Source organism: Anomaloglossus baeobatrachus, chromosome 3, assembly GCF_048569485.1.
Source record: "Anomaloglossus baeobatrachus isolate aAnoBae1 chromosome 3, aAnoBae1.hap1, whole genome shotgun sequence".
NCBI lineage: Eukaryota > Metazoa > Chordata > Amphibia > Anura > Aromobatidae > Anomaloglossus > Anomaloglossus baeobatrachus.
In genome coordinates, this window is record NC_134355.1 from 324,419,851 (window position 1) to 324,491,939 (window position 72,089).

Consider the following 72,089-nt stretch of genomic DNA (forward strand, 5'->3'; position numbering starts at 1 on the left):
GCGTCGCAGTCCCAGCGGCCGGCGCGACCGTTCTCCCTGAGTCTACCCACTCAGCTAAGCCGAAGTGAGGAAATGGCACAAGCGCAGCAGCGCTGTTGTCCCCGGCGCACTAACACACCCAGCAATGCTGCGGTGTGCGCGCGTATGCACGGGGACACAGAGTACCTTGATGGAGCAGGGCCATGTCCCTGACGATACTCAGCTCCATATCCAGCGGCTTCTCCAGGGGCTGTGGATGGAGCACGGTCTCAGTGCCTGGAGACCGGTAAAATCCCACTTCGCCCAGAGCCCTAATGGGGATGGAATCAGCATGTGGGCTCCAGCCTCCGTACCCGCAATGGGTACCTCAACCTTAACAAGCACCACCGACAGAAAGTGGGGTGAGAAGGGAGCATGCTGGGGGCCCTGTATGGGCCCTCTTTTCTTCCATCCGACATAGTCAGCAGCTGCTGCTGACTAAATAGTGGAGCTATGCGTGCGTGTCTGACCTCCTTCGCACAAAGCAAAAACTGAGGGACCCGTGCTCCCACGGGGGGGTGTATAGCCAGAAGGGGAGGGGCCTTACACTTTTAAGTGTAGTACTTTGTGCGGCCTCCGGAGGCAGTAGCTATACACCCAATTGTCTGGGTCTCTCAATTAGGAGCGAAAAGAAATAAGTAACGCTGCTCTTCCTCAGGCAAGGGACCCAGGACCTCATCTTCCCCTGGGGAGTCGGAGTTCCTGGACATCTCATCTTCCTCTGAGGACTCTAATAGATGGCGTGGACGTTTTTGTGCAAGAGGCGTCGGGGGCTCTGGTGGGGGGACGTGACTTGCAACGACAGCCTGAACCTCCTCTCGTATCATGGACCTCATGTCCGACAGGAGGGTAGTCTGCTCTTTAGAGATCAGTTTTGTAATACAGGTTTCACAGAGCTTTTTAACACGGGTATCAGGGAGTTTAACATCACACACCGCACAACGTTTAACTTTAGTGGTACATTTCTTTTTGGGGATGGTGCCAGAATCCACAGAAGAACCTCCACCCTGCAAAAAAAGAACAAGGCTCAGACAAGTCTCCCGATTACAGGGCAATGAAACCCTGAAGGGCTGACACTTACAGAGACCTGGGCATCCTTAGGGGTTTTAGTGTCTGATTCCTTTTCAGCCATCACAGGCAGTGCTGGCGTGCAGCCTAACAAAAGACAATGTACTACCCCCCTACCCTTCCAGGTTTTTATTACCTGAGTGAAGGGGCCAGGTCGCAGTCCTGCCGTCCGTGTCCCGTTTTGAAATTCGTGCCAATTTTCCGGGGCCGCACTAACCCGGAAACCGGAAGTGCCGCGTCCGCGCATGCGCCGGCTTTCTCCACGCTGTGCCCGGAAGTCCCGCGTGGCTGGAGGCAGAGAGCCCTCCCCTCGGAGGGAAGCGGCAGGTGCCGGGAGCTGCAGCTCGACCGGCGCGGCTGAGGGACCCCGTGCAGCGAGGTGTCGGCCTGGGGCGTCTTGACAGGCCGGAAGGAGAGAGAGCGGAGCCCCCCCTCGATCCACCTGGACCCCGTACATCCCGGTAAGTTCCTACGTCCGTCCTGTACAGGGACAGGAAAAACACTGGAGAGGTTGGGAGGGGGAGGGGTTTTTAACCTCTTGTGTTCCTGTCCCTGTAGAGGGCGGAGGAAGCAACTCCTGTGGTGCTGTCATGTGGTCCTGGAAAAGTGCGATAGCACTATTGTTTCTGAGATATTTTATTCACTGTATTCACGCTATGCTAAAACTGATGTGTGGGTGTGATGCCTCAGGTCAGTGCGAGTTCGTAAACACCAAACATGAATAGGTTTATTTTTATGTAAGGGGATGAAAATCACGAGTTTGTCCAAAACAAATGGTATGCGTTTTGCGCCATTTTCCGCATCCCGTAGCGTTCTTATTTTTCGGGATCTGTGGCTCAGTGACTGCTTATTTTGTGAGTCTTGAGCTGACGTTTTTAACGGTACAATTCTTGCGCAGATGCTACGGTTTGATCACCTATTATTGCATTTTGCACAAAATCTGCAGCGACCAAAAAACGTCATTTTGGAGTTTGGCATTTTTTTGCCACTACGCCGTTTACCGATCAGATTAATTGATTTTATATTTTGGTAGATTGGGTATTTCTGAAGGTGGCAATACCAAATTTTTTAACCCTTTAAATTTTCAATGGAACAAATGAGGGGTGATTTGAACTTTCAGGTTCTTTTATTTATTTTTTAATTTTTCAAAACTTTTTTTTAAACTTTTTTTTATTTTACTAGTTCCCCCCTTGGGGACTATAAGGCTATGTGCGCACTGAGAAATGAAATTTCCTTGCGTAAATTCCGCAGGCTCTCAAAGATGTTATCACCTGCAGAAAAAATCCGCACCAAATTCCGCACCAAAATCCGCATGCGGATTGTCGCGTTTTGTTGCGGAATTGGTGCGGATTTGGTGCGGATTTGGTGCGGATTTGGTGCGGTTTTTCCGCAAGCTGTTCCCTGCGTGATTTTTACATTAGATTAGGGAAAACCCGCAGCTACCTGCGGAAAAGAAGTGACATGCACTTGTTTTTGCTGCGGGATTTCCGCAGCAAAACATGCAGCTATCAAATTGTGCCTAGTGCGCACAGGATTTTTTTTCTCCATAGGATTTGCTGGTGATTCACTGCAGAGATGTTATGAACATTTTCTGCAGCGAAACAAGCAGCAAATCCGCGGAAAATCCGCGGCAAAATCCGGTAAGTGTGCACATAGCCTTAGGATCAACAGTCTGATCGCTCCTTCATTTCTCCCGATCAGAGCAGCACCACTCAGACCAGGAGAAATGATCATCTCTTGTAACAGGCAGTACGCAGCTGCTTCTTACAGGACTTGACTCATGTGAGCTATAGGAGTCATCACATGACCCTGTTCTACCATTGTTATGGACAAGATAATGAACTATTATGAGTATTAGAGTTATATGAAGATATCCAAAATAAGAATTATTCTTACCGTTAATTCGGTTTCTAGGACCTTCCACGACAGCATAGGAGGTTGTCTCTCCATGCCCTAATTGGGACAGGAAGTACAAGAGGTTTAAAAAGGACCCTCCCACCTCCCATAGCCAGTGTCTTACAAAGAACCCATAGCATATGAGAAGTACAACATATCCAGGAATATATGAATACAAAAAGGGAGGGAATTACCTGCTGTCGTGGAAGGTCCTAGAAACCGAATTAACGGTAAGAATAATTCTTATTTCTCTAGTCCCTTCCACGACAGCATAGGAGGAATACGGAAGAATTGATACCTAGGGGGGGACCACAGCCTGCAGGACCTTCCTGCCAAAAGCCAAATCCCTGTTGGAATCCAGATCCAAACGATAATGCTTCGTGAAAGTATGGAGGGAAGACCACGTAGCCGCCTTGCAGATCTGCTCAGAAGCCCCTGCCCGTTCAGCCCAGGAGACAGAGGTAGCCCTGGTGGAGTGCGCCGTAAATCCGGTAGGCGGAGAGAGATGCTGAGCGAGGTAGGCGTCTAATTGCCCGCACAATCCAGTTGGCGACGGTACTCTTAGCCACCTTCCTGCCCTTATTGCGACCAAAGGGCTGGATAAATAGGTTATGATCAAGACGCCAAGAAGCAGTAACCTCCAGGTAGTGCAACACTGTCCGACGAACGTCCAAAGAATGAAACACTTCCTCACCCGGAGTCCGAGGATGCTGACAGAAGGAAGGCAGGATGATTGACTGAGAACGGTGAAAATCCGAAACCACCTTGGGAAGGAAGGAAGGATCCAGCTAAAAAACAATGCTGTCATCTCTGACGGTCAGGTAAGGCTCCCGAATAGACAAAGCCTGAAGTTCCCCGACTCTACGAGCAGACGTAATAGCCACAAGAAAAGCAGTCTTGTGAGAAAGAGAACGAATGTTACAGGAGGACAGTGGCTCAAAGGGTGACTGAGAAAGTCCGGTAAGGACCACATTGAGATCCCAGCGAGGCGTCAGGACCCTCTGACGTGGACAGAGCCTACTAGCGGACACAAAGAACCGGCGGATCCAGCGATGATCTGCCAGAGCCGTGTCAAAGACTGCACTGAGTGCTGATACCTGAACCTTCAGGGTGCTAGGCCGAAGGCCTAAGTCCAATCCATTCTGGAGGAAGTCTAGAATCTGCGAACATTAGGCCGGAGTGGGTCAGGAGGCCGAGAACCACACCAGGAGGAAAATCTCTTCCAGATTTTGTTGTAAATACTATTAGTCACTGGTTTACGGTTCTTCTGTAGGGTAGCCACAACTTTGTCAGATAGTCCTTGGGCCTTTAGTGCCCGGGCCTCAGAAGCCAGGCAGCCAATTTGAGTTTCTGGGGATCCGGATGAAAAAAAAATCGGACCCTGGGATAGTAAACTGGGGTCTGAACCCAAGAGGACCGGTCCGTCTATCCCGAGAGTCATGATCAGGCTGTACCAACTCCTCCGAGGCCACAGCGGGGCTACCAGGATAGTTGTGACCCCATCGTCTCTGATCTTCCTCAGGATCCGTGCGAGAAGAGGAAGAGGGGGGAAAGCGTAGGCGAGGCAAAAGGACCAATCGTGGCAGAAGGCGTCCACCTCCAACGCCTTGTCCCGAGGGTTCAGGGAGAAATATGTTGCGACCTTGCGATTTCCTGCTGAAGCAAAGAGGTCCACTTCTGGAGTACCCCACCTTGCCACCAGAGAGCAGAACACCGCCTGATCCAGACTCCATTCCCCCGGATGAACATCCCGACGACTCAGGAAATCTGCCTGAAGATTTAGTGAGCCCTTTAGATGGACTGCAGAAATGGATAGCAGGGATTGTTCCGCCCATTGAAAGATCCGGGAGGACACCGACTTCAGGGCGCCTGATAGTGTACTGCCCTGATGGCGGAGATGTGCCACTGTTGTGACATTGTCTGAGTATACCAGGACGTGAGAGTCCCGGACGAGATCCTGAGCCGCAAGGAGGGCTTCCCTGACTGCCCTGAGCTCCCGGTAGTTGGAGGATTGGGAGCTGACATAAGGACTCCAGACCCCCTGAAATGGGGAGTTTGCCACCATAGCACCCCATCCCCGCAGGCTGGCATCTGTGGCCAGTGTAACCAGGGGTGCCTGAGTCCAGGCAACCCCTACCTGCAGGTTGTTGGGCCGCAGCCACCAGAGAAGGGATGAGGAGACGGTCCCCGAGAGGCGAAACCGTCTGTTTAGGGATGACGGGAGTCTGTCCCAATGCGCCAGGATATGATCCTGGAGACACCGAGAATGGGCCTGAGCCCACCTGACTGAGGGAATGCAGGATGTCATAGAACCCAGAGCTGACATAGCCGCTCGAAGCGTCGGGCGAGCCTGACTGTGAAGCTTTGATATTTTGGCTAACAGAGCTACCCTGTGGCCCTCCGGGAGAAAAGACGCCTGCCGGTCGGAGTCCAGCAGCACTCCGAGAAACTGCCGAGTGGAGGAGGGGTTTAACTGATTTTTTGAGATTGGGAATCCATCCCAGGGACCGAAGGATTCCTAAAGACTTTTCCACATGGCTCCGGAGGGTCGGAGCAGAGGGAGCCATGAGAAGAAAGTCGTCCAAATATGGAACCAGACAGATACCCTGGAATCGTATGAAGGCGACCACCTCTGCCATGATCTTTGAAAAGAGCCTTGGAGCCGAGGAGATCCCGAAGGGAAGTACATTGAATTGGAAATGAAGCACTTCCTCCCCGTGTAGAACCGCAAACCTGAGGTATTGCCTGTGACCCGGATGGACGGGCACATGGAAGTAGGCGTCCTTCAAGACTATAGAGGCCATCTGGTGGTGTAGACCTATCAAGGGGATAGCCGATTTTACTGACTCCATCTTGAACCGCCGGTACCTGACCTGTCGGTTGAGACGCTTTAGATTGATTATTACCGGACGTCGCCAGACGGCTTCTTGACAAGGAAGAGGCGGGAGTAGTGTCCTATCCCTTCTTCCTGACTCGGGACTGGGGAAACGACCCCAGAGTGCATTAGCTCTAGAATCTTTGCGTACAACAGAGCCTGTGAAACCTGCGACGCCAGAGCTGTGACTCGGAGACCCGGAAGAGGGGGGGAGATTAATTCTATTAGGAGACCCTCTGAGACGATCTTCAGAACCCATTGGCAGGAGGTTATGGACCGCCACTGGGGAAGAAACGCCGAGAGTCGTCCCCTCACCCGAGCCGAGTCACTGTTTGCCCTGCTGAGGACGTTGTTGATGTGGAGGGATGAGGATGTTTCTCCCTCTACCCTTAGGATAGCTCCACCGGCCCGCCTTCCCTTTTCCTCTGGGTTGGGAGGCCGGAGGCAGTGAGAGACGAAAGGACCGCTTCCTGGTGGGTCTAGGATCAGGTAAGGCCTTACGATCAGTCGCCTTGTCCAGAATATCATCCAGGGCAGGCCCAAACACCAAATCCCCTTTAAACAAAAGGGAGCAAAGCCTCATTTTGGAGGTGGAGTCTCCACTCCAGGCCTTAAGCCAGAGGGCACGTCTGGCAGAGTTAGATAGAACCGAGGTCCTGGCCGCCAGGCGGACTGATTCCACCGAGGTATCTGCCAAAAAACTGGTAGCCTTCCTAAGTAAGGGAAGGGATTCCAGCAACTCCTCCCGAGGGGTACCTTGGGAAATATGAGCCTCCAACTGGTCTAACCACCTAAGTAGGGACCTGGATACACAAGTGGAGGCAATGTTAGCCTGAATGGAAGAAGACGATGCCTCCCAGGATCGCTTCATTAGGCCTTCTACCTTCCTATCCATCTGATCCTTAAGTTGGCAAGTATCTTCAAAGGGAAGCGCCGTTTGTTTAGCTACCCTAGCCACCTGTACATCTACTTTTGGGACCTCCCAATGTAACCCAGAAGGTTCTAGAGGAAACCGGCGTCTAGGGTCACTCCGTACCCGCCTCTCAGGAAATTCCCATTCCTGAGAGACAATATCCAGAATATTGGCATGAACCGGAAACCCTAATTGTTTGACTGTTTTCAGGCCAGCAAACATTTCATCCTGGATAGAGGGAAGAGACTGTATTTCCTCTAACCCCATAGTACTCCGAACCGCCCCAATAAGACCCTTAAATCTTCTGAGGGAAAAAGAAAGGACTGGTCAGACCTCCCAGAGGGAAATCCTTCCTCAGGACCCTCTGAGGCGGAATCAGCGTCCTCATGATCAGACGGGGCTGACTGGAGTTTCCTTTTCTTTGGAGAAGAGAGGCCAGGAGCAGGGAGGGAGGCTAGTGAGGCCTGAACCTCCTGTTTCATCATGGACCGCAACTCGTCTACCAGGGATGGTTGTTCGGCCCTAACAATCTGGTCCGTACACTGTTGGCAAAGCTTCTTATCCCAGACTGCAGGGAGCTTCTTTATACAGACTGGACATTTTTTAATCTTTTCATATCTGTCAGGTCTATCCGACTTCTCCGACTTTTCATTTTTGTCAAGTTTCTTAGTGGCCTTGTCCTCCTGGAAAACACAGACCAGAAAAGCCATAAAATATCCACCTGAGACCTATGCATGAGGGACCATCCCCCTCCGTACTTACTGTGGCAGGGGGCACTCTGGGCTCTGCAGATGCAGCTGCAGGGGAAGACATGACAGGGAGCACAGCCGAATCTCTTACCATGAATCTGACGTCTTCACGGCAGCCCTTATGCAGAAGGGCCTGCCCCCCCCAGTGACAGCTAACGTTCCCCGCCTCCTGCATCCGGTCCCGGACAGGCCGAGTCAGTGTCGGCGTGTCCTCCACGCTGCCTCCGCGACCGGAAGTGCTCAAACCGGAAGTTCGCTAGACCAGAAGTCCCGCCCACGGTAGCACTTCCGGATCGCTCCAGCAGCGTGCATGCAGGAAGCGGCCGGTGGCTCAGGGAGGACGCCGGCCGGGGAGCTCCACAGCCTGCATCACCCCAGAGGAGTTCCGGAAGGCTGGAGCAGCGGTCCCCCACAGCGTGAGGGAACAGCAAGGGAGGAGCGGCGAAGGCCCGACCGATACTGTCCGGATTAAGGTAAGAGGGGAAAAAAAAAAAAAAAAAAATTATACTGTAGTTCGCCGGCCACCACAGCATAGGAGAAAAAGAAAACTTCTCCATGCCCCATGGGGACAGGAAAGACACTGGCTATGGGAGGTGGGAGGGTCCTTTTAAACCTCTTGTACTTCCTGTCCCAATTAGGGCGTGGAGAGACAACCTCCTATGCTGTTGTGGAAGGGACTAGAGAAAACCAGGATTTAAGATAGTGCTTGAACTGTGTACCACACCTATATCTGCATTCAGACATCATAAGACTCAGACAGTATGGATTTTCATGTGACCAGTGAATTATGCTGACTTATATAAAATGAGGAAATACATTGTACATTACAGTATACATATGTCACAGAATAAGCTATGTTTCAGTATTACCCAATAGGAGATGTGAAAATTTCTCTCTCACCTCGCAGACCTCATGTGTGTACTTGCATTTCGAAAGGGGAAGTTGGGCTGTCCCAGTCTAGATATCTAATGATGACCGCCATCTCGCATGAGATAAACGTCTTAAGAGATCCCACCTGGTCATTTTTACCTTAAGCTGTCTGCATAATGTTAAATGTAATGTGTTTTGGGTAATTTTTGTCTGTCCTGTGGAAAAAGCAGAAGTTAAAAGTTTCGTTTTCCTTGAGCTAACGTTAGAGGAAAATGAGGAAGTTGTTTTATACGGTGCCTTCTGGTATGATCCAAGTTATATGGTTATATGTGTGTGTAATGCAGGTGAGATCAGCCACCCGGATGGTATATATAGTGTCTTTATTGTTATGTCAATGTGTTGGTTCATTCAGCCATCAGATCCACGTGATCACATCACGCGACTTCCGGTGTAGGCCTGTGAGTATGTGATTACTGCGATCAGTGTTAAAATGGCGCTGTCACATCTTGACGGTGCCATTTAAGGGGTTAACAGATACGGGCGGATAGCGATTCCACTCGTACCCGTGGATCCCCACCTGCAGCCCGCAGCAGCAGGTGGGGATTAACACTATGACCGCTAGGACGCAACTTTTCTGCCCAAGGTCTTTAAGGGGTTAATCATTTTGGTTTAGATTGTTTTTATTTTATTCCATATGTAGCTAAATAGGGGTAAAACATAATATAGGGTAAAGAAAAGGTAATTTTTTAAATGTCATACATTGGTATTTTATGTATGTAGAAAATTTCTAGTAAGAATCTTCATAGCGTCGCTCCAGAACTATACTGCTTGTCAGACAGCGACCTCTAGTGTTACATTGTGCATATACAACTTAATTCACCAAAGACTCGAAATATTTAACTGGAACATGGTGGAGAATATACAGGACTCGAGCTACATTGTAAACACATGCAGCCTTTTATCATCCAAAAACAAAATAAAAGGAAAGGACTATGTAGAGTGGAGGCAGTTTTATTAGCACTATGTATAACAGCACATTCTGTACAGGTCAGCTGGTGCCAAGAACCGTACACCTAATAAGCTTACTGTGCTGTTACACAGAGAAATGCTATTTATATATAACGTTTTTTTTACATGAAAAAAATATAATATAAAATGTATTGAACAGTCTGCTCCAGGTCTTTAGTGAAGTCCTATAATCAGCGTTGATGGATTAAGCATTACACTGCGCTGCTGCTGGTAATTCAGTCCTGACACAATGAAGCACTTTAGTTTCTGTTCATTGTGTCACTCACTTTTTCTTCTCTTTGGGCTGCGGTCTTCCTTTGCGGCTGACATTTTCTCTGCTGGTCTCTTCTTCAGTGCCTTTACTTTACGAGTTTGTAGCTTATTCAGATCCTGCTTCTGCATATGGATTCTGCCATATTGTGTACCGAAAGTGTCGTGAGATATGTTCTTCTTACTCTTTGCCTATTCAGAACAGAGAAAATCATTAGCAATCATTACTGTAGTCAAGAAGTCATCCTACATTAATTAGAAAAGGCTAACCAAGAGGCTTCTCAGCATCTCTATCCTTTGAGAAAAACCACAATTCTATTTCATGAAGAATTATTGGGGCATGTAGTACCTTAAGGGCTTTAGGACGTTTCAGAGATAGTTTATAGAGGTCATCGGAAGCCAGATGTGTTCTCCTCATCACAAAGTCAAAAGAAGGTCCCATTTCTTCCAATTCTATTCTGGGTGTCCTGCATCCAGACTTCTTCAATAGTACCCTGTTTATATCAACAGACAATAAGTAAGGAAAAAGATACTGTCCTGCTAGTAAAAGATAAAACAAGTAATTAGAATAATCTACTGCTAAGTGGTTAATTAGAGGAGTGATCAATGACACAAAATTCCTTTAATAGATTTGGTACTTACAAAAGATACATTGCAATGGAAGCTCCTTATTAGAAAGCCTAAATTATGTGATACTATGGGAGCTGGGACAGGCTCATATACACCTCCCAACCACCACTCATATGGAAAATTCACAGTAAGTATAACTCTTCATGCTGCAATTTTTTTTCTACCATTCTTTTAAGAGCTTACGCAGAGTCCCATATTTTCGGTTCGACTACTATCAGCCCCCCTCCAAAAAAAAAAAAAAAAAAAAAAAAAAAAAAGATCGCACTCGGACCAATGCCATCCAATATGGCAGCACACATCCATTTTTTTCTTCAGACCACTAGGCCAGCAGCACACATTATTTGCCCTTGAGAATCAAACCGCACTCAGCCAATCAATTTTATGAGTCCATAAAAAAAAAAAAAAAAAATATTGGACTGCATTTGGATGACGTCCTAGGAGAAGAGAAGACTTAAGTTTTAAATTCTGCACCTCCCATGCTGCTGAAGAACCGTAATCAGAGTTTCATTAACCTAATCGGACCATTTTTCTCAGATGGAATAATAATCATATCAGATTTACACATTATGGTGATTACCACTGAAATATAATCAAAAAAGTACTATGTAGGTTAAGAAGGGAATTTTGTTACTTACCGTAAATTCCTTTTCTTCTAGCTCTTATTGGGAGACCCAGACGATTGGGTGTATAGCACTGCCTCCGGAGGCCACACAAAGCAATTACACTAAAAAGTGTAAGGCCCCTCCCCTTCTGGCTATACACCCCCAGTGGGATCACTGGCTCACCAGTTTTAGTGCAAAAGCAAGAAGGAGGAAAGCCAATAACTGGTTTAAACAAATTCACTCCGAGTAACATCGGAGAACTGAAAACCGTTCAACATGAACAACATGTGTACCCGCAAACAAACCAAAAATCCCGAAGGACAACAGGGCGGGTGCTGGGTCTCCCAATAAGAGCTAGAAGAAAAGGAATTTACGGTAAGTAACAAAATTCCCTTCTTCTTCGGCGCTCTATTGGGAGACCCAGACGATTGGGACGTCCAAAAGCTGTCCCTGGGTGGGTAAAGAAATACCTCATGTTAGAGCTGCAAGACAGCCCTCCCGTACGGGGAGGCAACTGCCGCCTGCAGGACTCTTCTACCTAGGCTGGCGTCCGCCGAAGCATAGGTATGCACCTGATAATGTTTGGTGAAAGTGTGCAGACTCGACCAGGTAGCTGCCTGGCACACCTGTTGAGCCGTAGCCTGGTGTCGCAATGCCCAGGACGCACCCACGGCTCTGGTAGAATGGGCCTTCAGCCCTGATGGAACCTGAAGCCCCGCAGAACGGTAGGCTTCAAGAATTGGTTCTTTGATCCATCGAGCCAGGGTGGCCTTAGAAGCCTGCGACCCTTTGCGCTTACCAGCGACAAGGACAAAGAGTGCATTCGAACGGCGCAGGGGCGCTGTGCGGGAAATGTAGATTCTGAGTGCTCTCACCAGATCTAACAAATGTAAATCCTTCTCATACCGATGAACTGCATGAGGACAAAACGAAGGCAAAAAGATATCCTGATTAAGATGAAAAGAGGATACCACCTTCGGGAGAAACTCCTGAATGGGGCGCAGCACTACCTTGTCCTGGTGGAAGACCAGGAAGGGAGCCTTGGAAGACAACGCTGCTAGCTCAGACACTCTCCGAAGAGATGTGATCGCTACCAGAAAAGCCACTTTCTGTGAAAGTCTAGAAAGTGAAACCTCCTTCAGAGGCTCGAAGGGCGGCTTCTGGAGGGCAACTAGTACCCTGTTCAGATCCCATGGATCTAACAGCCGCTTGTACGGGGGAACTATATGGCAAACCCCCTGTAGGAACGTGCGCACCTTAGAAAGTCGTGCTAGACGCTTCTGAAAAAAGACGGATAGCGCCGAGACTTGCCCTTTAAGGGAGCCGAGCGACAAACCTTTTTCTAACCCAGATTGGAGGAAAGAAAGAAGGGTAGGTAATGCAAATGGCCAGGGAGACACTCTGAGCAGAGCACCAGGATAAGAATATCCTCCACGTTCTGTGGTAGATCTTAGCAGACGTGGGCTTCCTAGCCTGTCTCATGGTGGCAACGACCCCTTGGGATAAGCCTGAAGACGCTAGGATCCAGGACTCAATGGCCACGCAGTCAGGTTGAGGGCCGCAGAATTCCGATGGAAAAACGGCCCTTGGGACAGTAAGTCTGGTCGGTCTGGTAGTGCCCACGGTTGGCCGACCGTGAGATGCCACAGATCCGGATACCACGCCCTCCTCGGCCAGTCTGGAGCGACGAGTATGACGCGGCTGCAGTCGGATCTGATCTTGCGTAGCACTCTGGGCAAGAGTGCCAGAGGTGGAAACACATAAGGGAGCCGGAACTGCGACCAATCTTGCACTAGGGCGTCTGCTGCTAGAGCTCTTTGATCGCGAGACCGTGCCATGAATGTTGGGACCTTGTTGTTGTGCCGGGACGCCATTAGGTCGACGTCCGGCCTTCCCCATCGGCGACAGATTTCCTGAAACACGTCCGGGTGAAGGGACCATTCCCCTGCGTCCATGCCCTGGCGACTGAGGAAGTCTGCTTCCCAGTTTTCTACGCCGGGGATGTGAACTGCGGATATGGTGGAGGCCGTGGCTTCCACCCACATCATAATGCGCCGGACTTCCTGGAAGGCTTGCCGACTGCGAGTCCCTCCTTGGTGATTGATGTATGCCACCGCTGTGGAGTTGTCCGATTGAATTCGGATCTGCTTCCCTTCCAGCCACTGCTGGAAGGCTAGTAGGGCAAGAAACACTGCTCTGATTTCCAGAACATTGATCTGAAGGGTGGACTCCTGCTGAGTCCACGTACCCTGAGCCCTGTGGTGGAGAAACACTGCTCCCCACCCTGACAGACTCGCGTCTGTCGTGACCACCGCCCAGGACGGTGGTAGGAAGGATCTTCCCTGTGATAATGAGGTGGACAGGAGCCACCACTGCAGAGAGTCCTTGGCCGTCTGGGAAAGGAAGACTTTCCTGTCCAGGGATGTCGACTTCCCGTCCCATTGGCGGAGAATGTCCCATTGAAGTGGACGCAGATGAAACTGCGCAAACGGAACCACCTCTATTGCCGCCACCATCTTCCCGAGGAAGTGCATGAGGCGTCTTAAGGAGTGCGACTGACTTTGAAGGAGAGCCTGCACCCCTGTCTGTAGTGACCGCTGCTTGCTCAGCGGAAGCTTCACTATCGCTGAGAGAGTATGAAACTCCATGCCAAGATACGTTAGTGATTGGGTCGGTGACAGATTTGACTTTGGGAAGTTGATGATCCACCCGAACGCCTGGAGAGTCTCCAGTGCAAAATTCAGGCTGAGTTGGCATGCCTCCTGAGAGGGTGCCTTGACCAGTAGATCGTCCAAGTAAGGGATCACAGAGTGTCCGTGAGAGTGCAAGACTGCTACCACTGCTGCCATGATCTTGGTGATCACCCGGGGGGCTGTCGCCAGACCAAATGGCAGAGCTACGAACTGAAGATGTTCGTCTCCTATCACGAAGCGCAGAAAGCGTTGGTGTTCCGTAGCAATCGGCACGTGGAGATAAGCATCTTTGATGTCTATTGATGCTAGGAAATCTCCTTGGGACATTGAGGCAATGACTGAGCGGAGGGATTCCATCCGGAACCGCCTGGCGTTCACATGCTTGTTGAGCAGTTTTAGGTCCAGAACAGGACGGAAGGAGCCGTCCTTTTTTGGAACCACAAAGAGATTGGAGTAAAATCCTCGCCCCCGTTCTAGAGGGGGGACAGGGATCACGACTCCTTCTGCTCTTAGAGAGTCCACCGCCTGCAGCAGGGCATCTGCTCGGTTGGGGTGTGGGGAGGTTCTGAAGAACCGAAGTGGAGGCCGAGAACTGAACTCGATTCTGTACCCGCGAGACAAAATGTCTGTTACCCACCGGTCTTTGACCTGAGACAGCCAAATGTCGCAAAAGCGGGAGAGCCTGCCACCGACCGAGGATGCGGAGGGAGGAGGCCGAAAGTCATGAGGTAGCCGCCTTGGAAGCGGTTCCTCCATTTGCTTTCCTGGGGCGTCAGTGAGCCCGCCAGGAATCTGAGCTCCCTTGTCCTTTCTGAGTCCCTTTGGACGAGGAGAATTGGGGCTTGCCCGAGCCTCGAAAGGACCGAAACCTCGACTGCCACTTTTTCTGTTGAGGTTTACTTGCTCTGGGCTGTGGTAAGGAAGAGTCCTTACCCTTGGACTGTTTTATGATTTCAGCCAATGGCTCACCAAACAGTCTGTCTCTAGATAATGGCAAGCTGGTTAAGCATTTTTTGGAACCAGCATCTGCTTTCCAGTCCTTTAACCATAAGGCTCTGCGCAAAACCACAGAATTGGCGGCCGCCATAGAGGTACGGCTCGTAGATTCTAGGACAGCATTGATAGCATAAGTCGCAAACGCAGACATTTGCGAAGTTAGGGACGCCACCTGTGGCACTGCTGGATGTATGATAGCATCCACCTGTGCTAAACCAGCTGAAATAGCTTGGAGTGCCCACACGGCCGCGAATGCTGGAGCAAACGACGCGCCGATAGCTTCATAGACAGATTTCAACCAAAGGTCCATCTGTCTGTCGTTGGCATCTTTAAGTGAAGCGCCATCCTCTACTGCGACTATGGATCTAGCCGCAAGCTTGGAAATTGGGGGATCAACCTTTGGGCACTGGGTCCAGCGTTTGGCTACTTCAGAGGGAAAAGGATAACGGGTATCCTTAGAACGTTTAGAGAAACGCTTGTCTGGATGAGCGTCGTGCTTCTGGATTGATTCTCTGAAGTCAGAGTGGTCCAAAAAAGCACTTAATTTACGCTTGGGATACAGGAAATGGAACTTCTCCTGCTGTGCAGCTGCCTCCTCTGCTGAAGGAGCTGGGGGAGAAATATCCAACAGTCTATTAATTGCCGATATAAGGTCATTAACCATGGCGTCACCCTCAGGGGCATCCAGATTGAGAGGGGCCTCAGGATTAGAATCCTGATCACCGTCCTCAGTCTCATCACAGAGAGATTCTTCTCGCTGAGACCCTGAGCAGTGTGATGACGTGGAGGGTCTTTCCCAGCGAGCTCGCTTAGGCTGCCTGGGACTGTCATCTGAGTCAGAGACTTCAGCTTGTGATGCTTGAGACCCCCTTGAAGTACGGATTAGTTCCAACTGAGGGGGACCAGAGAGCATAGCCACAGCAGTGTCCATGGTCTGAGGAACTGGCCTGGCCTGCAAGGTCTCCAGGATTTTTGTCATAGCCTCAGACATTTTATCAGCAAACACTGCAAAGTCTGTCCCCGTCACCGGGGCAGGGTTCACAGGCGTCTCTGCCTGGGCTACCACCACAATAGGCTCTGGCTGACGAAGTGCCACTGGGACTGAACATTGCACACAATGTGAATCATTGGAGCCTGCCGGTAGATCAGCCCCACATGCAGTACAAACAGTGCACACAGCCCGTGCCTTGGCAGCCTTGCGTTTTGCGGATGACATGTTGCTGCCTCCTCAGAGCAGTACAGGGTGTCCAGCCAAGAAGCGACCTACAGTGCAACTATATATATATATATATATATATATGGTACCAAGACAAAAGTACACTATATATCACTGAGGCACTAGTGGGGCCAGCACTACTGTGCAGCTTACCGCCCGCTTAGGAGCGGTGTGTGGTCGCCAGAAATCCCTCTAGTCTGGGTCTCCCAGAGCCTGCTGCCTCTCCCCAGCCAGATCGCATGTGTAATGGCTGCCGGCGTCCTTGTGGAGAGGGGGGGGCGGGCCCTGGGCGTACACCGACGAAGAGCGGGAAGTCTGCTTCCCCTTGTGCCTAGTGAGAGGGCTGGAGCATGTAAATAAAGCTCCAGCCCTCGGCGCTGCCTATTGAGCAGCGTCTCTCCCCTACCCTGATTGACAGGGTGGGGGCGGGAACGAAGCGGCGCTAGGCCGCAGAAGCCGGGGGCTAAAGTTAGAAGCGCCGCTGCCGTAAAAGCGCGGTCGGCGCAAAGCCCCCGGCGCACCACAAGTCGCAGCTGCGCCGCCGCTCCAGGAGCGGTCGGCGCAGTAGTTCCCAATACACAACGTCACTCAGCAAAGCTGCAGTGACCTAACCCCCAGCGTACAGCGCCACTGTCCCCGGCGCACTACAACGCTCAGCAAGCCCTGAGAGTGTCCGTGCCTGCCGGGGACACAGAGTACCTGAAAGTTGCAGGGCCTTGTCCCTGAACGGCACTCCCGCTCCACATCCAGCAGGTTCTATGGGTCTGTGGATGGAGCCCGGCCCCAGGGCTTGGGGGCCGGCAAGATCCCACTTCCACAGAGCCCTCCAGGGGATGTGGAAGGAAAACAGCATGTGGGCTCCAGCCTCCGTACCAGCAATAGGTACCTCAACCTTACAAGCACCAACCGCGGGTGAGAAGGGAGCATGCTGGGGGCCCTATATGGGCCCTCTTTTCTTCCATCCGATAGAGCCAGCAGCTACTGCTGACTACAAACAGTGGAGCTATGCGTGGATGTCTGACCTCCTTCGCACAAAGCAGAAAACTGGTGAGCCAGTGATCCCACTGGGGGTGTATAGCCAGAAGGGGAGGGGCCTTACACTTTTTAGTGTAATTGCTTTGTGTGGCCTCCGGAGGCAGTGCTATACACCCAATCGTCTGGGTCTCCCAATAGAGCGCCGAAGAAAAAAAAAATTCCAACCTTGTGAAAAAGAAATAATCCCTAAAATATAAAAAGAACTATACACATATGGCATCGCCGTGGGTTGACCTGCAAAACGATACTGCCAAGTCATTTTTATTGCCACAAAACTAAACAATGGCAGAATTGTGTGTTTCTCCTTTCCTCCTTCTGCATGGATGGGGCTGAATTACCGTATTTTTCGGACCATAAGATGCACTTTTTTCCCCCCAAATGTTGGGGGAAAGTGGGGGGTGCGTCTTATGGTCTGACTATAAGGTTGCGGGTGCGGGGAATGAGGGTGCCGCGGTGGAGCGGGTCATCGGCGGCACCAGCAGGCTGTAGCAGGCTGCAGCAGCCTGCCGTGACCACGTGGGCCCGCTCATTACATATGCACGCCCATCCTCCCGCCCATCATCTCTCAGCGAAACCGGCGCTGACAGGTGGGCGGGGTGATGGGCGGGAAGGGGGTGTGTGCATAATTAGCAGCCGGCCGTGATCACCCCTGGCAACTACAGCCTGGAGTGATCATGTGCGGCTGTATTCACTGCCCCCCGTGCATCATTATCAGCGCGGGGTGCAGTGAATCAGTGTACTCACCCGTCACCGTGTGTGGAGCCGCCCCCCCTGCAGCATCGCGTCTTCCTGTCTGTGCCGGCGGTCAGCTGATCTGGACACTAGCTGGTGGATACTAGCGGCGATGACGTTATCGCGGTGCGCGCCGCTAGTGTCCAGATCAGCTGACAGCCGGCATAGACAGGAAGACGCGATGCTGCAGACAACGGTGACGGCTCCACACACGGTGACGGCTCCACACAGCGGCGCTGCAGCTGAGACAGAGATCGGTGCTTCAGGGAGTGAGGAAGGGTAAGTATAAACGTTTATTTATTTTTTTCCTGTGCCACAGGATACACGCCATTTACCAGGATGGGGGTATATCATGAGCAGGATGGATGGGGGCATTTCAAGAGCAGGATGGATGGGGGCATTTCAAGAGCAGGATGGATGGGGGCATTTCAAGAGCAGGATGGATGGGGGCATTTCAAGAGCAGGATGGATGGGGGCATTTCATGAGCAGGATGGATGGGGGCATTTCATGAGCAGGATGGATGGGGGCATTTCATGAGCAGGATGGATGGGGGCATTTCATGAGCAGGATGGATGGGGGCATTTCATGAGCAGGATGGATGGGGGCATTTCATGAGCAGGATGGATGGGGGCATTTCATGAGCAGGATGGATGGGGGCATTTCATGAGCAGGATGGATGGGGGCATTTCATGAGCAGGATGGATGGGGGCATATCATGAGCAGGATGGATGGAAGGTATATCATGAGCAGGATGGATGGAAGGTATATTATTAGCAGGATGGATGGGGGGTATATTAGCAGGATGGGGGGGTATATGAGCAGGATCATATACAAGGCAGGAGGAGCCTTATCAGAATGGGGTACCTTAGTAGAGAATTTGGGGACATTACACCCATAACAGTGTCAGCAGCAGATCCTCGCCGCATAACAGTGTGTCATGACCATATTTCTTGGTTAAAATTTTATTTTCCTATTTTCCTCCTCTATAACCAGGGTGCGTCTTATGGTCAGGTGCGTCTTATAGTCCGAAAAATACGGTACTTTTTTTTTGTGTGCCAAGCTAATATTTTCATTGTTATAACTTTTAGGGTACATACTATATTTGATCACCTTTTTATTAAAAAAAAGTTTGAGTTGCTCAGACACTGAAAAATAGCAATTTTATTTCGATTTTTAACAACAGTTAAATAATAACTATCCTTTTAAAAAAATAAAAAAAATATATAATAATAATAATAATAATAATAATAATAATTTCGCTTTTATAGCTCAGACTCTGGCTAAAGTGGCAGTTTTAAATATGTTTTTATGTACACTCGTACTTTCTCCAGACAGACGTTAGCAGAAATCAGGTAACGCCTTTAATGTCTTATGGCACAAGTCAGTAGCACGTGCATAATGGCTCTGTATTACAGCCAGGACCAGCTTCTAACAAAGCCAGAGACACAGAACACTGCCAGCCATTGGTAATCTGCTAAATGCAGCTGTCAAACTGACAGGTGATTAACAGCTCACCGATGTGGGGCGCATGTAATTTTATGCACCCATTGGCGCACCTGTGACATGCTCGCCGGTCACCGACGGGCTGCTATAACAGCTAGGGCTCTGTTGAAGACCTCAGTGTTTGTCATTATAGAACTCCCTTGAAACCCTGCCTGTGGCCCTGGTTCAAAAGAGACTGATTTTTGCCATGCACAGCAATTTTACGTTATTGCTGTATATAGCACAACCGATCAGACGACTGCAGGTTCAAGTCCAAAAGGAGACTAAAATACAGTGAAAAGTTTAACAAAAAAAAAAAAGAAGTTCAAAATCACGCCCCCCACCCAATTAAAAATAAAGTCAATGAAAATACCCATGTGGTATCATTGCATCCAGAAAATTACACTCTAAATAGAAAAATAATTAGCTCCATTTGTAAACAACGTAAAACAGGAAAATTCAAAATTATGCCACAAAAAAATGCTGTTGCAAGAGATTAAACCATCATATCTATTCCAAAATGGCATGAGGTTGTCCCGCCCCGCAAAAAATAAATCACACTGCTGCATTGACCAAAAAATGAAAATGTTAGTGGGTCTCTGAAAAGGGCAACAATTCTTTAATTTATTTATTTTTTTAAATTTTGACCTTTTTTTCACCACTACAATAAAATAAAGAGACTGTACAAGTTTGGCATTGCTAGAATCATACTGATGAGAATAATATTGCGAGGTCATTTTAATTACACAGTGTATGCCGTAAAAACAAATTCCCCAAAAAATGTCAGAATTGCGTTTTTATTTTTTTCATACAACTTCACTGCACTTGGGATTTTTTTTTTCCCCATTTTTCAGTACACTGTGTGGTAAAATGAATGGTGTCCTTCAAAAGAACAAATCACCCTGCAAAAAAACAAAAAAAAAACAACAAGCCCTCATGTCTATGTGGGCAGAAAAATAAAAAAATGTTATAGCTTTTGGAAACAGGGAAAGAAAAGTCGAATGAAAAAAAACAGTAATAGGCAAAGTCAGAAAGAGGTTAAAGACCTTGCAAAATACAGAAAATTAAATACTTAAAATGAATGTCTTACGATAGTAGAAGAGAGTAGCCAATCCTGGTATTGTCTTTTCTCCCCAAAACCGTACAAAATAATTTACATGAAAACTAAGAAAAAAATCCAGACCATGGTACACTTACTTGTAACTACGCATAAAAATCTTCCCATCTACTGCTGTAAAATGGATAACATGCTCAAGGCCTGCAAGTCGGACTGCAGACACTGCTGGTCCTCTGAAGAAATCTACAAATGACAAAGAAAAAACAAATTACATGCTCCAAGCACAGAGAATGGAGAATGACTATTGTATTTCTAAGAATCTGAATACAGTCCTGAAAATCAGAGAATTCTGCAAACCAGAAATTGTAAAAAAAAGAAACAGACCATATGGAAAAGACACACTGGTTGCAGTATTCATAGATTGTAAGCTTGTGAGCAAGGCCATCACTCCTCCTGGTGTCTGTTCAATTGTGTTACTTTGTAATGTCTGATATTGTCTGTACATGTCCCCTCTGAATTGTAACGTTCCACGGAATATGAGAATGCTATAGAAATAAATATTGTTTGCGGAAACAGGCTTTAATTTGTCACTATCATTCTAAGGCCCTGTGCACACACTATAGTTTTTGGGTGTAGTTTTGGGTGCAGTTTATTGCCCTAAATTGCATGCATTTTCTTCCCCAGCAAAGTCTATGCGCACGTTGCTTCTTTTTTGCCTGCAGTTTGCTTTTTTTTTCTTTTTAAGAAAAAAAGAAGTAGCATGTCACTTTTCTGTGTTTTTGCCTGGGTTTTTCCATTGAATATAGTGGAGAACAAAGAAGGGAATTTTGTTTACTTACCGTAAATTCCTTTTCTTCTAGCTCCAATTGGGAGACCCAGACAATTGGGTGTATAGCTACTGCCTCCGGAGGCCACACAAAGTATTACACTTAAAAGTGTAAGGCCCCTCCCCTTCTGGCTATACACCCCCAGTGGGATCACTGGCTCACCAGTTTTAGTGCCAAAGCAAGAAGGAGGAAAGCCAATAACTGGTTTAAAGACCAATTCAATCCGAGGAAACATCGGAGAACTGAACCATACCACATGAACAACATGTGTACCCGAAAAAACAGAAAAACCCCGAGAAAACAGGGCGGGTGCTGGGTCTCCCAATTGGAGCTAGAAGAAAAGGAATTTACGGTAAGTAAACAAAATTCCCTTCTTCTTTTTCGCTCCTAATTGGGAGACCCAGACAATTGGGACGTCCAAAAGCAGTCCCTGGGTGGGTAAAAGAATACCTCGTGATAGGGCCGTCAAACAGCCCTTTCCTACAGGTGGGCAATCGCCGCCTGAAGGACTTATCTACCTAGGCTGGCGTCTGCCGAAGCGTAGGTATGCACCTGAAAATGCTTGGTAAAAGTATGCAGACTCAATCAGGTAGGTGCCTGACACACCTGCTGAGCCGTAGCCTGGTGCCGTAATGCCCAGGATGCACCCACGGCTCTGGTAGAATGGGCCTTCAGCCTTGAGAGAACCAGAAGCCCAGTAGAACTGTAGGTTTCAAGAATTGGTTCCTCGATCCCCCGAGCCAGGGTGGATTCAGAAGCTTGCGACTGTTTACGCCGACCAGCGACAAGGACAAAGAGTGCATCCGGGTGGCGCAGGAGCGCCATGCGGGAAGTAGAACCTGAGTGCTCTCACCAGAACCAACAGATGCAAATCCTTCTGAAATTGATGGACTGGACGAGGACACAAAGAAGGTGAGGTGATATCCTGATTGATATGAAAGTGGGATACCACCTTAGGGAGAAATTCCGGAATCGGACGCAGAACTACCCTGTCCTGGTGAAGGACCAGGAAGGGAGATTTGTATGAGAGCGTTGCTAGCTCGGAAACTCTCCTAAGAGACGAGACCGTTACTAGAAGGCCACTTCCCGAGAAAAGCGGGAAGGGAGACCTCTTTCAAAGGCTCGAAAGGCGGCATCTGGAGAGCAATTAGAACCTTGTTCAGATCCCAGGGCTCTAACGGCCGCTTGTACGGAGTGCTGAGACGACAAACTCCCCGTAGGAACGTGCGTACCTGAGGAAGTCGTTTCTGAAAAAATACAGATAGCGCTGAGACTTGTCCCTAAAGGGAACTGAGCGACAACCCTTTTTCCAACCTAGATTGCAGGAAGGAAGGAAACATAGACGATGCAACCGGCCAGGGAGAAACACCCTGCGCCGAGCACCGAGATAAGAATATCTTCCACGTCCTGTGGTCAATCTTGGCGGACGTTGGTATGCTAGCCTGTCTCATGGTGGCAACCACGTCCTGAGGTAATCCTGACGACACTAGGTTCCAGGACTCAATGCCACACCATCAGGTTGAGGGCCGTAGAATTCAAATGGAAGAATGGCCCTTGAGACAGCCAGTCTGATTGGTCTGGTAGTGCCCCCGGTTAGCCTACCGTGAGGCACCACAGAACCGGGAACCACAACATCCTCGGCCAATCTGTAGCGACGAGGATGGCGCGGCCGCAGTCGGTCCTGATCTAGCGCAGCACTCTGGGCAACAATGCCAGAGGTGGCACATAAGGTAGCTGGAACTGCGACCAATGCTGAACTAAGGCGTCTGCCGCCAGAGCTCGATGATTGTGAAACCGTGCCATGAAGCTGGCACATTGATGTTGTGCCGTGACGCCATTAGATCGACGTCCGGCCTCTGTCAGCGGCGCCAGATCTCCTGAAACCCGTCCGGGTGAAGAGACCATACCCTTTCGGCCACACCCCGGCGACTTAGGAAGTCAGCTTCCTAGTTTTCCACGCCTGGGATGTGAACTGTGGATATGGTGGATGCCGTGTCTTCCACCCACATCAGAACCTGCCGGACTTCCTGGAAGGCTTGCCGGTTGCGCGTTCTTCCTTGGTGGTTGATGTATGCCACCGCTGTGGAGTTGTCCGACTGAAGTCGGACTTGCTTGCTGTCCAGCTGCTGTTGGAAGGTTTGTAGGGCAAGATACACTGCTCTGTGTTCAAGAACATTGATCTGAAGGGTGGACTCTTGCTGAGTCCACGTACCCTGAGCGCTGTGGTGGAGAAAAACTGCTCCCCACCCTGATAGACTCGCGTCTGTCGTAACTATCGCCCAGGATGGGGATAGGAAGGACCTTCTTTTTGACCATGAGGTGGGAAGAAGCCACCACCGTAGAGATTCCTTGGCCGCCTGAGAAAGAAAGACGACTCTGTTGAGGGAGGTCGACTCCCCGTCCCATTGGCGGAGAATGTCACATTGTAGTGGACGCAGATGAAACTGCGCGAAAAGAACTGCCTCCATCGCTACCATCTTACGTAGGAAGTGCATGAGGCGTCTCAATGTGTGCGACTGGTTCTTAAAGAAGAGATTGCAGCCCGTAGTGAATGCTGTTTGTCTAGCGGAAGCTTCACTATCGCTGAGAGAGTATGAAACTCCATGCCTAGATATGTTAGCGATAGGGTCGGGGTCGGATCTGACTTCAAAAAGTTGATGATCCACCCAAAACTCTAGAGAGTCTCCAGCGCAACGTTCGGGCAGTGTCGGCATGTTTCCTAAGAGAGTGCCTTGACAAGTAGATCGTCTAAATATGGGATCACAGAGTGACCCTGAGAGTGCAGGACTGTGACTACTGCTGCCCTGACCTTGGCGAAGACCAGTGGGACTGTCGCTAGCCGGAAGGTAGAGCTACGAACAGAAGGTGTTCGTCTCCTATAACGAAGCGTAGAAACGCTAGTGCTCTGGATCAATCGGCACGTGTGGATAAGCATCCTTGATGCCTAATGATGCTAGGAAATCTCCTTGGGACATTGAGGCGATGACATGGCGGAGGGATTCCATCCGGAACCGCCTGGTGTCCACGAGCTTGCTGAGCAGTTTTAGATCCAGAACGGGACGGAACGGCCCGTTCTTATAGGCACCGCAAATAATTTGGGGTAAAAACCGTGACCTTGTTCCTGAAGAGGAACGGGGGTCATCACTCTTTCTGCCTATAGAGTGCACCCTGTTTGCAGAAGAGCAGCGGCTCGGCCGGGAGGTGGAGAAGTTCTGAAGAATCGAGTTGGAGGACGAGAAGTGAGCTCTATCCTGTACCCGTGAGACAGAATGTCTCACACCCAACGGTCATTGACCTATGGCAGCTAAATATCGCCAAGGCGGGTGAGCCTGCTACCGACCGAGGATGCGGAGAGAGGAGGCCGCAAGTCATGAGGAAGCCGCCTTGGAAGCGGGTTTTCAGACTGTCTCTTTTTTGGGCGTGACTGAGCCCGCCAAGAATCTGAGCTCCTCTGATCCTTTTGAGTCCACATTGGACGAGGAAAAAATGGGACCTGCCCGAGCCTCGAAAAGACCGAAACCACGACTGCCTCCTGCTCTGTTGGGGTTTGTTGTGTCCGGGCTGAGGAAAGGATGAATCCTTACCCCTGGACTGTTTAATGGTTACATCCAAACGCTCACCAAACAGTCGGTCAGCAGAAAAAGGCAACTGGTTAAGCAACCTTTTTTGGAAGCAGAATCTGCCTTCCATTCACTTAACGAGCAGACCAGGCTCTGCTTAAAAACACGGAGCAGCGGAGGCTACTGCCGTACGGTTCGCAGAGTCTAGGGCAACCTGAATCGCGTAAGAAACAAATGCAGACATTTGAGAGGTTAAGGATGCCACCTGCGGCACAGATGTACGTGTAACCGTGTCAATCTGTGTAAGACAAGCTGAAATAGCTTGGAGTGCCCCAAGGGTGAGAATGCTGGAGCCAACGGTGCGCCGACAGTCTCATAGATGGATTTAGACCAGAGATCCATCTGTCTGTCAGTGGCATCTTTAAGTGCAGCTCCATCTCCCACTGCAACTATGGATCTAGCTACAAGCCTGGAGATTGGAGGATGCCGCTTGGGACACTGGGTCCAGTCCTTGACCACGTCAGGGGGCAGGGATAACGTGTATCCTAAGCCGTTTGGAGAAGCGCATATCTGGATAAGTGTGGTGTTCCTGGACTGCCTCTCTGAAGGCAGAGTGGTCCAGAAAAATACGTGAAGCTGACTCCTCCACTGGAGGAGCTGGGTGAGAAATAACCAACATTCTATTGATGGACGCTATAAGATTATTCACTATGGCGTCACCATTAGGTGTATCCAGATTGAGAGCGGTCTCAGGATCAGAATCCTGAGCCGCTACTTCCGCCTCATTACACAGAGAGTCCTTCTGCTAGGACCCTGATGAAACCGAGGGCCGCTCATAGTGAGCCCGCTTAGGCTGTCTGGGACTGACGTCTGTGCAGAGCCGTGACTCTGGGATGCGTGTGACATTCCCGGAGCTGTTAGTTGTTCACACTGAGGGGGGCCATGGATCAATGATTCAACAGTGCCCATGTTGTGAGAGACATGTCCGGACTGCTAGGCTTCTAGTATCATAGCCATAGTCTCAGAAAATCTGTCAGTAAATACTGCAGACACCGTCCTCATCCTCTGGCCATTAGCAGAGACTCCGGCTGAGTTGGATATAATGGGGGTCTATGTAACCTGCCGGCCGTATAGCCGTACATGCTGTACCGGCTGCATAGAAAAACATGTGGTTCTGCACCTTTGTTTTACACAGAGAATATGCTGATAACTCCTCCGCACAATCCAGGAGGGTATATACAACGTGCGACCAAACAGTGCAATGTATATAGTACAAGCATATCTATAAGTGCACTTCTGCACTAGTGGGGTTAGCACCACAGGTGCTGCTTAACGCCTGTTGCAGCGATTGTGTGACTATCAGAATGCCAGGGTCTTCCACACTTGTCTCTGTATCGTACAGAAACTGACACTAATGGCTGCCGGCGTCCTGTGTAAAGAAGGAAGCCGTGGGCGTGCCTGAGAAAGTGCGGGAATCCGGTTTCACAGTGCACACAGTGAGAGGGGTGGAGTATGCAAAACATACTCCAGCTCTCAGCGCTGCTGTGCTATGCAGCGTCACGCCCCTACCCTGACTGTCAGGCCTGTGGGCGGTAACGAAGGGAGACTAGGCCCAGAAGCCGGGGACTCGAGTTAATAAGCGCGGCCGGCATATCAGTGCTGGCCGGCGCGGAAGTCCCCGGCGCACCACAAATCCCAGCGGCGCCTTAAATAAAAATGGCAGCGGCGGTTAGCGCAGTAGTCACCCAATACACTAACACACCCAGCAACGCTGTGGTGTGCGATGGCACTAGTGCGGACAGCGCCGCTGTCCCTGGCGCACTAACACACCCAGCAGTGCTGCCGTGTGTCTGCGCGGTCCCCACAGGGACACAGAGTACCTCCATGTAGCAGGGCCATGTCCCTGAAGATACTCCGCTCCATGTCCAGCAGATACCAGGGGCTGTGGATGGAGCACGGTCTCAGTGCCTGGAGACCGATAGAATCCCACTTCACCCAGAGCCCTGTAAAAAGGGATGGGGAAGGAAGCAGCATGTGGGCTCCAGCCTCCGTACCCGCAATGGGTACCTCAACCTTAACAAACACCTCCGACATGAAGTGGGGTGAGAAGGGAGCATGCTGGGAGCCCTGTATGGGCCCTCTTTTCTTCCATCCGACATAGTCAGCAGCTGCTGCTGACTAAACAGTGGAGCTATGCGTGGATGTGTTGCCTCCTTCGCACAAAGCACAAAACTGGTGAGCCAGTGATCCCACTGGGGGTGTATAGCCAGAAGGGGAGGGGCCTTACACTTTTAAGTGTAATACTTTGTGTGGCCTCCGGAGGCAGTAGCTATACACCCAATTGTCTGGGTCTCCCAATTAGGAGCGAAAAAGAAATGCATGGGTGAAAATGCAGGGGCAAAAAACACACCGAAACACGGCAAAAACCTATGCATTTTTTTTATGCGCTTTCTGGCCAAAGGTGCATTTTACTGTCAGAGGGTGTGTTTTTGCTGAAGAAAAAAGAAGAAACTATAGTGTGCACACATAGCCTAAAGCTGGTTATACAGGTAAAATACAGTGTTGGTGTACTAATGCGGTGTCTGCTTTCTAATAGTGAAAAATAGTCAGATAAATTGTCAAAAAAATACAACAAAAATAAGACATAGCAGAATTGCACAAAGTGGCAAATGATCAGACGGCTACCCATGTCACTTGTGATCTATCATATCTGCCTTTATTGACTAAAAATACATTAGTTTACAGTAAGTCGCATATCATTTCCAAATGACAATGGGTCAAAATTGCCTGACATATGTATATTGGAAGCTTTGCGGTTTGTTTGCCTCGGGTAGAGTCATGCGTCTGCATTATTGTAGATCGTCAATAATGACACATTGTTCCCAAGATTTTTCATTACCTATCAGCAAACTTTTCAGTCTTCTATAATCTTCATTTATCTCAAAATAATCGCCAGCAAATATCAGTAGAGGTTTTGTTCCTTCTGGACACTTGGCAGTCTGTGAAGAAAAACACAAGACAGGGGACTATCAAGGTCTCATGCATCCAATTCTGCATATTTTAGTATGAGTGTTCACAATATGAGTGATGCAAACGGTTCCTACACACCATGACATAGAAAAGGTTATGTTAGAGGTTGCTGGAATGAGCGATATCTTCAATAATCGACTTAAGTGAGATGATAGTGAGCGGGCAAAGCTTCTATACCTGCACCATGTCTGGCGGGAACAACCCATTACTGGATTATTCACACTATTGCTGCTACGGTAGTCCCTTCAGTTCCGCAGTGATGACACCACAGTGGTGGTACTAGATTAAAGGGAACCAATCACCAGGATTTCCATATATAACCTAAAGCCAGTGCTATACTGCCACTATCAGGTGATTCTATACATACCTGTAGTGGTCAGCTCGGATGTATAGGTTTTGAAATCGAAGAAAGTGAAGTTTATAAAATCATCAGTTTCTTGAGTGACAGCAGCTGAGGATCAGATAATAGCGGGGGATCGGGGATTCATAGTTATCCCCTCCCCCTGTTAGAATTAGCATAAGTATTATACCATCGATTTACTTTGACTTGCAGGACCTGTGCTGAGGACATACCCAGCATGTAACCAGTAGGGGCGGGGCTTCAGATAAAAAAAGCTGATACCAGGAAGCAACATTTTTCTGTTGGCTGAGGCGCCACCCCTTCTGGTCACATGGGTATAACCTCAGCACAGGTCCTGAAAGTCAAAGTAAATCGATTGTACCCCCCCAGATTTTATCCGATCCTCAGCTGCTGTCACTCAAGAAGCTGATCATTTTATAAACTTTACTTTCTTGGATTTCAACACCTATGCATCCGAGCTGAAAAACTAAAGGTATGTAGAGAATCAGCCTGATAGCACCAGTATAGCACTGGCTTTAGGTTATATACGAAATCCTGGTGATTGGTTGCCTTTAACCACTTAACAACCGCAGGCAGTAATATAACGTCCTAGTGGTCAGTGTTACTGCCTGCAGTCTGCCGCGATCGGCGCACATCTCAGCTGATTTTCAAAAATAGCAACAAAGAAGGGAATTTTGTTTACTTACCGTAAATTCCTTTTCTTCTAGCTCCAATTGGGAGACCCAGACAATTGGGTGTATAGCTTCTGCCTCCGGAGGCCACACAAAGTATTACACTTAAAAGTGTAAAGCCCCTCCCCTTCTGCCTATACACCCCCCGTGCATCACGGGTTCCTCAGTTTTAGTGCAAAAGCAAGAAGGAGGAAAGCAAATAAATTGGTTTAAAGTAACTTCAATCCGAAGAAATTTCGGAGAACTGAAACCATTCAACATGAACAACATGTGTACACGAAAAAACAACAGCCCGAAGGGAACAGGGCGGGTGCTGGGTCTCCCAATTGGAGCTAGAAGAAAAGGAATTTACGGTAAGTAAACAAAATTCCCTTCTTCTTTGTCGCTCCATTGGGAGACCCAGACAATTGGGACGTCCAAAAGCTGTCCCTGGGTGGGTAAAATAATACCTCGTAATAGAGCCGTAAAACGGCCCGTTCCTACAGGTGGGCAACCGCCGCCTGAAGGACTCGTCTACCTAGGCTGGCATCCGCCGAAGCATAGGTATGCACCCGATAGTGTTTGGTGAAAGTGTGCAGGCTCGACCAGGTAGCCGCCTGGCACACCTGCTGAGCCGTAGCCTGGTGCCGTAAAGCCCAGGACGCACCCACGGCTCTGGTAGAATGGGCCTTTAGCCCTGAGGGAACCGGAAGTCCAGAAGAACGGTAGGCTTCGAGAATTGGTTCCTTGATCCACCGAGCCAGGGTGGATTTGGAAGCCTGTGACCCCTTACGCTGACCAGCGACAAGGACAAAGAGTGCCTCCGAGCGGCGCAGGGGCGCCGTACGGGAAATGTAGATTCTGAACGCTCTCACCAGATCTAACAAATGCAAATCCCTTTCACATTGATGAACTGGATGAGGACAAAAAGAAGGTAAGGAGATATCCTGATTGAGATGAAAGGTGGATACCACCTTAGGAAGGAATTCCGGAACCGGGCGCAGCACCACCTTGTCCTGGTGAAACACCAGGAAAGGAGCCTTGCATGACAACGCTGCTAGCTCAGACACTCTCCGAAGTGATGTGACTGCTACTAGGAAGACCACCTTCTGCGAAAGGCGAGAAAGAGAAATATCCTTCAAAGGCTCAAAAGGTGCCTTCTGAAGGGCCATCAGAACCCTGTTCAGATCCCAGGGTTCTAACGGCCGCCTGTAAGGAGGGACAATGTGACAAACCCCCTGCAGGAACGTGCGTACCTGAGAAAGCCTGGCAAGACGCTTCTGAAAGAACACAGAGAGCGCTGAGACTTGTCCCTTAAGGGAGCCGAGCGACAAACCTTTTTCCAATCCTGATTGAAGAAAGGCAAGAAAAGTGGGCAATGCAAATGGCCAGGGAGAAAATCCCTGATCAGAGCACCAAGATAGGAATATCTTCCACGTCCTGTGGTAGATCTTGGCAGACGTTGGTTTCCTGGCCTGTCTCATAGTGGCAATGACCTCTTGAGATAACCCTGAAGACGCTAGGATCCAGGACTCAATGGCCACACAGTCAGGTTGAGGGCCGCAGAATTCAGATGGAAAAACGGCCCTTGAGACAGCAAGTCTGGACGGTCTGGTAGTGCCCACGGTTGGCCCACCGTGAGATGCCACAGATCCGGGTACCACGACCTCCTCGGCCAGTCTGGAGCGACGAGGATGGCGCGGCGGCAGTCGGCCCTGATCTTGCGTAACACTCTGGGCAACAGTGCCAGAGGTGGAAACACATAAGGGAGTTGAAACTGCGACCAATCCTGAACTAAGGCGTCTGCCGCCAGAGCTCTGTGATCGTGAGATCGTGCCATGAATGCCGTGACCTTGTTGTTGTGCCGGGACGCCATTAGGTCGACGTCCGGCATCCCCCAGCGGCAACAGATCTCCTGAAACACGTCCGGGTGAAGGGACCATTCCCCTGCGTCCATGCCCTGGCGACTGAGAAAGTCTGCTTCCCAGTTTTCTACGCCCGGGATGTGAACTGCGGATATGGTGGAGGCCGTGGCTTCCACCCACATCAAAATCCGCCGGACTTCCTGGAAGGCTTGCCGACTGCGTGTTCCGCCTTGGTGGTTGATGTAAGCCACCGCTGTGGAGTTGTCCGACTGAATTCGGATCTGCTTGCTTTCCAGCCACTGCTGGAACGCTTTTAGGGCAAGATACACTGCCCTGATCTCCAGAACATTGATCTGAAGGGAGGACTCTTGCTGAGTCCACGTACCCTGAGCCCTGTGGTGGAGAAAGACTGCTGCCCACCCTGACAGACTCGCGTCCGTCGTGACCACCGCCCAGGATGGGGGTAGGAAGGATTTCCCCTTCGACAATGAAGTGGGAAGAAGCCACCACCGAAGGGAAGCTTTGGCTGCCTGAGAGAGGGAGACGTTCCTGTCGAGGGACGTCGACTTCCTGTCCCATTTGCGTAGGATGTCCCATTGAAGAGGACGCAGGTGAAACTGCGCGAAAGGGACTGCCTCCATTGCTGCCACCATCTTCCCTAGGAAGTGCATGAGGCGCCTCAAGGGGTGTGACTGACCTTGAAGGAGAGATTGCAACCCTGTCTGCAGTGACCGCTGTTTGTTCAGCGGGAGCATCACCATCGCTGAGAGGGTATGAAACTCCATGCCAAGATATGTCAGCGATTGGGCCGGTGTCAGATTTGACTTTGGAAAATTGATGATCCACCCGAAACTCTGGAGAGTCTCCAGAGTAGCGGTGAGGCTGTGTTGGCATGCCTCTTGAGAGGGTGCCTTGACCAGCAGATCGTCTAAGTAAGGGATCACCGAGTGACCCTGAGAGTGGAGGACTGCTACTACTGTAGCCATGACCTTGGTGAAAACCCGTGGGGCTGTCAGGCCGAACGGCAGTGCCGCGAACTGGAGGTGTTCGTCTCCTATGGCGAAGCGCAGGAAGCGCTGATGCTCTGGAGCAATCGGTACGTGGAGATAAGCATCTTTGATATCGATAGATGCAAGGAAATCTCCTTGGGACATTGAGGCGATGACGGAGCGGAGGGATTCCATCCGGAACCGCCTGGTCTTTACGTGTTTGTTGAGCAGTTTTAGGTCCAGGACAGGACGGAAAGACCCGTCCTTCTTTGGAACCACAAACAGGTTGGAGTAAAAACCGTGACCCTGTTGCTGAAGAGGAACCGGGACCACCACTCCTTCTGCCTTCAGAGTGCCCACCGCCTGCAGAAGAGCATCGGCTCGCTCGGGAGGCGGAGATGTTCTGAAGAATCGAGTCGGAGGACGAGAGCTGAACTCTATCCTGTAACCGTGAGACAGAATGTCTCTCACCCAACGGTCTTTTACCTGTGGCAGCCAGGTGTCGCAAAAGCGGGAGAGCCTGCCACCGACCGAGGATGCGGTGTGAGGAGGCCGTAAGTCATGAGGAAGCCGCCTTGGTAGCGGCACCTCCGGCGGTCTTTTTAGGACGTGACTTAGACCGCCATGAATCGGAGTTCCTCTGATCCTTCTGAGGCCTTTTGGACGAGGAGAATTGGGACCTGCCCGCGCCCCGAAAGGACCGAAACCTCGACTGTCCCCTCCTCTGTTGGGGTATGCTTGGTTTGGCCTGGGGTAAGGATGTATCCTTTCCCTTGGATTGTTTGATGATTTCATCCAATCGCTCACCAAACAAACGGTCGCCAGAAAATGGCAAACTGGTTAAGCACTTTTTGGAAGCCGAATCTGCCTTCCATTCCCGTAGCCACAAGGCCCTGCGTATTGCCACCGAATTGTCGGCTGCAACCGCCGTACGGCTCGCAGAGTCCAGGACAGCATTAATAGCGTAGGACGCAAATGCCGACGTTTGAGAGGTTATGGACGCCACTTGCGGCGCAGACGTACGTGTGACTGCGTCAATTTGCGCTTGACCCGCTGAAATAGCTCGGAGTGCCCATACGGCTGCGAATGCTGGAGCAAAAGACGCGCCGATAGCTTCATAGATGGATTTCAACCAGAGCTCCATCTGTCTGTCAGTGGCATCTTTGAGTGAAGCCCCATCTTCAACTGCAACTATGGATCTAGCCGCCAGTCTGGAGATTGGAGGATCCACCTTGGGACACTGGGTCCAGCCCTTGACCACGTCAGGGGGGGAAGGGATAACGTGTATCCTTAAGGCGCTTGGAAAAACGCTTATCTGGACAAGCTCGGTGTTTCTGGACTGCGTCTCTGAAGTCAGAGTGGTCCCGAAACATACTCGTTGTACGCTTGGGAAACCTGAAACGGAATTTCTCCTGCTGAGAAGCTGACTCCTCCACTGGAGGAGCTGAGGGAGAAATATCCAACATTTGATTGATGGACGCGATAAGATCATTCACTATGGCGTCCCCATCAGGAGTATCAAGGTTGAGAGCGGCCTCAGGATCAGAATCCTGATCAGCTACCTCCGCTTCATCATACAGAGAGTCCTCCCGCTGAGACCCTGAACAATGTGATGATGTCGAGGGAATTTCCCAGCGAGCTCGCTTAGGCGGTCTGGGGCTGCGGTCCTTGTCAGAGACCTCACCCTGGGATCTATGAGACACCCCGGGAGGACATTGTTGTTCCAACTGAGGGGGACCAGGGTGCAATGATTCCACAGTGCCCATGGTCTGAGATACCGGTCTGGACTGCAAGGCTTCTTGTATCTTAGCCATAGTCTCAGAAAGTCTATCAGTAAAAACTGCAAACTCCGTCCCCGTCACCTGGACAGTGTTAGCAGGTGGTTCCCCCTGGGCCACCCTTAGCAGAGGCTCCGGCTGAGTAAGTGCCACAGGGGCCGAGCATTGCACACAATGAGGGTCAGTGGAACCTGCCGGTAGTATAGCCGTACATGCGGCGCAGGCAGCATAGTAAGCCTGTGCTTTGGCACCCTTGCTTTTTGCGGACGACATGCTGTTGTCTCCTCTGAGCAATCCAGGAGGGTATATAGCCAAAAATCAACCGTGCACCATACAGTGTAAAGTATAGCCTATAATCATATAATCTATATGTACACTTCTGCACTAGTGGGGCCAGCACCTCAGGTGCTGCTTACCGCCCGCTCAAAGCGGTTGTGTGATCACCAGAATCCCTGCCTGGGTCTCCCAGAGCTTGTCTCCCCTCTCAAGCGTCAGAAGAGCTGACAGGAATGGCTGCCGGTGTCCTGAGGAGAGGAGGGGGCCGTGGGCGTGCCCTAAAAAGTGCGGGAATCTGGTGCCCCACTGTGCACAGTGAGGGGGGTGGAGTATGCAAAGCATGTTCCAGCCCTCAGTGCTGACGTCCTGTACAGCGTCCCGCCCTTCCCCTGACTGGCAGGCCTGGGGGCGGGAAAAGAGTGAGACTAGGCCGCAAAAGCCGGGGACTAAAGTTATAAGCGCGGCCGGCGTATAAGCGCGGTCGGCGCGGTAGTCCCCGGCGTACTAACACTCCCAGCCGCGCTGCAGTGTGAAATGGCAGCGCGCGGTCAGCGCGGTAGTCCCCAGTAAACTAACACACCCAGCCACGCTGCAGTGTGTGAAGGCACAAGCGCGGTCAGCGCTGCGGTCCCCGGCGCACTAACACACCCAGCAATGCTGGAGTATTTCTGTGCGCGGTCCCCACGGGGACACAGAGTACCTCAAAGTAGCAGGGCCTTGTCCCTGACGATACTCGGCTCCTTGTCCAGCAGAGTCCCCAGGGGCTGTGGATGGAGCACGGTCTCAGTGCCTGGAGACCGATTAGGATCCCACTTCACCCAGAGCCCAAAAGGGATGGGGAAGGAAAACAGCATGTGGGCTCCAGCCTCCGTACCCGCAATGGACACCTCAACCTTAACAACACCGCCGACAAGAGTGGGGTGAGAAGGGAGCATGCTGGGGGCCCTGTTATGGGCCCTCTTTTCTTCCATCCGTCATAGTCAGCAGCTGCTGCTGACTAAGCTGTGGAGCTATGCGTGGATGTCTGCCTCCTTCGCACAAAGCATGAAAACTGAGGAACCCGTGATGCACGGGGGGTGTATAGGCAGAAGGGGAGGGGCTTTACACTTTTAGTGTAATACTTTGTGTGGCCTCCGGAGGCAGAAGCTATACACCCAATTGTCTGGGTCTCCCAATGGAGCGACAAAGAAACGTATTATAAAATGTACTCACAGCAAAAAGGGCAACCAGTGTTTATCGTTGATGCAGTTATAATGGCGCTGTCACATATTGCCAGCGCCATTTAAAGGGTTAATCGGCACGAGCAGAATCGTTATCTGCTCGTGCCGATTAACCTAGCAGGCACACATCTCAGCTGTGAAAATCAGCTGAGTACTCACAGCAAAAAAGGGCAACCAGTCCAGTTAGCCCAGGCCAACACATCTAATGCACAAACAGGATGCAGACAAGCCTCTTTTTGCTGTGAGTACATTTTATAATACATTTTTGGGGGAGTTTTTATCTCCTCTTTTTGTTGCTATTTTTGATATTTATCAGTGTAGGGACCCGCAAGCGTGAGGATCCGTGATGAGGATTGTGGGCTTACGTACATTGGCCAATTTACAAACTAATACCTCACATATATTTTATATGTATTTTTTGCACTTTGATTATGCGGGGTGCAGCCGGGCCTCTTAATACGGCCGTGCATAGTGGAATTTCTGTCCCTTACGTGCTGCAGTGAGTAGTGTCCGAGTAACCCGCCTAATCTAATAGTAAGGGCGTGGTAATAGGTTGCTGGCTGGACACCATGCGCATACAAGTGTGAACAGTGCCCTATGCGCGCCACTAGTGTGCAATTTACCTTGCACCTGTGAAGTGTCCATCATGTTGAGAGGCTTGTCTGCATCCTGTTTGTGCATTAGATGTGTTGGCCTGGGCTAACTGGACTGGTTGCCCTTTTTTGCTGTGAGTACTCAGCTGATTTTCACAGCTGAGATGTGTGCCTGCTAGGTTAGGCTACTTTCACACATCCGGCTTGAGCTGTGCGGCTCAATCCGGCTGTGCAAGCTATGCAACGGATGCGGTGAAAACACCGCATCCTTTGCATAAGTTTTTCCTTTGCGGCCAGTCCGGTTTTTGCCGCTTGCGGCATGCTACTGAGCATGCGCAGTGGCAAAAACCGCATGCGGCGGCCGGATGTGGTTATTGCCGCATCGCGCCGCATCCGGCCGCCATAGGCAAGCATTGAAAAATGTGCCGCATCGGCCGAATGCGGCGCGATGCGGTTTTTTTTGCCGCACGAAAAAACGTGCCAGGCAACGTTCCATCCGGCCGCCGCATCGGCTAAATCTGCCGCATGCGGCAAAAACCGGACGCAAGGCCATGCGGCACAATGCGGCACTAATTAAAGTCTATGCAGGAAAATCGCAACCGGCAGCAAAAAAAACCGGTTGCGATTTTCCTGCAAAGTGCCGGATTGTGCCGCATAGCAAAAACCGGAGGTGTGAAAGCAGCCTTAATCGGCACGAGCAGATAACGATTCTGCTCGTGCCGATTAACCCTTTAAATGGCGCTGGCAATATGTGACAGCGCCATTATAACGGCATCAACGGTAAACACTTACTTACCGGCCAATACCGGAAGTCACGAATTGTGATCACATGACTTCCAGTGGTTGTCCTGGTAGCACAGGGTCATGTGATGACTCCTGTAGCTCACATGAATTACTTTCGGTTTCACTCGGCCCGGAGCTGAGTGAGACAGAAAATTAGCATATCTGCTGTTTACAGCTGTATAGCTGTGATCAACAGATATGGCAGAGCGATCAGATTCCTGATCCACATAATCCCCTTGGGGGACTAAAAAATTAAAAAAAAACCTAAAAGTTCAAATCACCCCCCTTTCGCCCCATTGAAAATTAAAGGGTTAAAATTTAAAAAATATACATATTTGGTATTGCCATGTTTAGAAACGCCCAATCAAAATATAAAATCAATTAATCTGATCAGTAAACGGCGTATCGGAAAAAAAATTCCAAATTCCAAAATTACGTTTTTTGGTCGCCACACATTTTGCGCAAAATGTAATAACAGGCGATCAAAACATAGGATCTGCGCAAAAATGGTACAGTTAAAAACGGCAGACTGAGACGCAAAAAATAAGCTGTCACTGAGCCATAGATCCCGAAAAATGAAACCGCTACGGGTCACGGAATATGGCATAAAACGTGCGCCACTTTTTTCGGACAAACCAGATTTTTTTTTTTTAATCCCCCTAAACTTACACGTTTGGTGTCTACAAACTCGCACTGACCTGAGGCATCACACCCACACATCAGTTTTACCATATAGTGAACATAGTGAATAAAATATCTCAATAGTGCTATCACACTTTTTTTTTTGCAATTTTTCCACATTTGGAATTTTTTTGCCGTTCTCTAGTACGCTATATGGTAAAACGTAAGGTTTCATTTAAAAAGTACAGCCTCGTTCTGCAAAAAATGAGCCCTCACATGATTATATTGACTGATAGATAAAAAAAGTTACGTCTCTCAGAAGAAGACTGGCGGAAAAAAAACAAAACAAAAAAAAAACGGAAAGCGAAAAATCGTCCGGTCGTGAAGGGGTTAAATTAATCATTGATGTGTTTTTCATTATACAATTTTCTAGCCTGTAACCAGTCTTTGAGAAATCTCAGAAGACCCTAATGGGGTTCAGTAATGCTTTGACGTGGGACAGATTTAGAGCGCATGCATGGTTCACTTGGTTAACTTAAAAGAGGTAAAGCAGTTCAACTGAATTTCTCTTCAACGGACTTTATCAAGTTATTGAAACACAAAAAGAAAAAGAAAATGTATGTCAAAAGTCACAAAGACAAAGAGGCGCCCAACCAAAAGCAAACAGTAACCAGAGAGGTGAAACATACCTTCACATCTTGTAAGGACACAAACTTCTCCAATCCTAGCTCAATCATATCCAGCACATGAAAATCAAACATTCGCCCTAGGAAACAAATATTTATATAGTCGCATGGAGAAAAGAAAATGGCAACATTTGCATAATCCGAACCTCAACTACATGAAAAAGCTGAAAGACTGATCAATGATTAGCCAAAGATCGAATGTTTGTTGCTATAATGCTTTGCATCCTAGTTTTGCTTTACAGTCATCAGAATGTAACGTCTGCCAAACACAGACTATGTTAGGTAATCTGTAAGAACCTGTGTTAAAAGTGACAGTATAGGGACAAAAGTAATGAGACACCTATATATTTGACCTACAGGTCTATATGATGTCCCATGCTGAACACTATTGGCATTAATATGGGGTTGGTTCTCTTACTGAATCTTCCATTTTTCAGGTAAGGCTTTACACGACCTTGCAGAGTGTCTGTAGGAATTTTTGCCCATTATTCCAGAAGAAAGGTCAGATACCAATATGCTGGATGAGAGGACCTGGCGCAGTATCTGCATCTTAGTTTGTCCCTAAGGTGTTTGATGACATTGAGGTCAGGGCTCTGTGTGGCCAGTGAAATTCTCTCACAGCATACTCACCCAACCATGCCTTTATGGACCTTCGTTTATGTACTCTGGTAAAGAAACGATCCTTCCCCAAACTATTCCCACAAAGTTGGAAACATACAATCGTCCTGCATGTCCTTGTTTGCTGAAGCATTAAAGGGGTATTCCAATTTCCAAAATCCTATCCTAATATGTAGTAGGTGTAGTAATATTATTATTATTACTACTTTTAACAGCTAATACCTCAAAATCAGAAATGTAGTATAGTTCTTCTAATTCACTGTCACTTACCTTATGTCCAGCGCATTGCAGGACTTTAGGTATCCATTAATAGCAACTAACTGTGACTGTATGTGTGGTCGGAACCATAGATGCCTAAGGTCCTGCAATGCCCTGCACCTAAGGTAAGCGACACCGTGAACCAGAAGAACTAGACTACATTTCTAATTTAAGATATTTGCTAATATTATGATTATTATTACTACACCTACTGCATATTGGGATAGGATCTTGGTGATGGGAATAACTACTTAAGGTTTCTCCTCACTGTAACCAAGGGGCCTAAGGCAACTGCTAAAATCTAACCCCATAGCATTACACCATATTTTTCACATAAGACATACTTTTCCTCCCAAAACTTTGGGAGGAAAAGGAGGGGTGCGTCTTAAAATCCAAATGTAGCTTACCGGGGGGGGGGGGGGGTGGGGGGGGGGGTCAACGGAGACAGGGGTAATACTATGTGGTGTGCTGCCAGCGCTGCTGGTCTGTGCGACACTGTTCTGTGCATCGGGTGGCGACGCTCTTCTCTGTGTGGGGACGCTCTGTTCTGTTAACGGCTGCTCCGTTCTGCTCAGCTGCTTCATTCTGCTTGGCTGCTGCTGTGTGCGGCCATTCTGAAGATGTCGGCGATCAGGGTTTCAAATAATGGCGCCTAGGGTCAGCGCGTGCGCAGATGAAGCTCTGAGCTCAAGCTCATCTGCGCACGCGCCGACTCCGACCACCATTGTTTGAAGCGCTCACCACCAACATCTTTAGAATGGCTGGTGACTCACCGCCCCTCGCACAGAGCAGAGCGGCATCACCGACCCCGCACAGAGCAGCACCTGCAGGGAGTATCCTGGCCACCTCTATACTATTGGCAGTATTTCAGTACTCTAGTACCGCCCCTGCCTCCTGTGACCTCCACTCCACTGCTGCCCCCTCTCCCTGGTAAGACACCACCAGATTATAAAACAGACATCACATTTTAGGGCAGCACGGTGGCTCAGTGGTTAGCACTGCAGTCTTGTAGCACTGAGGTCCTAGATTCGAATCCCACTAAGGACACTATCTGCAAGGAGTTTGTATGTTCTCCCCGTGTTTGCGTGGGTTTCCTCCCACACTCCAAAGACATACAGATAGGGAATTTAGATTGTGAGCCCCAATGGGGACAGTGTTCCTGATGTATGTAAAGCGCTGCGGAATATGTTAGCGCTATATAAAAATAAAGATTTTTTTTATTTATTTATTTTTTTTTACCTTTTTTTCCCTCCAAATTTGGGGTGCGTCTTATAAAACGAAAAACACAGTACCTCTTGCACCAAACTTTACAGATGTCACAATGTAGTCAGGCAGCTAACATTCTCCTGGCATTCAGCAAACCCAGACTTGTCTATCAGATGGCTAGATAGAGGAGTGTGTTTCATCACTCCACAGAACACATTTCCACTGCTCCAGAGACCAGGGATAGTGTGCTTTACACCACTCCATCTGACACTTGGCATTGCACTTGGTGATGCAAGGCTTACAGCTATCAGCTTCTTGGGCAGTTTTTGTACTGAAAATGCCAGTGGAGGTTTGGAGCTCTGCAGTTATTGATTCAGCAGGGCGTTTCAAATTTTTGTGCACTCAGTGACCCCGCTCTTGTCATGTCATGGATGAGGTGCTGTGGTTCATAAATGTTTCCACTTTTCAATAATACCACTCCGCTCATGAGGGAATATTTTAGAGGGAAGAAACTTCATAAACTGATTTATTACAATGGTGGCTGCTATTACAGGACCACACACAATAATTGTAACGACAGACTACATGGACTAATAGGAGATTAATATTAGCCATCTGCGGCATTGGAACGGAATACAAAACCTGAATTCAGCAATAAACTTGTGTCCCCAAATACTTTTGTCTATATAGTGTAGATACGGCGCGCACCTAATAAATAATCATATGCCAAAGCCCTCCCTCTACTTCATACTAAAAAAGTGGCTCTTTATAGTCTACACCATTAACTTGCTGCAAGGAAATTCCTTTGATTCTTGCAGGGATTAGTATTTGGTTGAATTAATCAGCCTATTGGCAGCTGATACACAGACAACAGACTTCTTAGAGGTCTCATCAGTTCTCCTAACATGCCTACAATTTTGGTCTATGTGCACAGCAGACCCCACAGACGCTCACTGACCAGGGTAAGTCAATGGTCATTGTGGGGGAAAAAAAAAATCACAGCACACACTAGTCTTTGTCAGGACTTCTGCCGAAATGTGCGTTGGGTAGCGGGTGGCGCCATTCCAGCAGGAGGAGATATCAACAGGTTAGGTTCACCGTTTTTACACTGATTATTTTGTTGTTTTGTTATCAGTACGTCCATTGCCTCATAATATAGCCACATCTATTTTCTTTGGGCACTTTTATATTGGGATCTGGCTTTGTATACTTTTTATACATCTTTTCTCATTTGATGATTCCCCCCCCATCTCCTCCTATTGATTGGCGCTGCCATCTTGTGTACCATTCTGTCATGACACCCTCTTATTTTAAGTTTTCACAATAAAGATTATTCTTATTTTACTTTGACTTCTGGTACTTTTTTCTGTTAAATCGGTTTGATTATTCTATTGGAACCTTCTTATAACCATATTAATTTTTGAGTTTGGGTGATGGATATAAAATAATTCATTATTTAGTATACAGACATTTTTCATTGGTTTCCACCCTTTTCTCTAGTTTTTGGCTGAAAATTGGTGGGTAGTTTGACATGGGGCAGTTTGGTATCATTTCAGGTACACGGAGTTGATCATAAATGGCATCTAATAATAATAATAATCTTTATTTCTATAGTGCCAACATATTCCGCAGCGCTTTACAATTCAGGAGGCTCATATACATATACATATCATATACATATACATATACAAACAAGTAACAATTATAGAAGATACAATATTTAAAGGGAAAAATGGCAACCCTGCTCGTGAGAGCTTACAATCTACAATGAGATGGGGGGAGGGGCAAAGTACATATGCTTATTTACAATGACAATCCAGCCATCTCATGGGGGATAGATAATGGCTTCCTGGACCAGTTGGCCAGAGCCTTGAGATGCATTTGGGTGCCATGGAGTCTGACGTGGGGTTATGTTCTGAGAAGTTGTAGAGGGATTAGGTGAAATTAGTTTGGCTAGGGAGTGTGATAGGCCGCCCTAAAAAGATGCGTTTTTAGGGAGCGTCTGAAGCTGAGTAAGTTGTGATTTGTCCTAACTTCTTGGGGTAGAGCGTTCCAGAGGTTTGGTGCAGCTCGGAAGAAGTCTTGGATTCGGGAGTGGGAGGTTCGAATTAGTGTGGATGTTAGTCAAAAGTCATTTGCAGAGCGTAGAGAACGGGTGGGATGATAGAGAGGAGGGTGGAGATGTAGGGGGGTGCTGCACTGTGGAGAGCTTTGTGGGTGAGAACAAGCAGTTTGAATTGGATCCTGTGATATATGGGCAGCCAGTGCAAGGACTGGCAAAGAGCAGAGGCATCCGAGTAGCGGTTAGCCAGATAGGTGACCCTGGCTGCTGCATTAAGGATGGACTGTAGAGGGGAGAGTCTAGTTAGGGGGAGACCAATTAATAGAGAGTTACAGTAGTAAAGGCGAGAGTGGATCAGGGCCATGGTGAGGGTTTTTGTCGTTTCCCTTGTGAGAAAGGGGCAGATTCTAGAGATGTTCTTGAGGTGCAAGCGGCAGGTGCTGGCAAGAGATTGTATGTGGGAGGTGAAGGAGAGATCAGTGTCAAGTATAACACCCAGACAGCGGGCCTGCAGCCTAGGACTTATCGTTGTGCCACACACAGAGAGGGAGATGTCAGGTTTAGGAAGGTTGGGAGATGGAGGGAAAAGCAGAAGTTCAGTTTTGGAAAGGTTAAGTTTCAGATAGAGAGCAGACATGACATTGCAAACTGCAGTCACGCCTGTGAAAGCTCAGGGTATGGCATAATATGTATACACATAATACTGAATGGCGTAAGTTTAGGTACCCACTTTAAACTATTACATTTTATAGAGAGCAATCTACATATAGAGTCCGCTTACCAAAGATCAAGTTGTTAGGACGCTTCTTATTATGAGACCCAAACACGAATAATGAACAGTCGGATTTCTTAGCAAAAAACTCCTATAAAAAGAAAATAGCTGAAGAATATATATATTGATGCTAATACAATTTGTAATGTAATAAGTAAATTAACCCCTTCACGATCGGCCGATTTTTTGCTTTCCGTTTTTTTTTTTCGCCATTCTTTTTCTGAGAGACGTAACTTTTTTATTTTTCAGTCAATATGATCATGTGAGGGCTCATTTTTTGCAGAACGAGTTGTACTTTTAAATGAAACCATCAGTTTTACCATATAGTGTACTGGAAAACGGCAAAAAAATTCCAAATGCAGAAAAATTGCAAAAAAAGTGCGATAGCACTATGGTTTTTGAGATATTTTATTCACTGTGTTCACTATATGGTAAAACTGATGTGTGGGTGTGATGCCTCAGGTGAGTGCGAGTTCGTAGACACCAAACATGTATAGGTTTACTTTTATATAAAGGGTTAAAAAAAAAAAAAATCGGAAGTTTGTCCGAAAAAAGTGGCGCACGTTTTACGCCATATTCCATGACCTGTAGCGTTCTCATTTTTCGGGATCTATGGCTCAGTGACGGCTTATTTTTTGCGTCTCAAGCTGACGTTTTTAACGGTACCATTTTTGCGCAGATGCTACGTTTTAATCGCCTCTTATTGCATTTTGCGCAAAAGTTGTGGCAACAAAAAAACGTCGTTTTGGCGTTTGGAATTTTTTTGCCACTACGCCGTATACTGACCAGATTAATTGATTTTATATTTTGATAGATCGGGCGTTTCTGAACGCGGCGATACCAAAAGTGTGTATATTTTTTTAACCCTTTAATTTTCAATGGGGTGAATGGGGGGTGATTTGAACTTTTAGGTTTTTTTTAAATTTTTTAAAACTTTTTTTTAACTTTTTTTTATTTTACTAGTCCCCCTAGGGGGCTATTGCGATCAGCAATCCGATCGCTCTGCAGTATCTGCTGATCACAGCTACACAGCTGTAAACAGCAGATACGCTCTCTCTCTCTTTTGCTGTGCCGCTGGCACAGCGAAAGTGAGAGCAAGTCATGTGTAGTAAAGGAGTCATCACATGACCCTGTGCTACCATGACAACTATCGGAAGTCACGTGATAGCGTCACTTGACTTCCGGTATCGGGCGGTAAGTAAAAGTTTACCACGATCGCGCTTATAATGGCGCTGTCACGTATTGACAGCGCCATTTAAGGGGTTAATCGGCACGAGCAGATAACGATTCTGCTCGTGCCTAGCAGGCACACATCTCAGCTGTGAAAATCAGCTGAGATGTGCGCCGATCGCAGCATGCTGCCGCCGGAGGACCGCGGGCAGTAACATTATGACATTTAGGACATAATTTTACTGCCCGCGGTCGTTAAGGGGTTAAGGTGTATGCACACAATTCATTTTCGCTCACACTTTCACATTTGAGGCAAAAAATTGAGTAAAACAACATCAGCTATCAAAAGTGTTGAAGATAGAGAGTGACATATAGTGTAATGCTAGGAAAATCTCCCATATGACCTGACAACAGTCGTGGAGGCACAATTGTGCATTTGGCACTACAGCTGCATGGTCAGAGTAATAACAACGAATTTCAGGCCAAGATTCCTAATAAGTAAAACCCCAGGGTGATACTCAAAAGGTCTTTTATGGATTCTGTGTCAACTAAACCATCCAATATGTGTATGTTCATGACAGATATCAGGTCAGGCTGGAAAGGGATCCACATGGTACCCTTTGAAGCACACCAATCACTAGGATTTTCCTATATAACTTTAAGCCAGTGCTATACGGGCACTATCATGCTGATTCTATACATACCTTTAGTTGTCAGCTAGGATGTATATGTTTTGAAATACAGGCAAGTAAAGTTTGTAAAATGAAGTTTTTTGAGTGACAGCAGCTACTAATAGCAATAGCAATTCCCGCCCCCCTTGCCTGTGTGTCCTCCCACTTATTTATGCTAATTCCATTATAGAAGTATTTTACTAATGGTTGTGGCTAAATCATGTTGGCTAAAAGGATCAGTGCTAATGGCATACCCATGTGATCAGAAGGGGCGGGGACTCAGCCAACATAGCTGATACCAGGAAGCAATATTATATTTGTTGGCTGAGGCCCCGCCCCTTCTGATCACATGGGTATGACATCAGCACAGGTCCTTTTAGCCACCATGATTTATAGCCACAATCTTCTAAAATGGAATTAGCATAAATAATAGATAGTGGGAGGACAGACATGCAGGAACCACTATGAATACCCACCCCAGCTATTAGCTGATCAGCAGCTGCTGCCAATTAAAAAACTACTCATTTTGCAAGCGTTTCAAAACCTATACATCCAATCTGACAACTAAAGGTAAGTAGAGATTGAGCCTGATAGTGCCAGTATAGCACTGGCTTTAGGTTATATAGCAAAATCCTGGTGATTGGTGCGCTTTAAAGAAATCAGTAGCGCTATATGATTTCTGTGTGTGGCCCTGGACGTATGCAATCAAAATACATCTCATACTTAGAATTGAGGAAAACGAATTTCACTTGAGAATACATTTAAAACTTGCAGTCATTCGTTGGGACTTACCAGGGAGGTTGGATCTTCAAAAGGCCTGGTCATATTTTTCCTAAAAAGATACAATTCCTGAGTTATATAAGAACACCACAAATAAAATATTGTAAAATCATGCAAGTAATGACAAATAGATACAAGTGTAGATACAGATCACAACATAACTTAAAGCTAGTATGTATTATCCCCAACAATGTACCATAGGTCAGGTAAGCTGCTGGTCATTCTCATGGGGTGACAGGGCAATCATTGGCTGGCCCCATCAGAACAACAGACTGGGATCTCATGGTCATTTGTAATGTGCTTTTGCACCCAGTAAGAAATGGTAAAGTGATAAAAATGTAGAAATTAATGAAAGTAGAATTCAGGATGACATTGCCAGCCAAAGTGACAGAGCTCTGAGCCCAGGATTTACGCAATTCATTACTTGTGTGGTCAGACAGAACACCTATGATATACAGTTTGTATGTCTGCATTTATGTATGCAAGGCCTCCTTCACACATCAGTGAGTCCAGTACGTGTGACGTCCATTTTTACACGTACTGGAGACATGGACACACGTACACCCATTAAAATCAATGGACCTGTGCACACGTCCATGTTTTCACATGGACCGTATGTCCATGTGGAGCGCACACACGTCAGTGTGCTCTACACAGCGACATGTCAGGTTTTTCCGACAGCAAGAGTGTCACACGGACCGCACACCGATGTGAGCCATATGACTCGTACCGGAGACTATACCTTTCCCTTGCCTTAAAAAAAAAAAAAAAAAAAAAAAAAAAAAAAGAATAATTTTTATAACTTACCTGCCTCCGGGCCCACTTATTATGCTCATAAATATTCACTGCACTGACCGCGGACCCGGAAGTAACAGCACCGCCAGAGAGAGGTAAGTACACAAGTTCATCCTGTCTCTGTGCTAACCAGATATCATTTGGATAGAACACGCTGAACACACACAGGGACACAATGGTGGCCATATGGACCTTCACACATGTGTTAGATGCATGAACGTGTGGACTCAAAGGACACAAACATAGAACCCAAATAGGTATATAGAAAACATGTATACACAATTTTATAACTTACTTTTTATACGTCACACAGTTTGGCTTTTTCAATAAGTGCTGAAAAACAAAATTAGTCCATGATAGATTAAACTGATTTGTAGCTTATCAGTTTATAAGCAGTTATGTGCACACACCGAGTATTTGGTGAGGTTTTTAGCTCAGTATATATAAGGCTATGTACACATACTGAGTATTTACTGAGTTTTTTACCTTAGTGTTTGTCAGAAAAAACAGGAGTGGAACAGTCAGAGGAAAAGTATAATAGAAACATGATCACCACTTCTGTATTTTTACCTACTCCTGGTTTTCTCTTACAAATACTGAGGTAAAAAACTCACCAAATACTCAATGTGTGCAAGTGGCCTTACATATACTGAGGTAAAAAAACTCACCAAATACTCAACGTGTGCACGTGGCCTTACATATACTGAGGTAAAAAGCTCACCAAATATGCAATGTGTGCACATGTGGTCTTACATATACTGAGGTAGAAACTCACCAAATACTTAATGTGTGCACATGGCCATAGAGAGCTGGCGTTAACTCATGCAGTATACAGACCAAGGCTGGAAGCACACAAATTTTAACAAACAGTGGATACAAGAAGATGTGTGTACACACAGCGTCAGACTGGCTGCTGGAGGAATCTCCAGCAATACCAGGACTGGCCGCGGTTACCGGAGCTCTTCCCTGAGCTCCGGAGTGCAGCCTGGACTGAACAGCGAGCACTGAGTGATTGAATCCCCGGCAATTGTGGTTCAGTTCATGACAGCTGCAGACAGGCCGGGCTGCACTCCGGAGCTGTCACGTGAGCTCTGGATTGCAACCATCATGAACTGAACCGCAATCGCCGAGGAATCACTCAGTGTTTCCGGTTCAGTCCTACAAACCCCGAGTTCAATCTAGGCTGCACTCTGGACATCAGGTGAGAGCTCTGAAGTTCAGTGCAGATAACCGAGGCCAGGCCTGGTAATACTGGAGATTCCTCCGGTAGCCAGTCCGATGCGCGCCACACACACACACACACACACACACACACACACACACACACACACACGAGTAAATGACTGCAAAAAGGGCCCTGTAGCAGAGAAATCCAAAAATTTAGTTTCGCATGACAGAAAGTCTGGCTTGAGTCCTACCATAACTAAAAGCCAAACATCTGACTCCTTCATAGCTTGTGTGATATTACTAATAAAATTACTGTAATAAATAACATTGGGGTTTTCATCACCATTGTATAAAATTCAAGTTATTCATATAGAACAAGAAACAATTTATTGGAATACTTTTTTTCACAGAAAAAGAATCCTTTTAGATGACTGCGAGAAACAAAATGCAGCAAGTGTTTCAGAAATAATACACTAATATTCCATAACGTAATTCTGAAGCCGGAGTTCGTACATGTCTTCCTGCTCCTCGGCCCCGAGTACCAATGACTCGCTGACACCACCACTAATATCCCATTGTGACTAGAGTAAAAACGACCAATGCAGACTGACTGAGCTGTATGCGGTCCACCACTATTGTCTAGAGACTAAAGACAATAAATTATATGGAATTATTCAACTGTATCAGAACAACAGCTCAACATCTTAGAATTTCTAATTTGGGCATAGGAACACCAACGAGATGGAGCTGACTATTTGAATAAAGCAAAATCACGAGGCTTTGTTATCACTAGCGTCTGTCGCTCTCTGCCCATCAGGATACTGCAGTGCTATTCTGTACTGTGAGATTTGGAAACCTGATGGACTCAAAACAATAATATCCATCAGAATGTCGTCATGGCTTCTGCAACAGGTAACGCCACAGTGTCGGCCTTTAAAGTGTACTTGTCACAAAGTGCTCGGACACATCATCATGCGCCAATAGACAGGCCGAGGGTGTGACTGAATGCTCATTAGCCTATGTAAAAGCGACAGTCCGATGTACAAGCATAAATCTCATTTGCTTGGTGATTGGATGATTCATTTATCGGCAGCGCGTCATAACCAATGGGCTGCAGACACCATAATGCTGTGTGGGGCTAGAACTGATAAAGCTCGTACTGCCACCATCAGCTTTTTTCAGCCTGTGTAAAAGAGCTGATCAACTTGAATCTAGGTGATTGACATTCATTAAAAACCAAGATCCGTCAATCTGAATGCATCTATTTTAGGCCTCTTTCACACGTCCGTGCAAAACACATATTTTGCACAGTCCGTGTGTGCTCAGCGTCTGTGCTCAGCGTGTGTGCTGTCAGTGTGCTATACGTGTGACATCTGCATAGCACACGGACAGCATAAACTTCTATACTTACCTGTCCATGTTGCCGCTGTGTCCGGCGCTGCTGCTGCTTCCGGTCCTCAGTGTAGTGCATATGCAATGAGTGAGGATCAAAAGCAAGTGAGCGCAGTACTGGAGACATCAGTGGTGGAGACTGGTGAATATAGAAAAGTATTTTATTTCTCAAACACGTGGTTTTCTCCGGTACGTGTCACACTGATGTCACACAGATGCACATAAGTGTGCGGTCCGTGTGACACCTGTGCTGCCGGAGAAAAACTGACATGTCGCCATGTGGAGCACACAGACACATGTATGCTCCACACGGACACATGGTCCATGGGAAAGCCCATTGATTTTAATGGGTCTACACGTGCCCATGTCTCCAATACGTGTGAAAACAAACGTCACACGTACCGGAGACATGGCTATGTGAAAGGAGCCTTAAAGGGAATCTGTGAGTAGGATCCACCCTCTTAAACTGTCTATATGGGCATGTAGGTCTGCGATCCAATGTCTTTTAACAAAGAAATCCACATTTTTCTTGTATGTAAATGAGCTGTTAAAGGGATCCTATCACCTAAACACCTGTGGGGCAGTCTGATCCGATGGGTGTCGCTGCTCTTGGTTCTGGTGACTTAGGACACGTCATCCACACGAAGCAAGGAGTATGGTGATTGCAAGGATAGAGGCGGCACCGGACTAAAGAGCAGTAATGCCCATCGGATCAAACCATATCTGACAGCCCAGCAGATGACAGGTTCCCTTTAAGATCTACGGGCTGGACACAGATCTCCCTGAGAATCTGCCTCCATGGATGCTTTTAAATGAAAATCACCAGTGTGAGACATGTAATGACTGACAGTCTGCTTTCCTGATCTACATGTCTCACACTGGTAATTTCACCTTTGATTTACAATAAGCTCTGGAGGTAGATTCTTAGTGAGATCTATGTCCAGCCCATGGATCTTAGCAGCTCACTTACATAAGAAAACATCGGATCACAGATCTCAAAATATCATTTTATTCAGCTTCCTATGGCCTGCATGACAGTAGGATCAACCCTACTATAAGGATAAGCCTCCTAACAGATTCCTTTTAAGAGCCCACTTCAAAGGGCCCCCAATAACCCCGATAATGTAGGAAGAGCCAGTTCTGGTTTTACTATGTGACCCCTTCATATATTGGAGCTGAAAGTAACTGCCATCAATCGACTGATCTCAGGACAAGCACGAGCTACCTATTCAAGGTGCTGCCCCCTTTCATCATACTTTTCCTACATTCTTATGCTGCGGGTTCGGTGCTGTGTGTCCGCAGCTTCTCCAGATCTCTGGAGATCAGTTGCAGCGGTGACGTCATGTCAATAGCACTGCAGCTAATCACTGAGCTCAGCGGATCCAACAAGTAACTTTGGTAAAAGGCAACAACCCTTTAACATGTCTGACGTGTAACAAGCACACTGCCTTTAGACTTAGGGGAAAGAACATTGCTGCACATACCAGGTCTTTCAGTGCTTGGGTGACAGTCATATTGGCATTGCCCCCCTTAATAAGCATGGTGTTTTTGTCATTCTCAGTCAGCTTCGGCTCCCTGTGCTGAAGAAATCTCTTTGATCTCCTTGTTTTCGGCTTCCTGTAATACAAATTGGATGGTTACTAGGAGTCGATACATCAGTGACTATGCAGAATGACAGCACGAGGGCAGGATGGATAATAGGGGAGACCGCCAGTGACAGGGGTGCAGGTACAGCACAAGGCAGGCCAGATAATAGGGGAGACCGCCAGTGACAGGGGTGCAGGTACAGCACAAGGCAGGCCGGATAATAGGGGAGACCGCCAGTGACAGGGGCGCAGGTACAGCACAAGGCAGGCTGGATAATAGGGGAGACCGCCAGTGACAGGGGCGCAGGTACAGCACAAGGCAGGCTGGATAATAGGGGAGACCGCCAGTGACAGGGGCGCAGGTACAGCACGAGGGCAGGCTGGATAATAGGGGAGACCGCCAGTGACAGGGGCGCAGGTACAGCACGAGGGCAGGCTGGATAATAGGGGAGACCGCCAGTGACAGGGGTCCAGGTACAGCACAAGGCAGGCTGGATAATAGGGGAGACCGCCAGTGACAGGGGCGCAGGTACAGCACAAGGCAGGCCGGATAATAGGGGAGACCGCCAGTGACAGGGGCGCAGGTACAGCACGAGGGCAGGCTGGATAATAGGGGAGACCGCCAGTGACAGGGGCGCAGGTACAGCACGAGGGCAGGCTGGATAATAGGGGAGACCGCCAGTGACAGGGGCGCAGGTACAGCACAAGGCAGGCCGGATAATAGGGGAGACCGCCAGTGACAGGGGCGCAGGTACAGCACGAGGGCAGGCCGGATAATAGGGGAGACCGCCAGTGACAGGGGTGCAGGTACAGCACGAGGGCAGGCTGGATAATAGGGGAGACCGCCAGTGACAGGGGCGCAGGTACAGCACGAGGGCAGGCTGGATAATAGGGGAGACCGCCAGTGACAGGGGCGCAGGTACAGCACAAGGCAGGCCGGATAATAGGGGAGACCGCCAGTGACAGGGGCGCAGGTACAGCACGAGGGCAGGCTGGATAATAGGGGAGACCGCCAGTGACAGGGGCGCAGGTACAGCACGAGGGCAGGCTGGATAATAGGGGAGACCGCCAGTGACAGGGGCGCAGGTACAGCACAAGGCAGGCCGGATAATAGGGGAGACCGCCAGTGACAGGGGCGCAGGTACAGCACGAGGGCAGGCTGGATAATAGGGGAGACCGCCAGTGACAGGGGCGCAGGTACAGCACAAGGCAGGCCGGATAATAGGGGAGACCGCCAGTGACAGGGGCGCAGGTACAGCACGAGGGCAGGCCGGATAATAGGGGAGACCGCCAGTGACAGGGGTGCAGGTACAGCACGAGGGCAGGCTGGATAATAGGGGAGACCGCCAGTGACAGGGGCGCAGGTACAGCACGAGGGCAGGCTGGATAATAGGGGAGACCGCCAGTGACAGGGGCGCAGGTACAGCACAAGGCAGGCCGGATAATAGGGGAGACCGCCAGTGACAGGGGCGCAGGTACAGCACGAGGGCAGGCTGGATAATAGGGGAGACCGCCAGTGACAGGGGTGCAGGTACAGCACAAGGGCAGGCTGGATAATAGGGGAGACCGCCAGTGACAGGGGCGCAGGTACAGCACAAGGCAGGCCGGATAATAGGGGAGACCGCCAGTGACAGGGGCGCAGGTACAGCACGAGGGCAGGCTGGATAATAGGGGAGACCGCCAGTGACAGGGGCGCAGGTACAGCACGAGGCAGGCCGGATAATAGGGGAGACCGCCAGTGACAGGGGCGCAGGTACAGCACGAGGGCAGGCTGGATAATAGGGGAGACTGCCAGTGACAGGGGCGCAGGTACAGCACGAGGGCAGGCTGGATAATAGGGGAGACCGCCAGTGACAGGGGCGCAGGTACAGCACAAGGCAGGCTGGATAATAGGGGAGACCGCCAGTGACAGGGGCGCAGGTACAGCACAAGGCAGGCTGGATAATAGGGGAGACCGCCAGTGACAGGGGCGCAGGTACAGCACAAGGCAGGCTGGATAATAGGGGAGACCGCCAGTGACAGGGGCGCAGGTACAGCACAAGGCAGGCTGGATAATAGGGGAGACCGCCAGTGACAGGGGCGCAGGTACAGCACGAGGGCAGGCTGGATAATAGGGGAGACCGCCAGTGACAGGGGCGCAGGTACAGCACAAGGCAGGCCGGATAATAGGGGAGACCGCCAGTGACAGGGGCGCAGGTACAGCACGAGGCAGGCCGGATAATAGGGGACACCGCAGGTACAGCACGAGGGCAGGCTGGATAATAGGGGACACCGCAGGTACAGCACGAGGGCAGGCCGGATAATAGGGGACACCGCAGGTAAAGCACGGAGGATACTCACACCACACGGTCTAACTCGGACATCGTGGCTATCCTCCACACACGTGTTTACTCCACAGAACTTCCCTCTTCCGCCCAGGTTGATGACGTCACGTTACCCCGGCGCATTTCTCGCGTCATCAAACCGGAATGATGGAAACGTGTTATGCCTGTGTAGGAGATGTGAGGGACCGCAAACTGTATGGTGACGCCTAGCGGCCAGGCGGAGGCATGACAGCTGCAGTGTTGGAGCCACATGTCTTTTCTTCTTTCTTGGTGGATGCCCTTTTATTATTACTAAATCTTCAGTGTCAGAAGAAAACAGAAATGTGTGCAGCCTCCTATAGAGGCAGGGTACTCGGTCTAGTGCCAGGCACGATGCCCTCATTGCAAGGCCTGTCGTGGTGCCCTCACCAGTGGTTGGACATTGCTGCTTCACACTGCAGAGATCCTCATTCTTCATTCGGCACAAGGGAACTAGTGTGCGACGTCCATACTTGTGCAACAAGACTCCTCCATATCTCTGAATTCTCTTCTACTAAGACTAGTATGGAAATCATATACAATCATGTATACACACCTCACATGGGGAATCGTGACAGTGTGCGCATCACACACAATTCTGCAGTCATGTGAGCGCCATCCTCACATGGGGAATCGTGACACTGTGTGCATCACACAAAATTCTGCAGTCATGTGAGCGCCCATCTCACGTGGGGAATCATGACAGTGTGTGCATTACACACTCACAATTCTGTGGTCACTTGATTGACGTGTGAGATTCTGTAGGGCCATGCATCCAGTCCCATCATGTGTGATACCCTACTCTGAACTCTAATCTCATCATTTTTAATACCCTACTCTGAGCCCTGTATCTAACCCCATCCTTTCAGTCATGCAGGTGTGCCAGGGCGGTTACAGTCATTGCTCACAGCACCGAGAGCGGCAGCAGTAAACACACCCCAGCATTTTGACTGACAGCTGACTGTACAGATGCACTTCTGAGCTGGCTTTCAGTCAAACTGCCAGAGCGTACTTACTGTTGCTACTCTAGATGCTGTGAGCAATGACTGTAGCCGCGCTTTTACACACTTTTGTACAAATCATGGCCAAAGGCAAGTACCTTTGTCTTTAATTTTCGTAACATTACAGCAAAAAAATTATTTTATTTTTTTTGCACACAAGAAAAACATTGATCAGCAACATGGAAGCTGATTGGCAGCATTTAATCGCACGTTGAAACATGCTGACCACAATTACCGCACACAACGTGTCCTTATTACACTGGATGATGTACTTCCCTCAATGATGATTTCTTAGGCATCTTTCAGACGTCCGTGCAGTTGGGTCCAATGTCAGATCGTAATGCACGGACCACCACATGTCTCCAGACCTGAGCGTGACCGCTTCATAAGGCCGCTTTACACGCAACGACATGGCTAATGCGATGTCGTTGGAGTCACGGAATTCGTGACGCACATCCGGCCTCGTTAGCGATGTCGTTGCGTGTGACACATATGAGCGACCACTAACGAGCAAAAATACTCACTTTATCGTTGCTTGTTGACATGCTGTCCAGTTCCCAAATATCGTTGCTGCTACAGGTACGATGTTGTTCGTCGTTCCTGCAGCAGCAGACATCGCTATGTGTGACACCGCAGGAACGAGGAGCCTCACCTTACCTGCGGCCGCCGGCAATGAGGAATGAAGGAGGTGGGCGGGATGTTACGTGTACCTTTTGCAGAATATCAGTCGGTCCCTGATGTTTTTTCTGGAGAGAAGTGGCTTCTTTGGTGCCCTCCTTGAAACCAGGCCTTGCTCAAGCAGTCTCCGCCTCACAGTGCGTGCAGAAGCGCTCACACCAGCCTGCTGCCATTGCTGAGCTAGCTCGGCACTGCTGGTAGTCCGATCCCGCAGCTGAAACAGTTTTAAGATACGGTCCTGGCGTTTGCTGGTCCTTCTTGGGCGCCTTGGAGCCTTTTTGGCAACAATGGAAGCTCTCTCCTTGAAGTTCTTGATGATGCGATAGATTGTTGACTGAGGTGCAATCTTTGTAGCTGCGATACTCTTCCCTGTTAGGCCATTTTTGTGCAGAGCAATGATGGCTGCACGTGTTTCTTTAGAGATAACCATGGTTAACTGAAGAGAAACAATGATACCAAGCACCAGCCTCCTTTTAAAGTGTCCAGTGGTGTCATTCTTACTTAATCATGACTGATTGATCGCCAGCCCTGTCCTCATCAACACCCACACCTGTGTTAATGGAACAATCACTAAAACAATGTTAGCTGCTCCTTTTAAGGCAGGAATACAATGATGTTGAAATGTGTTTTGGGGGTTAAAGTTCATTTTCTTAGCCAATATTGACTTTGCAAGTAATTGCTGTTAAGCTGATCACTCTTTATGACATTCTGGAGTATATGCAAATTGCCATTAGAAAAACTTAAGCAGTAGACTTTGTAAAAATTAATATTTGTAGCATTCTCAAAACTTTTGGCCATGACTGTACACACTCCATTAATAAAAAAAGTGAGTAGGAGTCTTCTTTCAATGAATATATGTACCTATAAGTTCACATGCGACTTCACCACATCAGGCCTTTCTTACACTTGTAATGGAGCTGAAATATGAATTCTAAAACATATAGATGAATGCATGGATGTACACATAGATAAATACACGTGCATCACATACAGTACAGTTCAAAAGTTTAGTTTCACTTATTTTTGAAAGGAAAGCAAATGTTTTTTCAATGAAGCTAACATTAAATTAAACAGAAATACACTCTATACATTGTTAATGTGGTAGATGGGTATTCTAGCTTCAAATGTCTGTTTTTTAATGCAATATTTACATAGATGTATAGAGGCTCATTTCCAACAACCACCACTCCAGTGTTCGAATGGTATATTGTGTTTGCTAAATGTGTTAGAAGGCTAATAGATGTTTAGAAATCCCTTGAAAACCCTTGTGCAATTATGTTAGTGACACACCCGCCACAGGGCCTTAGATATATTTGGAGCCGGGCCAGACTTGTCCTGGAATGTCAGCGGTGGCGGTGTTTGGCTCCGTGACTCTGGCGGGGCCTTTAATTAATAAAGGGAGGATGATGATGGGAGTTATAGTTAATATTAAGTAAAGTTCATGAAACCACCTGTGGATTTTGCGGCTATGTGGGCCGCCGCTGCGCTGCGGGTTCCCCGGGGCATGGTTGGTGATGGCGCAGCTGAGGTGATGGCGCAGCTGATCGAGACCCCGGGGCACGATTACAAAGTCTATTTTGGGAACCCGATGAACTTCAGGGTGCAGGGTCGGGATACGGATAATAACAGACCAACACAGCAGTTTCTTTACCTCCTTCCTTTTACTCTGCAACAACCGGTGAAGAGTAAAAGGATCTGGGAGACCGGTACAGATGGTGGTAGTGATCCGGTTGGCCTGGATGCAGTTGGTGGGTATCTCCCTGGCCAGGTGAGTATTGAGGCCTTCTTCCTACACCCTTCTTCTCTTCTACAGGACCCCGCTGTGTTAGTCCAATGGAGACCCTCTCTGCTGGGACTTGTGGTACTACCTGTTACCCGTATGGTAGGCTGCGCGGGCCTTCACTGGTGCCACTCTGCTGGCAACGACTGCAGGTCCCTGATGTGCGGCTGTACCTTCGGGTTGTTTTCGGGCCAGGAGACCTGCAGTCCTCCTGCCCTTCGGATTCAGTTACCGGGACTCAAGCACTCTGGCAACCACGGACTCCAATGTCTGATTTTTGGCGTTTTCTTCTGAGGCGAGCCGGTTCAGCCCCGCTCCCCAGAATTTTCCTCCTGTGCCTCTCTGCAGACCTTGCTTTTCCTGGGCTGAGCTATCTTAGCAACAGACCCCAGCTTGCTTGTCCGCACTACTCCAGCTACTCCTGAAGTGCACATTTGGTGCTGGCTTTTTGTTTTTTCTTCATTGAATTGGTCGGTGGTTGACCTCCACCTTGCTATGTACCCCAATTTGGGATGTATTCCATCTGTCTAGATTTTGGCGGTTGGTGACTGTTCACATTAAGTCATCAGGCCTTGTCCACAGGCTTTTTACTTCATGCAGCATTTGCTTGGACCTGTCCCGCCCACAGCCATGACTCAGTCATGGGTACGGGATTGAAATAGACCAGGTGAGTGCTGCTGAGAGCAGTTCTACCATTCATATGTGAGGCCGTATGGCACATTTTATAAAAATATTTTAGTGTAGGACTGCCTCAAATGAGATTTGCCGTGACGTGGCGAGGCAGCTCAAGAAGTTGCAATTTTTTGCCAAAAAACTCAAAATTTCCTGTGCCTCTCTGCAGACCTTGCTTTTCCTGGGCTGAGCTATCTTAGCAACAGACCCCAGCTTGCTTGTCCGCACTACTCCAGCTCCTAAATCCTCTCCCTTCAACGGTCTGCTTTCAACTGTCACTTTTCTAACTCCTTCCCCAGGTCAGAGCTCCCCAGACTACTAGGTTAGAGCTCCCCCTGCTGACTCGAGTAGGAATTGTATTGTTTGTAGGTAACTAATGACTAATGGACCCCCCCTCTTGCTTCCAGGCTTAGTTTTGACCTTTGTGGGGCAACACTACTGTGGCAACCAGACCGCTGGGGTGCCACATTAACACAGCTGAAAACAGTTTTCTGATTAGAGAAGCTATAAAACTGACTTTCCATTGAGCTAGTTGAGAATCTGGAGTATTACATTTAAACTCTCAAAATAGCCAGAAAAAAGAACTTTCATGTGAAACTCGACAGTCTATTCTTGTTCTTAGAAATTAAGGATATTCATGTGAGAAATTGCCAAGAAACTGAAGATTCCTTACAACGGTGTGTACTACTCCCTTCAGAGGAGAGCACAAACAGGCTCTAACCAGAGTAGAAAGAGAAGTGGGAGGCCCCGCTGCACAACTGAGCAACAAGACAAGTACGTTAGAGTCTCTAGTTTGAGAAATCGATGCCTCACGGGTCTTTAACTGGCAGGTTCATTAAATAGTACCCGCAAAATACCAGTGTCAACGTCTACATTGAAGAGGCGACTCCGGGATGCTGGCCTTCAAGGCAGAGTGGCAAAGAAAAAGTAATATCTGAGACTGGCTAATAAAAGGAAAAGATTAATATGGGCAAAAGAACACAGACATTGGACAAAGGAAGATTGGAAAAAAGTGTTATGGACAGACGCATCGAAGTTTGAGGTGTTTGGATCACACAGGAAGACATTTGTGAGACGCAGAACAACTGAAAAGATGCTGAAAAAGTGCCTGATGCAACCTGGGGTTGCTTTGGTGCCGGTAAAGTGGGAGATGTGTACAAGGTAAAAGGAATTTTGAAGAAGGAAGGCTATCACTCCATTTTGCAACGCCTTGCCATACCCTGTGGACAGCGCTTGATTGGAGCCAATTTCAACCTACAACAGGACAATGACCCAAAGCACACCTCCAAATTATGCATGAACTATTTAGGGAAGAAGCAGGCAGCTGGTATTCTATCTGTAGTGAAGGGGCCAGCCTAGTCAACAGATCTCAACCCTATTGAGCTGTTGTGGGAACAGCTTGACCGTATGGTACGCAAAAAGTGCCCATCAAGCCAATCCAACTTGTGGGAGGGGCTTCTGGAAGAATGGGGTGAAATATCTAAAGATTACCGCAGCAAATTAACAGCTAGAATGCCAGAGGTCTGCAAAGCTGGAATTGCTGCAAAGGGAGCATTCTGTGACAAAAGCAATGTTTAAAGGAGAAAATTATTATTTCAAGTAAAAATCATTATTTCTAACCTCGTCAATGTATGGACTATTTTCTATTCATTATGCAACTCATTTGATAAATAAAAGTATGATTTTTCATGGAAAAGACAAAATTGTCTGGGTGACCCCAAACTTTTGAACGATAGTATATATATATATATATATATATATATATATATATATATATATATATACAAAATTAATATAATTTATGTAACGTAATAATACAATATTACAGAGTAAAATATCAGTATTTGCAGATGATACAAAACTATGTAAGGTAGTTAACACAAAGGAGGACAGTTTGCAACTACAGATGGATTTGAGTAAATTGGAGAATTGGGCTGAAAAATGGCAAATGAGGTTTAACACAGATAAGTGTAAGGTTATGCACATGGGAAGGAGAAACAGATGCTACGATTACTTACTAAATGGGAAACTGCTGGGGAAATCAGACATGGAAAAAGACTTAGGCATCTTAGTGAATAAGAATCTAAATTGGAGTGCCCAGTGTCAGGCAGCAGCCACTAAAGCAAATAGGGTGATGGGATGCATTAGAAGAGGTCTGGGGGCACGAGATGAAAACATCATTCTCCCTCTGTACAAATCACTAGTCAGACCACACTTGGAGTATTGTGTGCAATTTTGGGCGCCGGTGCTGAAGAAAGACATTACTGAACTTGAAAGGGTTCAGAGGCGGGCTACTAAAATAATAAATGGAATGGGTGCATTACAATACACGGAAAGGTTATCAAAATTAGGTCTATTTACTCTAGAAAAGAGAAGACTTAGGGGAGACCTAATAAATATGTACAAATATATCAGAGGGCCATATAGAGATCTCTCCCATGATCTGTTTGTACCAAGGACTATGACAAGAACAAGGGGGCATTCTTTTCGATTGGAGGAAAGAAAATTCCTGCATCAGCATAGAAGAGGGTTCTTCACGGTAAGAGCAGTGAGGCTCTGGAACTCTCTTCCTGAGGAAGTGGTGATGGCCAACTCACTGAATGAATTTAAGAGAGGAATGGATGCATTTCTTGTTAGCAAAAGTATAGAAGGTTATAAATAGCATAATCTTACAGGTAGATAGAAGAGCGACCTAGATTATTAGAGGAATGGGTGGGCTGCAATACCAAGACAGGTTATTAAACTTGGGGTTAGTTAGTTAGGAAAAACAAAGGCTTAGGGGGATCTAATCACAATGTATAAATATATGAGGGGACAGTACAGAGACCTTTCCAAAGATCTCTTTACACCTAGGCCTGCGACTGGAACAAGGGGGCATCCGCTACGTCTTGAGGAAAGAATGTTTATTCATAATTACAGATGAGGATTCTTTACTGTACGAGCAGTGAGACTATGGAGCTCTCTGCCGTATGATGTTGTAATGAGGGATTCACTAGTAAAATTTAAGCAGAGCCTGAACGCATTTCTTGAAAAATATAATATTACCAGTTATGTATATTAGATTTTATGACAGGGTGTTGATCCAGGGAACTAGTCTGATTGCCATATGTGGAGTCAGGAAGGAATTTTTTTCCCCATTGGAGCTTATTTGACACATTGGTTTTTTTTTGCCTTCCTCTGGATCAACATGTTAGGCTACGGGTTGAACTAGATAAACTTAGAGTCTCCCTTCAACCTTAAAGACTATGAAACTATGAAACTATGAGTATAATATTTTTGGTTTATTTTTTTTTGTTAGTTGACACAAAAATAAACATAAATTAGTCCACAAAACAGAAAATAAATATATTAAAATAATAAATTATTAAAGGCTTATTATAAATACATTAAAGAAGTTGATAAAAAAATATTCAGGTTTTCAGATAATTTATAGCTGACACACGCACATATATAGTCATTAGCTCAGTACAACCATAAAAAATATATAAAAATAGTTTAATTTTTTTTTAGAATTTAATTTCATGCACAGGTTATCAGCCCTTGATCCTGGGATTTATTCTGACCGCCATATTTGGGGACAGGAAGGAATTTTCCCCCCTAATATGAGGCTAATTGGCCCATTTCTCACAGGGGGTTTCGCCTTCCTTTGGATCAACACGGTCCATAAATAGGATTATTAATCTGATAGTTGTATAAATGACACTTATACATAATAATACATTAAATTATAACCTCCATCTATAAATAAAATCTTCTTTGTACCCCTCTACATCTTTGTCCTTGTCTTTATTTCATTGGATGTCCATTTGGTGTATGTGGGTTTAGCCCCAGAGTCTTAAGGGTGCTTTACAAGCTGCGACATCGCTAGCAATAGCTAGCGATGTTGTGCGCGATAGCACCCGCCCCCATCGTTCATGCGACATTTGATGAACATTATCGCTACGGCAGCATCACACGCACATACCTTTTCAGCGACGTCGCTGTGACCGCCGAACAATCCCTCCTTCAAGGGGGAGGTGCGTTCGGCGTCATAGCGACGCCACTGCGGCATCACTAAGCGGCTGCCCAATAGCAGAGGAGAGGCGGAGATGAGCGACCGGAACATGCCGCCCACCTCCTTCCTTCCTCATTGCCGGTGGACGCAGGTAAGGAGATGTTCATCGTTCCTGTGGTGTCACACATAGCTATGTGTGATGCCGCAGGAACGACGAACAACCAGCGGCATGCACCACCAACAACATTATGAAAAGGAGCGACGTATCAACGATTTTTGACGCTTTTGCGATCGTTGCTCCTTGGTGTCAGACGCTGCGATGTCGCTAACGGCGCCGAATGTGCGTCACTAATGACGAGACCCCGACGACATATCGTTAGCAATGTCGCAGCGTGTAAAGCACCCTATACACCAACAGGGGGTGGACAGTCAGACGTATTAGACTGCGTCTAGGTGTTCGCCTTCAGTAGGTATATACATCTGAAAATGGTGCACAACAGAGCACACAGTGACTCCGTCTTTACCATTATAGTCAATGGCCCCATAAGCCCATATGTCCGAATCCTGTTTTGTGAGGACTTCAGATGTAAGCCCCAACATGACCACTAAACGGGGACAAAACAGTGTCAAACCACCCTAATCTGCTATAACACCTTTTGCCACTTGGTGTCAGTATTATAACATTTCTGTTGCATTGTGCAGCTCGATTTATTGTATGGTTGCACTTTTATCTACAGTGTGCCCTACAGTTGTTTTCTAAAAGATATTAATACTAAGGACTCGGAGGAGTTTTACACAATGATTTGAAAATTTTCATTATTCCATGAGTAGTTGTTATTTACAAATCTATAGTAAAAATATTCTAAAATCCACCGACAAAAGGCAGCAAAGCTGAGATATAGATGCTTTCTGGTGGAATTTTTCTCTATAGGATTTAATAGTAGGAAAATAACATTAAAAAATGCCTCCAGAAACAGATGAAAAAAAATAAATTTCAAAACAAAGGTGGAAAAAAAAGCATTTAGAAGGGTTGTCGCAACGTCTTAAATGGGTAAAGATAACCAACCACTTCTGCAGTTGGTGGCCGGTGCCCAAGGAAAGGAGCGCTGCATGCTACACAACTTGGAAGAACAGCTCTGAAGTTGGCCGGATTTAGAGGATCTAGCCAGCCTCAGTGTCGTATGCGAAACCATACCGCTAATGTGAACATCAGGTTTTCCGGAGCGCACTACTGCCCCCAGCAAACAGCAAGTGCTCCTGCACAACTTATGTAGCTTATATATTGAATACATAGGAAACACATTTAGGATATTTAGCAATGTTTCAAAAATGCCTTGTACAAAAGTGAACTAACGAATGTACTTCACAGAGCCACTGATATATTGGTACTGGTGGAGCACATTGAGCTCCTCTATTCACCTATATAAAAAAATCCTATATATGTCCACCCCTGGTGTATGGTATCAATAAAAAATCCATTTGTCTGTACATTAAATTTCAAATAGCTATGGACTTACTATTACTAAGTACTATTGAGCCCATACACTGGACTGTGCAGCTCAAGCAGGAGCTACGAATTTCCGAGCACTATGTGACAGATCGGTGGACTCAGGACCCAGACCCCCACACGATCAGCAACAGTATGCAGCACCTGTAATTTATCCAAACTTATAAAATGACCGTTACACTTTAAGGTGGTCTGATTAATGGACTGCACTGATACAGAAACCAGCTTTAATCCTGTGCTGTAATGTCTGTATACCCTTGCATCATCCCCTACCCAGTACATGTGGTGTGATCAGAGCATGTCCCTGTATGGTCAGACACGGCCATTACACTCTACATAGTGGGGACACATATAGTGCCTTGCGAAAGTATTCGGCCCCCTTGAATTTTTCAATATTTTCCCACATTGCAGGCTTCAAACATAAAGATAAAAATGTTAATGTTATGGGGAAGAATCAACAACAAGTGGGACACAATTGTGAAGTTGAACGAAAATTATTGCTTATTTTAAACTTTTATAAAAGATAAATAACTGAAAATTGGGACGTGCAATATTATTATTCGTCCCCTTTAAGTGAATACTTTGTAGCGCCACCTTTTGCTGCGATTACAGCAAGTCGCTTGGGATATGTTTCTATCAGTTTTGCACATCGAGAGACTGAAATTCTTGCCCATTCTTCCTTTGCAAACAGCTCGAGCTGAGTGACTTTGGATGGAGAGCATTTGTGAATAGTTTTTAGCACTTTCCACAGATTCTCGATTGGATTCAGGTCTGGACTTTGACTTGGCCATTCTAACACCTCAATACGTTTATTTGTGAACCATTCCATTGTAGATTTTGCTTTATGTTTGAGATCATTGTCTTGTTGGAAGACAAATGTCCGTCCCAGTCTCAGGTCTTTTGCAGACTCCAACAGGTTTTCTTCAACAATGGTCCTGTATTTGGCTCCATCCATCTTACCAGCAATTTTAACCATCTTCCTTGTCCCTGCTGAAGAAAAGCAGGCCCAAACCATGATGCTGCCACCACTATGTTTGACAGTGGGGATGGTGTGTTCAGGGTGATGAGTTGTGTTGCTTTCACGCCAAACATATCGTTTGGCATTGTGCCCAAAATGTTTGACTTTGGTTTCATCTGACCAGAGCACCTTTTTCCACATGTTTGGTGTGTCTCCCAGGTGGCTTGTGGCAAACTTTAAATTACACTTTTTATGGATATCTTTGAGAAATGGCTTTCTTGCCACTCTTCCATAAAGGCCAGATTTGTGCAGTGTACGACTGATTGTTGTTTTATGGACAGACTCTCCCACCTCAGCTGTAGATCTCTACGTTTCATCCAGAGTGATCATGGGCCTCTTGGCTGCATCTCTGATCAGTCTTCTCTTTGTTTGAGATGAAAAGTTTTGAGGGATGGCCGGGTCTTTGTTGATTTGCAGTGGTATGATACTCCTACCATTTCAATATGTTCACTTGCATAGTGCTTCTTGGGATGTTTAAAGTTTTGGAAATCTTTTTGTAACCAAATCCAGCTTTAAACTTCTCCACAACAGTATCACGGACCTGCCTGTTGTGTTCATTGGTCTTCATGATGCTATCTGCACTTTAAACAGGACACTGAGACTATCACAGAGCAGATGCATTTATACGGAGGCTTGATTACACACAGGTGTCTTATATTTATCATCATCAGTAATTTAGGACAACATGGGATCATTGAGAGATCCTCAATAAACTTCTGGAGTGAGTTTGCTGCACTGAACGTAAAGGGGCCGAATAATATTGCACGCCCCAATTTTCAGTTTATTCTTTATTACAAAAGTTTAAAATAAGCAATAAATTTCGTTCAACTTCACAATTGTGTCCCACTTGTTGTTGATTCTTCACCATAACATTCAAATTTTTATCTTTATGTTTGAAGCCTGAAATGTGGGAAAAGGTTGAAATATTCAAGGGGACCGAATACTTTCACAAGGCACTGTATCATCATTACTTTGGGCTAATTCTTAAGGGGGTGTTACACACAGCGATATGGCTAGCGATATCGTTGGTGAAAGCACCCGCCCCCGTCGTTTATGCGTCACGGGCAAATCGCTGTCTGTGATGCACAAAATGGTTTGGAGCCGTCACACGGACTTACCTGCCTAGCGACGTCGCTGTTGCCGGCGAACCGCCTCCTTTCTAAGGGGGCGGTTCGTGCGGCGTCACAGCGGCGTCACTAAGCGGCCGCCCAATAGAAGCAGAGGGGCGGAGATGAGCGGGACGTAACATCCCGCCCATCTCCTTCCGCATTGTCGGCTGCCGTAGGTAAGCTGCAGTTAGTCGTTCCCAAGGTGTCACACGTAGCGATGTCTGCTGCCTTGGGAACTACGAACAACCTGCGTGCTCAACAATCAACGATTTTTTAAAAAGGAACGACGTGTCAACGATGGACGATAAGTATTTTCCATCGTTAACGATCGTTCCTTGCTGTCACACGCAACGACGTCGCTAATGATGCCGGATGTGCGTCACGGAATCCATGACCCTGGCGATATATCGTTAGATACGTTGCTGCGTGTGACGGGGCCTTTAGACTTTCTCTGGAGACTTCAGATTTTCACACAAGTCCTAAAAGTGGATAAAGAACAAAATCAAACAAAATGAGGAAAATGACCCCAAATCATATTTGAGTCGCAAAAGAATCTAAACTTTTGGTTCAGTATCTTGTGTCACCCCCCTCGTGTGTCAGCAATTGCATCTAAATGTTTCGGTAATTGTTGATTGGTCCTGCAATTTGGCTTGGAGGATTTACTGCTCATTCCTCTCTATAAAACAGCTTCCTCTCTGTTATGTTGGTGAGGTGTCTCCCATGAACTGCTGACTTCAAGCCCTTCTACAACATTTCTATAGAATTAAACTTGGGCTTTGGTTTGGCCATTCCAAATCTTTATATTTTGGTCGTTGTCTTGCTGTGTGATTCAAATTCAGCTCATGGACAGATGTCCTGACATTTTTCTTTTCGAATTTGCTGGTATAATTCAGAATTTACTCTTCCATCAATAATGGTAATCTCAAACCATGATCCTCCCACCAATGTTTTTCACAGATTGTATGAGGTTTTATTCCTTCTCCCAAAATAACGCTTCTCATTTAAACCAAAAAGTTCTATGTTGATCTCATCCAGCCATTTTTAATAGTCTTCTGGCTTGTCCAGGCCATCTTTAGAAAACTACAGACTGGCAGAAAGTCTTTTTGTATAGTAGCTTTCTCCTTGCAATCCTGCCATGCACAGCACTGTTGTTCAGTGTTTTCCTAATAATGGTGGACTCATCATGAACATTAACATTAGCCAATGTGTGGAAGGCCTTTAATTGGTTAGAGGTAACTTTGAGTTTCTTTGTTATCTTTTGGCGTTTATACGTTCTTGATGTGATCTTTCTTGGTTGACCCCTCAAAGAGAAGGTAATAATGGCCTTAAATTTCATCCATGTCTACATCTTCTGGCTGACTATGGATTGGTAGAACCCAAGCTCTTTAGACATGATTTTGTAACATTTTCAAGCATGGTGAACATCGACCACAACTATTCTTCTGAGGTCCTCAAATCTTTTTGGTTTCTGCCATGATGCCCTTTCACAAATGTGTTGTGAAGATTAAACTTTGATAAATCACTGTTAAAATAAAACAAGTCAACCAATCACATCTGATTGTCATCCCATTACTTAAAAACAGGGCAAGGCAAAGAGCGGTCCGTGCATTGCACACGCTATTCGGAATGAATACGCGAGTATTAGATAGTACTCGTTATGAGTATAGAGAGTATGAGTAGTTAGTTAATCGCTCAAATCTATATGTGGAGTCTTATACTGTATATATGAGGTTATGTGGGGCTCATAATGTATATAGGAGGCTATTTGGGGGTTCATACTGCATATATGAGCCTAAGTTAGGCTCATAATGTATTCAGGAGGCTATATGAGAACTTATGCTGAACCTAGGAGGCTATGTGGGGGTTTATACTGTATTTGATGCAATATGTGAGCTGATCCTGTATTTAGGAGGCTGTGTGGGAACTTATTCTGTATACAGAGAGGCTATGTGGAGGCTCAGACTGTATATAGAGGATGCTATGTGGGGGCTTATACTCTATATAAGGGGCTATGTGGGAGCTCATACTATATATGGGGGGCTGTGGGAGGGCTCATGCTTTATATAGGAAGGCTATGTGTGGGCTTATACTGTATATGGGGGGATGTCACCATACCTAATTATGCTCAGTATCAAGTGATACAATATCAATATAAAATAATTATAATTTGTTAATATTGAGGATAATTAATTTCACCCTATTGGTTCGGCCCTCCACACCAGTCACTGTGTCTCATGCCTCCCCTTGGTAAAATTAATTGCAACCCCCTGCTTAAAATTATTATCAGACTCTACTAATCCTAAAAGTTCACTGACAGACGTGATATTAGATCATCTTCTTAAAAAAATAAATAAATAAAATGATAAAGTCTAATATTTTTGACTCATTTGTTTAATTTGGACTTTTAGGTTAAATTTATGGAAAACACTGGAGGGTTCACAAACTTTCAAGCCCCGCTGGCAATGGGGATATAAAATACCTCATTCTATTGCATTAGCTGTGGAATGTCAGCTGACTCGCTCAGAATTTAGCCATGGGATCCACTCCTAAATGTGTGACTACAGTCGAACATTCATGTGCTGCCGTTTTACAAAATGTGCTATATATGGTATATTACATATTGCTGACTCATTGTAATTGCCAATATTTCACCTCTACGACAACCATGTACGCTGAACCCTGCAGAGTCTGCCCACCGTTACTAGAAGAGCTCAGGTTCCATGTTTAAAATTAGCCTAGTGAATTATTTGTGTCTTCTGAGAAGTGACACTAGATCTGTAATATCGTCTCAAGTTCTCTGCATGATTCACACACCTAGTGGTAAAGCAGTTTTCTGACGATCACACTTCCAAAAGTCTTGATTATTCATGTAACCCTCCACCCCCAAACCTATATTTTTTATTTCCCTGCCTTCTGTCCTATACCGTCGATATCATAAAGCCTCAGCACATCATCACATGGAATACTAGAGCCCGAACCAGACCTGTAGCTGTGCATTGTCAGTTGTCAGCAATTGTCTTGCTATGATCAGAATTATCGGTAGTACAATTAATAAATGTAAATGCTGCTTAGATACGTTTATACAAAGCATTGCTCCCTAGTGTACAGTCTTGGTTGGTGCTCAGGGTGTAGATTATGTGCTTCAGGGGTGTAACTAAATTCACAGGGCCCCATGGCCAACTTTTGAATGGGGCCCCGGGTTCATCACCACCAAGCTTTCCTGATCTATGGTCCACTCAGATATTGCGGCTTCACCACTGCTGCTTGTACACGGCATCGTCCTGGTGTTGAGTGGTGTCAATTGTGTTCCCCAAGAGTTATGTGCTCAAAAAGCATAACTAAAAGTGACAGAGCCATATAGGAAACATTTCATTGGGGCTAACCTCCATTCCCCACTGCTGTTTCTTCTTCCTTTGCTGCCTGCTCTGATTCCAAACGAATTCTGGTACATCACTCCCTGGCCAGCCCTCGAAAGAGACAGCCCTGGAAAGAGACAGATGGGCAAAGAGACAGCCCTGGAAAAAGACAGCCCTGGAAAAATACTGAAGGGAAAGAGACAGATGGGGAAAGAGACAGCCCTGGAAAAAGACAGCCCAGGAAAGAGACAGCCCTGGAAGAGACAGACAGGCAAAGAGACAGACGGGCAAAGAGACAGACGGGCAAAGAGACAGCCCTGGAAAAAGACAGCCCTGGAAATATACTGAAGGGAAAGAGACAGATGGGGAAAGAGACAGCCCTGGAAAAAGACAGCCCTGGAAAGAGACAGCCCTGGAAAAGAGACAGACAGGCAAAGAGACAGACAGGCAAAGAGACAGACGGGCAAAGAGACAGACGGGCAAAGAGACAGACGGGCAAAGAGAGAGACAGACAGACACACACACACATAGAGACAGACACAGAGATAGATACAGACAGAAATAGAGATGGAGACAGATAGACTGATACAAATACAGAGAGATAGAAAGAGACATAGACACAGACAGACAAGGAAAGAGACAGACAGAGAGACAGACAGCAACACACATACAGAGACTGGGAGAGAGACAGTTACTATCCCGGGCAACACCCGGGTACTACAGCTAGTCTGTTGTATAAAGCTGAGTGAATATATGTATGTATATTATTGTTATATTATGTTTTGAGAGGAAAATTTAACCCTGTGCTTTACAGTTATTCGCCAAAAAACCTACTTACATTAAAGTCAATGGAACTGGAAGCCACAATGCAGCTAGAGAACTTCAGAAGAAGCCAAGGACAGACACAGACAGACAGGGAAAGAGACAGAGAGACAGACAGGGAAAGAGATAAGGAGACAGACAGGGAAAGAGATAAGGAGACAGACAGGGAAAAGAGATAGAGAGACAGACAGACATGGGAAGAAAGACAAAGATAGAGAGACATACAAATAGATAGAGAAAGTGACAGACAGGGAAAAAGACAGAGAGACAGACAGATAGAGAGAGAGCGACACAGACAGGGAAAGAGACAGAGACGGACAGACAAAGTTAGAGAGAGAGAGACAGGGAAAGGCAGACAGAGACAGAGAGAGAAAGAGAGAGACAGACAGGGAAAGAGACAGACAGACAAATAGAGAAAGTGACAGACAGAGACAGAAAGAGTTAGAGACACAGACAGAGAAAGAGACAAAGATCGAGAGACAGACAGGGAAAGACAGACAAAGAGAGAGCGAGACAGACAAATTGAAAGACAGACAGAGATAGAGAGAGATAGACAGGGGAAAAAGACATAGAGACAAAGAGAGACAGACAGGGAAAGAGAGACAGAGGGAAAGAGAGTGACAGACAGACAAAGATAGAGAGACAGACAGAGAGACAGACAGAGACTGGAAGAGAGACAGTTAATATCCCGGGCAACGCCGTATACTACAGCCCTCGGCTCAGGATCTCATCTGCGCACACACCGCCTCCAGTCTACTGGTCTCCCAGAAACGGACTTAAGGAAAATGGCACCTGGAGCTGGCGCAGATGATATCTCTGCTTGTCATTGAGCCGAGAGCTCAATCTGCGCACGGGCCGACTCCAGGTGCCATTTCTTTAAAGCCCGCACCACCGCCACAACAGCCCCCATAGCCAGCACAGCCCCCACTGAAGCCAGCACAGCCCCACTGATAGAGCATCTCACCCGCTGCACCGCCCTGCTCACACAGCCAGCACAGCCCCCACTGCAGCAACGGACTCCAGCACTGCCCCTGCCTCCTGTGACCCCGCTCCACCACCGCAGTATAAGACGGACCCCATTTTTTTCTTTTACCTTTTTTTAATTTGGGGTGCGTCTTGTAATTCGGCGTGTCTTATAAAACGGAAAATACGATATGTGTGTGTGTGTGTGTGTGTATATATATATACATATATATATCTATATATCTATAGATATATATATGTGTACTGTATATATATATTATATATATATATATATATATATATATATATATATATATATATATATATACATATACCCAGTGCCTTGCGAAAGTATTCAGCCCCTTTGAATTTTTCAGCCTTGTCCCACATTTCAGGCTTCAAACATAAAGATAAAAAATTTTAATGTTATGGTGAAGAATCAATAAGAAGTGGGACACAATTGTGAAGTAGAACAAAATGTATTGCTTATTTTAAACTTTTATCAAAAAAATAAATAACTGAAAAGTGGGGCGTGCAATATTTTTCGTCCCCTTTAAGTTAATACTTTGTAGCACCACCTTTTGCTGCGATTACAGCTGCAAGTCGCTTGGGGTATGTCTCTATCACTTTTGCACATGGAGTGACTGAAATTCTTGCTCATTCTTCGTTTGCAAATAGCTGAGTGAGGTTGGATGGAGAGTGTTTGTGAACAGCAGTTTTCAGCTCTTTCCACAGATTCTCGATTGGATTCAGGTCTGGACTTTGACTTAGCCATTCTAATACCTGCATACGTTTATTTGTGAACCATTCCATTGTAGATTTTGCTTTATGTTTAGGATCATTGTCTTGTTGAAAGACAAATCTCCATCCCAGTCTCAGGTCTTTTGCAGACTTCAACAGGTTTTCTTCAAAAATGGTCCTGTATTTGGCTCCATCCATCTTCCCATCAATTTTAACCATCTTCCCTGTCCCTGCTGAAGAAAAGCAGGCCCAAACCATGATGTTGCACCACCATGTTTGACAGTGGGGATGGTGTGTTCAGGGTGATGAGCTGTGTTGCTTTTACGTCAAACATATCTTTTGGCATTGTGCCCAAAAAGTTCGATTTTTGTTTCATCTGACCAGAGCACCTTCTTCCACATGTTTGGTGTGTCTCCCAGGTGACTTGTGGGAAACCTTAAACAACACTTTTTATGGATATCTTTGAGAAATGGCTTTCTTCTTGCCACTCTTTCATAAAGGCCAGATTTGTACAGTGTACGACTGATTGTTGTCCTATGGACAGACTCTCCCACCTCAAGCTGTAGATCTCTGCAGTTCATCCAGAGTGCTTGGGCCTCTTGGCTGCATCTCTGATCAGTCTTCTCCTTGTTTGAGATGAAAGTTTGGATGGACGGCCAGGTCTTGGTAGATTTGCAGTGGTATGATACTCCTTCCATTTCAATATGATCGCTTGCACAGTGCTCCTTGGGATGTTTAAAGTTTTGGAAATTTTTTTGTAACCAAATCTGGCTTTAAACTTCTCCACAACAGTATCACGGACCTGCCTGTTGTGTTCCTTGGTCTTCATGAAGCTATCTGCGCTTTAAACAGAACACTGAGACTATCACAGAGCAGGTGCATTTATACGGAGACTTGATTACACACAAGTGGCTTATATTTATCATCATCAGTCATTTAGGACAACTTTGGATCATTCAGAGATCCTCAATGAACTTCTGGAGTGAGTTTGCTGCACTGAAAGTAAAGGGGACGAGTAATATTGCATGCGCCACTTTTCAGTTTATTCTTTTTTACAAAAGTTTAAAATAAGCCATAAATTTCGTTCAACTTCACAATTGTGTCCCATAAGTTTACATACACTATCTAAAAAGACACATATGTATGTTTTTTCACTATCTGACATGAAATCAGGAGAAACCTTTCCCACTGTAGGTCAATTAGGAACCAAAATTATTTATATTTGCCAAATGCCAAAATAATGAGAGAGAGAGATTGTTTTAAGGCATATTTATTACTTTCTGCAGAGTCAAAAGTTTATATACACTAAAGCCCCTGTTACACACAGAGATAAATCTGCGGCAGATCTGTGGTTGCAGTGAAATTGTGGACAATCAGTGCCGTTTTTGTGGCTGTGTACAAATGGAACAATATGTCCATGATTTCACTGCAACCAGAGATCTGCCAAATATTTATCTCTGTGTGTGACGGGGCCTTAAGAGTACTATGCCTTTAAACAATATGGGACAGCCCATATGATGATGTCATGTCTTTGGAAGCTTCTGATAGGTTTATTGGCAATAAGAGACACACCTGTGGACGTATTTTAATACACATCTGAAACACACTACTTCTTTGTGTAGTATCATCGAAAAGTCAGAAGAAATCTGCCAAGATCCCAAGAAGAGAATTGCATACTTGCACAAGTCTGGTTCATCCTTGGGTGCAATTTCCAGATACCTGAAGGTGCCTCATTCATCTGTACAATTATATGCAAGTACAAACAAAATGGGAATGTCCAGCCATCAAACCGGTCAGGAAGGAGATGGGTTCTGTGTATATGAACCCAAGAACAAAAGCAAAATACCTTCTAAAGATGCTGATGGATGGTGGTAGGATTTTCTCATTATCCACAGTGAAATGACTACTGTATCAACATGGGCTGAAAGTCCACTCTGCCAGGAAGAAGCCATTACTCCAAAAGCGGCAGAAAAAAGCCATATTGTTTGCAAATGCACACAGGAACAAAGACATACATTAATGGAGACATATCCTGTGGTTTGACGAAACTAAAGAAGGGAATTTTGTTACTTACCGTAAATTCCTTTTCTTCTAGCTCTTATTGGGAGACCCAGACGATTGGGGTATAGCTACTGCCCTCTGGAGGCCACACAAAGCACTACATTAAAAGTGCAAGGCCCCTCCCCCTCTGGCTATACCCCCCCCGTGGTATCACGGGTTCTCCAGTTTTAGTGCCAAAGCAAGAAGGAGGAAGCCAATAACTGGTTTAAACAAATTAA

General features: G+C 47.1%; 1 protein-coding gene across 1 annotated transcript; it reads right to left on the minus strand.

Moving 5' to 3' along the window:
- Positions 1–9,384: 9,384 nt before the first annotated feature.
- On the minus strand, positions 9,385–52,273 carry RPF2 (ribosome production factor 2 homolog). The gene is made up of 10 exons (XM_075338339.1): positions 52,168–52,273; positions 49,726–49,858; positions 45,978–46,015; positions 44,900–44,939; positions 42,276–42,357; positions 37,354–37,430; positions 27,398–27,497; positions 20,252–20,354; positions 10,017–10,161; positions 9,385–9,859 (listed from the first exon to the last, which is right to left on the minus strand). Exons 1-10 carry the CDS (start codon positions 52,188–52,190, stop codon positions 9,677–9,679), a joined length of 924 nt encoding a protein of 307 aa, XP_075194454.1. The 5' UTR covers positions 52,191–52,273; the 3' UTR covers positions 9,385–9,676.
- Between the last annotated feature and the right edge of the window lie 19,816 nt (positions 52,274–72,089).

Bases quoted from the DNA above. Each gene is read 5' to 3' on its own strand.
- RPF2 (XM_075338339.1), bottom strand. From the start codon at position 52,190: ATGTCCGAGTTAGACCGTGTGGT. The intron at 49,859-52,167 runs GTGAGTATCCTC...TTTGTATTACAG, and splicing joins TCCGAGTTAGACCGTGTGGT to GAAGCCGAAAACAAGGAGAT. The intron at 27,498-37,353 runs GTATGTTTCACC...TTTTCTTCACAG, and splicing joins TGTCCTTACAAGATGTGAAG to ACTGCCAAGTGTCCAGAAGG.